The 72,089-nt window shown below is 26.4% G+C and overlaps 1 protein-coding gene across 1 annotated transcript; it reads left to right on the top strand.

Annotated features, from left to right (window-relative positions):
• The first annotated feature begins 15,292 nt into the window (after positions 1 to 15,292).
• LOC129958999 (uncharacterized) lies at positions 15,293 to 46,734 on the top strand. Its single transcript, XM_056071765.1, has 5 exons — positions 15,293 to 15,613; positions 35,747 to 35,806; positions 36,856 to 36,912; positions 44,207 to 44,312; positions 46,494 to 46,734. Exons 1-4 carry the CDS (start codon positions 15,435 to 15,437, stop codon positions 44,289 to 44,291), a joined length of 381 nt encoding a protein of 126 aa, XP_055927740.1. The 5' UTR covers positions 15,293 to 15,434; the 3' UTR covers positions 44,292 to 44,312; positions 46,494 to 46,734.
• Positions 46,735 to 72,089: the final 25,355 nt, after the last annotated feature.

Raw genomic sequence — 72,089 nt, 5'->3', positions numbered from 1 at the left:
TACAAAATAGTAATAAAAAACGTTTTGGAACAGATATCGTAATTTTGAAGCGTGGTCAAATGATGGGGAAGGCATTTAAATAGACACCCCTTCTCCAGGCTACCGCGCAATTTTGGTGGAAAGGTATTCTGGTTTGACGAATTTAAAGGGAAGCGTTTTCACTTGCAAGACAGCTCTTTAACAAAATCCTTTTTCAAACATAAAACTCTTCCTTACCAACAGATCATCAGAGCTCTAAAAAATAACAGATCGAATTATTTAGTATTTTCTTTCAGAAATTGTGAAAAGGAAGAAATTAAAGAGTTTCTTTTTTACACATTTTGATGGTAGTGATAAAATCAATACTAACTATGCTAGAAATTTTTTTACAAGTTTTTAAATCCTCAAAACCCAACACTGCAGCAGATAATACATGTTCACTTTTTGATTGATTGTAGTGATTTCTTGTAAATATAATCTACAGCTATCAGCTGTATCCACGCCTCGACCTGTGACTAATTTTTTTTCTCTCTTTAGGGAAAAGAAAGCAAAACGCATGTACTTGTCAATCTTTCAGTTTATAGTCGTACAAAAAAAAGGAATTGATAAAAGTTATGTTTAAATTAAATTTGAAAAATTGATTAAAAATCAGAAAAAAATTGTATCGTAATGAAACTGATGGCAATATAAAGTTAGTTTTTTATATATTTAGACTATGTAAAAATAATATTGTGTGGAAATTTGTTAAAATTTCATGACTAGAAAGCTTCGAATTTTTAAACCCCATTTCAGCAAACTTAAAGATGTAGAAACTCTTTCAGAACTCAGTTAATCCTTCTAAATAGTAAGAAACACGTGTACTAAATTTAAGTCAAGGAGTGTGGAATTGTAAAGGGTTCAAACAAACAAATAAGCATTAAATTTTATATATACTGGCAATTTGAAACAATGCAACGATAGATTTCAAAGATAGTACCACTGAAGAAAATATAAATTCAGAGAACTTACAACAATGCATATCTCGCATTTCTTCAACTTTGCAATTTTTCATTACATGAAACATTTCATGTTTTTAAACTCAAAAATTATCATCATATACAAATGTCATATGCTAAGATGACTGATTGTACTAATCCTCACAGAGAAAAACGTTAAGAGACAGGATCAATAATTGTTTATTTTAATTATATTACGTTATTTGAAAACAATTTGAGGATCAATGTGGAATTGCCTTCATGATTTTAAACTCTGGTTAGATAACGAGGATGTCATCTGAGTCCCCTCTCCAAAGTCCGCACCAAACCAACGAAATGAAGTTTAGTGTATAACGGCTCCCCAAGCCTACATGCACGATGAATTCTTGTACGGAACCTGGAACCCCCCTAGTTCCGAAGCCGAGACTTTATTGCAAAGCCACCACGACTCTATTAATAACAGAGTTCAAATGCAATTTTCACCTATCTTTCTGATTAAAATGTAAATGACGATAAAATTATTATTTTTTTAAAGAAATATTTGCTAATTTTTTTTCCAACTTCTGCCAATATTACTAACTCATACGACAAAAAATAATCAATGGAAAGCAGTAGTTAAAGAGGTTCATCCGAGTATGTCGCAGTTTCAAAGGAAATGTAATTGCTCATAAGAAATTTCATCTCACTGCACTTTGTCTTACGCTCTGCCATGACATCACTTCATTTTTTCTTCCACAAGATGCATAGTGGATGAACGCACAAAAAGTGACGCAGATGGCATGTATTAGTGAGATATATTAAATTAATTAAAATTTATGATGAAGAAAATAAAATAGGATATGTATGATATGTATTAGGAGGCAGATGATATGTATTACGAGTATATACTGACTTTATTAAAATTTATTACGAAGAAAATGAAATATCAAGAAATCAACGTTATTTTTACGTAAGTATTTTGACCAATTATATTATCATTATCCGTGCTGTGTAATAAATGAAAATTACTGGTTCCAATGTAAATCATAGCGTCGAATAAAATCTGATTCGATAATTAAGACTGATTAATTAAATGTTAATTAACAATTAATTAACATAAGAATTTAATTACGATCCAGCTTTTTAATGCAAAATAATTGCTTAAATCATTGAACTTTATTTACATATTTGCCAAAACTAAAACCATTCACACTGTTAGATGTTTAACCTCAATATTTTAGTTAATTAGCTCATTTCAATTCCCATATTCAGATGCAATTTGACAGATAAGATTTATCAGTCTAAGAAATATGAACAGCTGTTGATTTTGAATGGAAGACTTTAAGTATTTTATCTGAAAGGCAAAACTCATATAAAAGCTTCTGTAAATTTGTTCTAAATAGCACTCTATTTAGTAACTCATCCATTTCAATAAAATCACAATTATTTATGGGCGTAAACATTATCAATATAAAAATGATCGCTTGCTGATTTTAATAAAAACTCTAACTTCTTTTATGCCTTGTTATAGTTCCTAGCTCATTAATCAAAATAAAGTGGCATCCTACCTAATTGATTTGTGGGCGAAATAAAAATAAAATCAAGTAAAAAATACATAAATATTGTCTTCCAAGGAGTATTTTACTCGATCTGACACCAAAAACAGGAATTTAATAAATTGTTATGTTGAGAGTAAAGTAATATTTTATGCAGCTTGCAAACTCCGAAAAAGCATTTGTCATTTTTAATAAATCAATAATAACATTTTTTAAATTGTGAAATTCAGAAGCAGAATTTTTTTCACTTTAGTTTTCAAAAAGTTTCTTGGTTTTTATAACTCCTACTCAACAAACTTTAAATATTATTTTAGACTCTTCTGTTTTAATTAGAAAGTAGACACGTCTATTCTTTAAGAAAATTAAAATACTTCCAAATATCTTTTTTTCTTAGCTAATTTTAAATTCAAATGAAATGAATTGAAAAGAAATGTAACATGCTAAGAATCAGCTGTAGGAATCAACTTTAAGCTTGCATTTTTCAGACTCAAAATTCAAATATTTGCATCATAATACCTTAAATTAGTCACAAATCTGTAGTAAACATTACAGGAATTTCTTTCATTTCAGTGTTGAAAAAGTTCAAAAACTTATTTTATTAAAAAAATTTGAATACATACAGTTTAATAAATTGTTATGTTGAGAGTAAAGTAATATTTTATGCAGCTTGCAAACTCCGAAAAAGCATTTGTCATTTTTAATAAATCAATAATAACATTTTTTTTAATTGTAAAATTCAGAAGCAGTATTTTTTGCACTATTAGTGTCTAATTGGAAGTAACTTCTCAGTTCAACTATGCGGAATGCAAGCCTCCGTCCGCCACTTCCATCAAAGCATTCTTCACTTAAATTGCACTTATTTGGAATTGGCGAATCGTTGCCTTTTCAACAATTATCTCATTCTAGGAAAGTGACAAAGTCGTATAAGCCAAAATTAAAGAATAACTAAAAGCAATAACTCTAACTCCAGATATCACTTACTATTTCCTCAATTAACTTCATTACCATGGTTTGCGTTGAGCTGATGAAATAGAATAAAATGCAAATTATTACCCTCTGAAATGATTAAAAGAACAAAAGAATTATTTAGTCATTTTTGTAAGACAAAATTCTGCTGAGTTCGATTTTTAAAATATCTCATATCATATCCTTATTAATGAAAAATGCATCAAACCAGTCACAGATTTTTCGAAAAAAACTGATCGATCAAGAAAAGAGAGATGGTTTTAATAGTGTAAATATTGCTATCAAAATTCACAATGTCCTATTTTGATCAAAAATTGAATTTAAGATTTGTTCTTTTACCAAATCAGTATAATTTAACACACTTTGATTGGATAAAATATCCAGGGAAACTCAAACTTCAGCTGCTTCCTCATGATGCCACTTCAAAAAGATGGATGTAGATCTGAGAAATTGTATTCTCCTATAAAAATATAATGTAAAAATCACTCCTAATAGGGATTATACAATTGCCTTCTAATATTTTAAATACCATAATGCGTCTATTTGTAAAACTTACCGAGATTTTTCAAAATTTATATCAGGAATTTTAAATATTTCCATATCATCAGCAACTAAAATGAAATACTCGGGCGCTATCATGAGCTAAAGATTGTTACTTTTATATATTGAGTGTACAGGTTAAAATTTTTGCTTTAGTCTTTATTTATCTTTTTATAATAATTAAATTAAAACTTTTCGATTTTAATCCATTCCTTAAACTAAAACTGTCAAGCCCTGTTACAATTCGAAATTCAAAAAATTAATTTTTTCAAGACATTTAATGAATGTAAAAAGCAAGGATAATTCAGTGTTTTCTGTACCATTAATATTAATTTCAGTGATATTATCTTTTTTCTTAAAATTCTACTTCTTATTAAAAAATTAAATTTTATTTTAAATACTTTTATTCGATTTCATTTAAAATTTATATATTCTTAAAAGCAAGTCATGCCACACACTATGAGCATTTGTTTTATAGTTGATTGTCCTTTCATTTATTACCAAACAAATTATATTTAAATATTGAATCATTTCAACTATAGAAAAATCTTTGCAAATATGTTTAATATTGCACAAAGCATAAAACAGCATTTAAGAATTATGAAAAACCAATTAAATTTCATATACATATACTCCGCAACTAACTTTCTAAATAACTTTTATTGGATATATTTTTATATGAATTATTATAAAATATTATAATAATTCATCTTTTCCGGGTACGAAGTATCTCAAAAACATTTACATGTTCCATAAGTTAGAAACGTGATTAACAGTTTATTTCTTAATTCTTTAAAAATTTCTTAAGCAATGCTTAACCGAACATTGAAAAAAATATTATTTCCGGACAAGTGCAATTTAATTTAAGGGACATAAATTTACTGAAACATATCACCCATTTGTTTCTGTTCCCCATTGACTCTCTCTCTCTCTCTCTCTCTCTCTCTCTCTCTCTCTCTCTCTCTCTCTCTCTCTCTCATTCTCTCTCTCTCTCTCTCTCTCTCTCTCTCTCTCTCTCTCTCTCTCATTCTCTCTCTCTCTCTCTCTCTCTCTCTCTCATTCTCTCTCTCCCTCATTCTCCCTTTCTCTCCCTCATTCTCCCTTTCTCTCTCTCTCACATTCTCTCTCTCTCTCACACACACACACACACACAAACTTTTTCTGTGCACGAGTGTGTGCGCGTGCGTACGTGTGAGTAAGAAGAAGCAGGTGTTGAGTTCAATAAAATGATTTATTCTTTATGTTAAATGATAGTTTGTAGCTTTTGCCAATATTTTTTTTTGTCTAAACCATACCGAAAGTAATGTACCGAACCGAATAAGAAGGCAGAAAGAAAGAGAGAGCATGAGAGCGAATTTGGAATTTATATAGTTCTGAAGGGAATTTGTCGACTTTTCGTTTTCGTTATGATGGGAAATTATTAATCAGTCCAAACAGTTAAAGTTACAGTGAACTTGGTGTTCGAGGAATTAGAAAATTATTTTTATAGTGCATATAAAATAGAAATATATATATATATATATATATATATATATATATATATATATATATATATATATATATATATATAATTTAATTAAAAATGAATTTCCAAGAAATTACTGTAATGTCAATTTTTTAATTAAACAAGGTATGGTTTGGGATTAATCCTTTAGCTTAAATAAAAATAGATCTTTCCTTGCATATTAGATCACTCAATAGATGGCGCTGGGAGCCGCCTACAATTTCTTACCTAATTTACCGTTACTGTTTTTTTAAAAAGCGGGTGTCACAATCGATAGCTTAAAATTTCCTTGACTGCTAATGGTAAGTTCTTGCCTTTCTTTTTTCCGTTAGTGCTATTTTATGATATTTTTGTTTATATTGTTAATTTTGTTATTGTATTTTTACTTTGTGGTGGTTATTTTCTTCTAATTTGTTGTTTTGTATTTTCCTTTCTGTTAAAATGGTATATCTCTTGGACCTAATTTCAGGGGATTTTCGGGTCACGAGGAATCATTATTAGACCTTTGTCTGGATTTCCTTTACAGAAAAAATCCCTTTCTTTGAATCCCTGCCTGAGGGTTACCCTTGATAAAGTCTTCAGGACGGATTTTTTTTATTTTGTTTAATTATTATTTGGTTTATTTGATTTTCCTATTAACTTGATTTTAATACTTTTGTATATATATATATTTATTTCTATGATTCTTTACTCAGTTTTATTAGTGACATTTTTATGATGATATCTTCGTAATTAGACTCACTAACATCATATACAACTAGTATAAAAGTTTGTATTTGTAATATTGTTTTGCGGAACTCCGAAACAAGTAACATACTTCACTCTTGTAATGGATGCTGTGTTCCCCCATGGAAATGAAGTCTCTATTATGGTCATACTTTTTCATGAGTCTGAGTGTAATTACATGGAACATTACGTGTGACTATGAGGGAAATATTTTTTTTCTCTTTTAAAAATGGGTGAAGAATTATTCCATATGGAACTCATGTGACTCTTTTTAATTTTCGGATATTTGGTATATTAAAATAATAGATTCGTTAAAAACAAAAACAGAATAAAAGAAATAAAACAAGAAAAATCCTATAAACCGTATTGCAACAACTTTTCATTAAGTAGCTAATCTTTACCTAAATAAGAATAAAAATTTCTTGAATAATTCGCATAAGTATGTTTTATAGCTCAAACTATAAGGGATTGTATGTCATATGGCACTAGACCTTTTGAATTTCGAGTGGGAATATGGTTATGAAAAACAATGATTGAGCTAATCACATTTCAGAACATAATTTCAATTATCGATTCCGTAAATACAGAAAAGTAAAGATAAAATTACTGTGAAGTGATGTATCAGAAATTTTTCTGTCAACTTTTTTTTTAATGTTTAAAAAATTGGCTAAATTTATTAAGCCTACTAATTTAAAATTTACACGGATAAACAATTTACCCAAGAAACGAAATTATAAATTTTTTAAACGTTGAAAAAATGTGTAGCTTTACCATTTTATATTTTTTTAGTTCATATAATTCAAAAATAGGTTCACATTAATCATTGTCTACAGAAAGCACTTCTTAATTTATTTACTAAATAGCAACCTTAACAAATAACTGCGTAATTGTTTAGAAAAAAATGTGCGTAAACTATAAAATTTATGAATTATTCTGTTTTTATTTATACTTTCCATGATTAATTTATTTGGAATACCAGTATGAATTCAATTTAAAAATTTAATGCTTAAAATCCCCACTATATTTTAAACAGTTCAAATAAATCCCTATTTTCTTGAAAATAAAATTACCTCAAGAAGTACTGAATTTTTTAAGGCCCAAATAAAAAAAAAAATACAGTACTAAAATAAGATACAGATTAATTTTTAAAAAGCAATGCCATACAAAATATGTTACTAATGCACGACAGAAGACACTGTTTTTGGTAGCGCATATATTTTCTTAAATAAATGACATAGTTAAAGCTTTTATGCGACATTAATTAATAATAGAAGAAACTTTAATGAATGAATTTGTTATTAAAACATTTTTTCTCTAGATTCAAAATGAAATTAAGGTCTAAAAAATCTGTGATTCAACCAGTATGTTTCATATACTCATATACATTTACAGTAGTTAATCATAAATTATTACTACAGGAATCAGTAATAAATCAAATTTAAATTCAACCCGCAAAATTTTATACAGCGTAAACTATTTTCTTAAATTTCAATTTTTCTTATTCGTAATATAGATTCATCAGAAATAGAAAAAACAGTATCAAAATTTTAATATCTTAATTAGTAAGAAGATCATGGTTTTCGTAAATCATATATATCAGAAGATCATGGTTTTCGTAAATCATATATATCAGAAGATCATGGTTTTCGTAAATCATATAATTGTCTTTAATATGTTGTAATTGAGCGTATAAAGAACCTTCTTGGAGAAAACCAAATCTTGTAATTTATGTAATAAATCTGATTCTTATGACAAATGCATCTCCATTTTTGAAAAATATTGTCATAAGCTTTTAAAATTCTCTACCCCTTATTGAGAATGCAACACTGAAAATTAATTTTAAAAAATACAGAACTAGACTAAAAGTATGTTACACAAAAAAATTCTGAACTTGTTCCTGTATTTTTTAAATTTCATTTAAAACTTAGAATTCCCTAAAAGATACATTTTGACAGTAAATTTTAAAATAGATCATAATAATGAAATTAAAGTTTTAATATTTGTTGCAACGAGAAACGAACAAGCTTAATTATTTTTTCGTAGTTTCCTGTAATTCCTTTTTTATTATTATTATTTGTTTATATATATATATATATATATATATATATATATATATATATATATATATATATATATATATATATATATATATATATATATATATATATATATGATGCATCTGTTCATTTCCGGTCTGGTGGCGCCAGAAGGGATTATTATTTCTATTGGTTTTTTTGTAATTGAACAGTTGTCGGTTAGAACTCCTGAAGGAGTGCTTGTAATTTATTAAACTGCATTCAAAATGTTAAACAAAACGTCCTCACTGCTTTTGTCATGTGGAGAAGTTATTGGATATTTTTAGCTCTATCCCGGACATTTTGGTTCGAACTTTGATCAGCAGAAAGGTATGTGGATTCTTTTTTGTTGATCAGTAGAAATTAAAGAACATCAAATCCGCAATAATATTTTTTTTTTAATTTGCATTGCAGTAGATATAGAAAAATATAAGCTCGCTACACCTTTCTTTTACAACCAAACGTAGATATGGAAGCTTTCATAAAGTAAATTAATATAATTAATTAACATTCCTGCTTTCTTTGCTATTTTTAATAACCAAAAACTTTATCGGATTAATAATGAAAATACATTCAAGATTGAATAAAATTCATAAAATGAAACAGTTCACAGAGTTTTAGAGTGCTTTACACTTGAAAGCATCAGAGGTATCAGTTTCAAAAAGAAATTGAATTTTGGTAACACTAATGATGCATTTATGCCAAACAAAAAAAAACTTTAAAATTTGAAGATTTCCTTGGAATGCTGAATGATATAGGAATAAACTAATTTGAAGATCATAAAGATGAAATATACGTTCAAGATATCTTGAATTGCTTAAATGCTATACTTTTTAAAGAGTTGAATTGAAATGATTAATCAGAGAATTTCATTTCCAACAGGAGAGCCGTCATTAGCATTTCGAAATAAATCAAAAATAGCAGTCCCGTCTATTTTTTCTTCATTTTTTTTCAATCCTAAGTGCTTGATGTTTAATGTCCGATTCACATTTCTTAAACAAAAAGGAGTTTTCTGCTATAAACTAAGCTGCTCTTTAAGAGTGAGTGAAATCTAATTTGCATTCTACAAAAAGACGTTACGAAACAACGTAAGTGGTTCTTAAAATAAAAGTATAGAAATTTCAAATCTCTAAGGATAAAGATTAACGACGTATTTCTTGGAAAGATAACATTTTTTGCAGTAAATCTGTTTAATTCTTTGCGAAGTAGACTTTCTCGTCTTTTTAAACAGAATATCAAATATCAACAAGCTCATAATTCTCTAAACTTACTGAAATTTTATTTAGCGTTTTTCAAACAATTAACTTTTTTATCACTTGCTTAATTATGTAAAAGAAATAAAAACATAAATTTAACTTTTTTCTTCTTTTCAGGCTTATAAAGAAGAAAAGCTTTTCCAACATTTTTTGTATTTATTGCTGAAAAATTCCCCATAATTGTGTTGATGAAACTGTAATAATCTTTTCTAAAAATTATTTCAAAGAGTTTAACAACAAAAGAGATAAGGCTAAGGAATTGTTTTATTTCTTCATTTCGTGTATTTAATTTATAAAAAATAATGCAGTTTACTGCATCATTTTTTTATACAAAAAAAAAAAAAACAGCATTTTACTGATTTTTCTTAAACGATTTCTATTTAATTCTTAAATAGAATAAGCCCTGATTATTCCTCTTATAATTAGGAGAAACAAGAGAATTGTAGAATTTCCAGTTAATACTGTAGTCTGATAATTTCATATATTACTTTTCCAAAAAGAAATGTAAACCGATTATTTTCAAATCATTTTGCAGACAGAACTTTAAAGAGGGAAAAAAGCAGAAAACCCGTAAAGAAATTTCAAAATTTCCATAAAAGATTATTTCATAGATCAACATAATAAAAATATAACTATGGAATTATTTATTACAAATCTTCTCTTTATCTTTTCAAACCTTACATGATTTAATAATTTAAAAGAATAAAAAAACGTGATTTCCATTTCTCAAAGGTTATATAGGCAAAATAAAATGTCATAATTATAAAATGAATGGAAATGAATGTTATTTTTCTTTTCTTTAGACATATTAAATTTCAAATAATTGCAGAGGTTCAATCAAATGGTTTATTTCGAGTTTGATAAATTTTCCGCTTAAAAAAGCAGAATTTGTAGTTATTTTCAAAGAGTAATATCAATTCTGGTGACTTCAATAATTTATAAAGTACGGAAAAATAAGTATATTGAGCTTCATGCCGTTTCGCAATATGATGTGTCTTAATACTTGTTTTATTCCTTCATTAAACCCAATGGTCCTACACTCCGATGCATTGATATGTATAACGAGACTGCATTCGAAAATTTTTGAATATCAAAGAAATAAATATGATATTATTTCTCTGATTATATGCTTGATTATTTTATGTCAGGAAAAGGGTTATATTTATAAATCGAAACTGAAAAGAAGTTTGGCTGTAAAGCAGTTTCATCAACATGTATTAGAAGAGCGTGCAGAGACTCCATTCGTAATTTTCTGAATATCAAGCAAATACAAATAATACCATTTCTGTGATAATATGCTTAATTATGTTATATTAGAAAGAGAGTTATATTTTTTAAGTGGAAACTGAATAGATGTTGAATTGTAAAGCAATTTCTTTGCATGAACTTGTATAAATAATAAAATTCATTTTAATTTAGGTTTCTTCTAGCAAAAGAAACGTTATTAAATGTTTTATTTTACATCTTAACAACGTTTCTTTAATTTTTAGTATAATAACTGCATCAGAATAAGGGAAATTTAAAATTTTTCCTCATAAATACATAAGATTTACAATGAAACTGTTTCACTCGCTTATATTTATACATTTTTAAAATGTACTCCAAAATTACGCTTATTGTACACAATATATTAAAACAGTTCTGAAACGGCTGTGTACGCTATTACATATAAAACTGAAATTAAACTATAAAAATTTATTTGTAATATAACTTTTCATACCAAGATCTTATCTTTGACTTCATTTCCAAGAACTTACCTTTTGAATTTCTAATGATCTTCTATTTAGATAGCATTCCTCAGAAACAGGATTTACAATACTATCCTTTCAATCAGCTATGACTAATTAGGATTCAGTTGAAAATGTATTGCTGGGAAAAACCAGTCAAAACTCCATATTTTATATTAGAGAATGTTTTGAAATTGAATGACAAAACTCTGGAATTAATTGGCTAATTAATCAAAAGCAGATTTTACATTGAACAGCTCATATGAAAAGTTAAACTAAAAATTAAAACAAAAAAAGATTAGATATTTTCGATAGAATAACCATGTATACCAATAAAATTTTAATAAATTTTAAGAGCAATTTTGTAATTTAATATTAAATTGACTTTTTTTCATGCATTTTTTTCTATCATTTACTTCTTTTTCATTTACTTTTTTCTATTCACAAGAATAACATTTACCAAGGTTATGGTTTTTTCCCAAAACCTTCAATGAAAAATGTCAAAACGGGAATTTTCTTTTTTAAGTCTAGCACTTATCATGAAATTCCCCATTACTTGTTTTTTTTATTTTCTAAAGATGATATATCATTCCAAAAATACCATACCAAAATTCGGAAATATTTCCCAGAATGAAACTTCAATGATGTGTCAATATAATATTAGCGCTACGAATCTACTGGTATTCCCATACAAATAGAGCGAATGCAATTCTACTAAAAATATTTGCTTTTCTATCTGCAAACATTGCTATCAGTTTCAAACCTAACCTCGAATGGCTCAACACAATCCAACAAAGAAAAACCCGTTTCCCTCATTATCACGTTCCTTAAATCCCTATTATCAGAAACAGTTTTCTTTGCTTGTTTCACATATGAATGAATTTATCTCAGTCGTAAAAGCTGTTGTAACAAAACGATTTATACAACTATAACAGGGCTTGAAGCAAAAAAGGGATTACTTACAAATTTAGATATGGATTTTTCTTTACGCTTTGCCTAGCGAAAAAAATGGTTCTTTCTTTGCTCATTTTTAAGTGATGTGCTGTCTTTCTTTCCGATAAGTTCAATACATTTATTGTAAATTATTTACTTCAACATACATGATTTACTATTAAAAGATTTAATGATAATATTTTTTTATCTAGGAATTTAAAAATTTTCTAATCAAATAAAATTAGAAGAAAAAATTAGAAACGTTGTTCCATGAAACTTAAAAGTCATATTTATTTGCTTTAAAGTTACGAATTTACATGTGTGTGTGTGTGTGTGTGTGTGTGTGTGTGTATGCGTGTGTGTGTGTGTGTGTGTGTGTGTGTGTATGCGTGTGTGTGTGTGTGTGTGTGTGTGTGTGTGTGTGTGTTGCAAAAAACATTTATATGTAAATATTTAGAAAAAAATATGTACCATAAATTGGTGCATTTAAGCATTAAGCATAAGTGAATTTCCATTTGGAATTATATTTTTATATTTTTGAAGAATTTAATTTAATTAATATTCTAAATATTTTTAGAAAAGCTTCTTGTGTTTTTATCAAATTTAGATATTTTCAAAAAAATCGCATAAAAAAGATTCGGCTGAATAAATTCTTTATGCTTTTGATTTTCTTAACCTTGATTTTTCTTTTATTTTGCTGTGAAAATTAAAGAAATAGATTTCTCAAATTGTCCTCTGTTCCTTTTATTTTTCCAAGTCACAAAACTTCGATTGTCTAATTTTATTTTTTGTTTGGAAGAGCATTCAAAAATTAATTCAATTTCACTCATACTAAATAATTTAAGCCATAACATTTTTTTCTCATAAGCTGATGTTATCTAATCATTCTCCTCAAATAAGCTGGCGTTTATGATAAAACTGAGATGAGAAAATTACGATTGAATATTAGATAATTAGTGGATGTAACTTATGTCATAAATGGAGAGATAAGCATTATATTTTAATACAAAAAATGACTTAAATGTATAAAATTTCTTTTATTTGGATAAAAATCCTGTATTTTCCAAAAATAATTGCTTAATACGTATTGAAAAGAAACACAATTGGAATAGAAAAGCAACATGTTTTCTCGTTAACACCAATTTTTGAAAGATAGATTCCGAAAAATATGAAACTCATCAACAATTAGGATTTATAGATTTTTATTTGAAGTTGAGAACTGTATCTTAACAGTTATTTGTTAATAAAAATAAATAAAAGTTTGTAAATTTTTGAAAAATACCTTTATTTTTTTCTAAAAGTAGAGCTTGAAAAATAACCTAGAATTTGAACTTAAAAATATAAGTAAGAAAATATAGCAGAATTATTTACAAATATGTTTTCTTTGAGAATTTTGATAAGAATCATACACTATAGAAACCATTTCTATTTTGAGCTAAATTAAAAAATTCTTTTACTTTCATATTAATATTTTTTAAAAAATCTCTTTTAAATGAATAATTTGACAAAATGACTAACGGTTTCCATCGTCTCTTCAAATTTTAAAGAATTTTATGTAATATTCCATTGACCGAAAAATATTTAACCATTGTTTAAAGAAACACAGAGATTAAATAAGCATAGAAAAATTACATAGAGATGGAGAAATGTTTGCAATAATATGCAGGCAAGCAGTTATGTAAAATACACATCATTTATGAAAAATATTTTGAACACTAAAATTATATAAATATATAGAAGTCCAAAAGTTTGTAATAATATTCAGGTAAATAGATTTGTATCATATTGAAGTTCAGTTTATTCAAATCATATTAATGTTCCTTTTAGAAAAAAGCTAGTGCTATTTTGGAATAGCCCTCATAATTTTAAACAAAGGACAGAGAACGAGGATGGCACCTGAGCTAATACGACTTCTTTAAATTTCAGTTCTATATCTGTGAAAGGGAGTTTTGTTTACAACGTCAAATTTACGTACACCAGTCCCGCATGCAGATCATAGGCGGGTTCAGGTTTTAAACCCGAAGCTGAGACCTTACCGCAAAGCCATAGAAACCACAAAAGTGTTTATGAAAATTAATTCTATTACTCCTTCAGAATAATTTAAATTCTGCTACCAGGAAAAAAACTTTAGAATTTAATTTTGAATTTATTTATTGATTATCTTTGGGATTTTCTAATTTATTTAAGTTAATTTTTGCAATTATTGAAGAGGATGGGTACTTTTTTTACTTGTTTGTTAATTATTTATCATTTTTACACTAAAAAAATTCAAGATTCAAAATTAAAAAAATAAGCCTAATTTGAATTATCATCTACATCATTGAAACAAGCATCTGCATCATTATGAAATATTATGAAATTTTTTTTTAATTCATTTGCAACTTTTTTTTTTTTTGCACTGAACAAATTTCAAATAATGAAAACAAAACAAATATCAAAATCATTACCTTGTGAAAACCATTTTATCAGAGAAAGACATCTGTATCATTTTGAAACAAATTTATCCTCAAAATAGATACTGATATAGATTTTTTTTTAAATATATGCATCTATATTTATTATTTATCCAAACTTTTCATGAAAGCATCCCTAAATAGTTCCGAAAACGAAGTTTTAATTAATATTTCTTATAACAAACAATATAGTAAAATCCATTTTCGACACTTGAAAAATTCATTAAACAATTCGTATTTCATAAAAGCAATTTCTTCAAACAAGCAAGACTTTAATATTCCCACAAAATAAAATTCCTTTTCTCAGTGCCTAGAAAATACCTAAAGGAGAATTTAATTCGCAGATTCTTCCGGAAACGGCGAGGAATTTTTAAAATATATACGTCCCCTGCATGCATTTTGCGGGGAAAAACGCGGTGGCAGAAAGCACTGAAATAGGTGCTCTTATTGTGCACCGTCGAAGTTGGGATGCTACAAGTCGCCCCTCCCATATTTTTATGGAGGAGTACTCTCAAAGACAACATTTTCTTCCCCAATTTCAAATCTCGCATCTTCCCATTGGTCGAGCGGGGAAATGACGTCACAATTGGGCACGTTTTAATGTAGGCGTTTTAAAACTCTTTTCCGCACAGAAAGACACATCCACGCACAAGTCCCGCCGTGCCACTGTTGTATATAAACACACATTCATTTGGATTCTGTCCTTTGAGCGAGAGAGCGATTGTAAGACTTTCGTCCATTGCACGCCTTAAAAATTTTTTTCAAAATGGGCAGCAATTATTTCTATTTATTTATCTGCATCCTATTCCCTTGCATTTTACTTGCGGTCAACGCCGAAAAAAGGACACTGGAATGCAATAAAGTCTGTAAGGCAATTAGGTTTGCAGGGAAAATCGGAGGCTGCAACTGCAACTATGTGATGTTCACCAAGAGATCTAGTGAATTGTAAGTACAACTCTATTATTTTTTTCCGTTTAGAAAATTTATGTTTATTTTCATTTAGTACTGATTTTCTGATTTATTATTTATTGCAATTTATTCCTGATATTTTTTTTATCTGATACATGTGCACCTTTTGCTGTACTTTTTTTTTAATTTTTAATTTTGAATTTGAATTTTTTTATTTTTTATGAAAACTTTGATTTATATGAAAGAAAATTAAAGGAAATTAATAATTCTATATTTTTCTTTATAATTTATATTGCTAAACCAAATACAATGCTCTCTATATGGCAGAGAAGCCAAATTTACATTTGCTCTGCATATTGAACTTTGTGTTAATATTTAAATATTTATTATATAAGAATAGCATATTTTATTATTTGTAATAAAGAAAATATATATGTAAAATACTTCTTTGTATAGTTTTATTTCGGCCTATGCTTAAATTTAAATATTATTCATGGTTTGAAAATAAAATGTAAAGGTTCTGATTTCGTATTTTTGTTTTAAAAGATGATTTAACTATTAGAATAATTTGATATAGTTTGATATATTTTTGATTTTTTATATTTGTTGTTTATCCATAACCTTAGGCCATGAAAACTTCTTAGATAGACAAATAAAATAAGGCGATTAATCAGTATGGCGCAAAGAAAAAACAGCCTTTCGTATAAAAATTTAATTTACTTTAAAATGTTGTATTTTATGTGTGTTATATAAGCAAAAATTGCAGATATTTTATTAAAATAATTGATATATATCTATCTATAATGTATTTAAAATTATAGATATATTTTAAAGTAAAACATACTTAATGTATGTAGTAGAAAATATACTTATTTTCTACTTAGAACTGACAACAAAAACTTTGACACAACTAGAAATCCCAATTGGTTTAAGATAACGCGCAAGCGAGAAAGTTTATCTCTTTTTGATATGCTTTGAAAAATATTCAAATAAACCTTTTAGCCAATGAAAGTACAATTGAGTGGATCTCAATAAGTGCTTTTTTTTATTTAAGAAAACTGTTATCATTATCACCTATGGCTTTTAAGAACTAAGAGAACAAGATTACGATCATGTCTTGGTTGATATGCTTATTTTCACTTTCGTCAAAACCTGCGAAAATTTCATTGTCAAACATATAAGCATGACTCAATCAACTTTTATCCAAGAAAGACATTGTATTGCTACCACCTGAGAAATTATATCTTTCACAATAAGATAAGATTTTATTTTCTAAAAATATCTACTGAAATTCCATTCTAAAGAAAATTTCCATTGAGCTGTGAGAACAACACTCTCAAATAATCTTTAAAAAACAAGGTTAAATGGAGGAATTAATTTCAAATATAAATTCGGCAAAAATGCTTAAAATTAAAATCGAATAGATCTTGCATTAATTGCATTAGTATTATTAAATAAATGAGTGGAATTTATATCTGAATAAGAAATGACGCTACAATATGTGCAAAGCGTGAAAAATAATAACCTGCATTATCTACCAGGAAAAAATACTTTATATTCTTTAACTTTATTTTATCCTTATTTTATAACATTGAAAAAAACTGAATTTTAATTAATAACTTTAATTATTTTTAAGCAGAATTTTAAATACCGCGTTAAATATCTTGCTCCAATTTGCGAAACACTATTATGAATATTTTTTTACTTTTGTTTTATTTATAAGACAAATAAAACTTGTAAAATAATCATTTCTAACCAAATAATACTTCGACTCTAATAATAAGAGTTAATAACAGATGCTGATTGAAATTCATACATAGACTTGAGTTTGCAGCTTGAAACAATTCATTATTTCATTTTCATCTTCTTATAATTCAGTTTGTCGTAAATGTTTATACTATTTTTCTTTTGCCTCTAAACTAAGAATTCAGATTTTATTTATTATTTAATACTAAACAAAATTACAAATTGATAAAATAGGAAACAATGAAACAATTAATATGTTTATACTTTCTTTTACTTCGTCGGAAATGATAATTGAAAAAAATTACTAAAGAACATTCAATATAATTTAAAATGAAACAGCAATATATCTAATCAAACATGTATATTGAAATTTATTGACACAGAGCACTATTAAAATAATTTTACTTATTTGTCTTTATATTCGCTATAAAATGTTTCAAATTTTACATAAATTTGTTCTTTCTTGTCATTCAAAGCATTTAATAAGAAAAAAAGCTAGTTTTAAACATGTAAAATCGAGAAGAGGGAGAAAAATTCATGTCTCCATTTTGCATATTTTCTTTTCAGAATAATTCTTGGTTTTGTGATAACAGACTTTATTCCTTTGAAATGAATTCCTTTGAATGAAATTCCACTTCTTTCAATTGACTTTTCAGATTTGAATCATATTAGCAGAAAGTAAATGTGACAGGTTTCTTGTGGATAAGATTTCATTTCAAATGATCAGTTAGATCACTGTTTGCTTCCTGATAATTTCTTCCTGAGACATTGAAAGTGTATTTTGAATGATCTCCATTATTATATGAATGGATTTTATTGGATCATGCATTGTTTGATTAATTGATTATTATTGCTTCTTACTAAAATCACTCTTTCTAGGCATATCAAATGCTTTTATCTATGCATATTAAAGAAGATTTCAAATGATTTGTAGATACATATATTAATTTTTAACTGAATGTAACTTTTACTATACGAATTATATTTAAATCTAAATTTTCTTTACAAGTCTATTTGTCGTTTTAAAAAATGAATGATTTGAAATTTATATTGTAATAAAACATTTTTCGTACAGAAATTTGAATGAAACTTCAAGCTGCCAGACATACAGCCATGGCCGCTAAATATCAGCTTTATATTCACGGTTCTAATAATTATTATTAAAGCTTTCTCTAGGATCTTAAAAAAATGGACCACAATAAATTTACACCTACGATAAAATATTTATAGATTAATACTTTCAGAGCCATTTTAATCATTTTTTGAAACTTCTTTTCATTAGTCTACAACATTCAAAGCTTTTTAAATGAAATAACTTTCCTACATGCCCTAGCATAACATTAATGGAATCGATGCATCCATTTTGAAATATTTGCTTTTTGTGCAACTAAACAAAATACTAACGCGTTTTTTTCTATTTATATTGAAGTAATGAAATGTATTAAGGTATAAGTAGTTTGTTCATGGGTTAAAAAAATTCAAAACAAAAAGATATGGTCTGGCATCCATCATCTGTCATCATGTAGGCGTTAAAGAAGAGTCTTAGGTGGACTTTTCTTTAGAACAATATTTATGTTTGAACATTATCGATAAATTAAGTCAATATTCTGTGTTTTATAGAGATTTTAAAATGAATTCTAGATTTTATATCTCAAACATTGAATTACCGAATAAATTTAATTAATATTAATTAGCAAAATTTGATTAATTCTATATTACATACCAGTTTTACAATATATCGTAGGCAGACGTTATAAGAAAATGTCTCATATTTTAAGAAATCACAGGTATTAATTTATATCATTTAAACTCGTAAACAAACTTTTATAAAACAAATAAGAAAATCAATTTAAGATAATTTCCATGTTTTTCAAAACTCAATTTTATTTGCATTAAAATTTTAAATCGCGTTTATCTCGAAATGGGAATAGCTTTAACAAATCAGACGTTTCTATGTCTTCCAATTTTTTACTCCTCTCCCAATGTTTATCTCATTTATCTTATGTAGAAACCATTTCATTTTTTTTATTTCTATATAATAATTAACAAAGCATTTTTGAATACACCAAATGTAACGAAATAGAAACTGTAATCTAACTATTAACTATCCAAAAATCAAATGAATATATATTTAAATGTTATAAGATTTACTCAGTATCTTTTGGTTCATTTATTCAAAAATAAATAGTCTAATTTCAAGAACAATGCATTTCGCACCATCAAATTAACTATTACAATATTCCTTTCTTAATTAATATTAGACTTTCTATATATTAATTTAATATATAGGTAATGCAACTTTTACGTTCTTAAATTTCAAATGTTAACTTTTTAGGAAATATTAATAATAATATGGGTATTTATTATTTTTTACTACAGAAAGAATTATTTTCCCTCTAAAGATATTTTGAAATGTTATTCGGAAATTTTTCATTGCTATTTTAACTGTTATTTGGAAATTTTTAATTGTTATTTTAAGTGTTACTTAGAAATTTTTAATTGTAGAATTACGTAAGAACCATTAATGCAAATGACATAAAAATCGCCTTAAAATCTTTCTTAACACTATTTTTTATCATTTTTAAAAATTACGGATAAACTTTACTGTCTATTAGCTTTCAATTCTCAAAACTAATTTATCTTTCGAATGCTATGAAAATATTTCGCATTTTCAGCAAAGTAATGGGATATGACAGCGAGTTTTTTCTAGTCTGAGCATTAGAATTGTCATGCGCAAAAAATGTTAAAATGAAAAAAGGGGCCACCCATCGCAAAGTAGATATACAACATTTTTTTATCCTCAGCATTTTATGTGGAAGATGAACATGGCATTCAGCAGTTTTAGGAAACTGAATTCTTCCTTTGCTGAAAGGATTTTCTGGGTTGCTGAAACGATTTTGGCGGAAACAATATTTTTACACTAAAATTTTTGACATTCGTCACAAAATGGTTCCACAAAAAGCACAGGAGTCTATAATACACATCTAAGCCTTTTATTACTTTATAAATGTTAATAACGATCAAATAAATTTATATATACAAAAATATTATAAATTGCCATTCTGAAATAAAAAAAAAATTACATATTAATATATGGTTTCCAGAAATTATCAGAGACTCTAACTACTAAATAGTAATAGCGATTCAGTATATTAAAATGATTAAAAATAGTTTATTTTTTATTTTACACAGAATACTTCGAATAATACTGGCATTTAAATATAATTGATTTCACACAAATGTTAAGAAAACTTGGAAATGAAATAAAATTAAATCGTCTTAAATTGATGAAAAATAAATATGTATTATTATTCTGTGAAAAAAATAATTTACCAACTACTCATTGCATTTAACTGTCATTAGGGCCCATAATCAATCAAAAACCCTGACCACTAATGACTATCAATTGATGTGAACAAAATAACTCGAAAATAATATTATTTCTTTGTTCTATGCCACATGGGGTCATCTTATATATAGGAACGAAGGTTATAACCAATGAAATCAGGTAATTTTCTCAAAATATGAATTTTGAAAAATATTCGAGTTTTGCACGATATAATGAATATCGATGAATTTCTACAAAATATTTTTAATTCTCTAAGAAAACTAACCTGCAATTTTCTCTGTATTTTTCCAGCACTTTTGTGTTTTCAAAATTTAAAAATTGCTTGATCAAAATAATTGATAATTTTTAGAAATAATTGACAAATAATTGAGAATTTTAAGACGATCTGAATTTTAATGAGAAACGTATAATTTTTACCTAAATAATGTATAAATAAAACAATAAAATTCTGTAATTATTTCCCTCAATATAAAAGAAAGCTACATTATTATCAGAATTTTTTATTTTTCTGAGATGAAAGCTTTCTAAAAAAAGGTTATGTTTCTTTGTGCAAAGCCTGAATTCCATGTATTTTATTTCCTGGAACTGTAGTTTTATGATAAAGCATTCCGATTCTTCCTAGACTATGAAAGCATATTCTTATTAACATCTATAAACTATTTATTCTATTTACAAACTAATCATACATTATAATATAAATAGCAATGCAAATAGTTTTTAAGATTGTATCTGAAACTCAACATTGTGCAAAATTCATAAAGCAAATAAAATTGTTCATTATGTTTAAATTTAAATGTACGAATCATTCTTACTCTCCAATTATGCAAAAAAAATGTTATTTTTTCTCTTTATTCCTTAAAATTATAGATCATAAAAATACAAAATCCTGCATTAAATTTAAATATGCATTTGGAATCATTCTTATTCTCAAATTATTCAATCAAATTTGCTATTATTTCTATTTATTCTTTAAAATCACAGATCGTAAAAATGCAAAATCCTGCATTCACTTCCTTTTTCAATAAAAAGAAATCTACGATGGATTTTCTTTAATATATAAAGAATCCAAAAAGAGCCCATTTACAGAACCAAACACTAGATAAAGAAGCCATATATTAACGAACCGCAATATTCAAATATTCAAATTGTTTAGTACGAGAAGAGACATGTTGAACAGCATGTATTTGTGGTCTAACCAGCTGATCTTTCACGAAACTTATGTGCAGCTCGCCGAAATACTTTCCTGGCTGTAATGAAAACTTTTATTTTCTAAAATAGGTCCTTTCTCGCCTATCTGATCTCATATTCATATAAGATATTCATCCCTCACACGTATGAAAGAATTTAAATAATGTCTCCATGAAAGACAATGAAAGATCAGTGCTACCTTTTCGTTGTAGGGATCGAAAGTTCTGGCATAATACATTCAATTGTTTCACAGCAATGCTGCAATTGCCCATTTGCATGCAAAGTAGGAGAACTTGGAAGAGGTTGCTTTTTTAAAAAGACCAAAGTTGTCGCTCGAAATGAAGCTACTTGATATAAGAGGGAAATTGGTCTTTAGTTTAACGTGTTCGTGATTTGGTATTTACAGAATTTTATGCTCTCTCTTCGTTTGATGTCCAATGAAAATTATGGATGAGAGTTATATTTACAAAGAATTGCGAGTGGTTAGAATCGAGATAAATGATTCTGAAAATTCAGTTTTGCAGTTATTTGAATAATAAGAAGTTATTTATCAAATTCAAATCGGAAACTAGTTGAAGATATAGCTTTATTTGGTTTTATAGAAATTTATGATTGAAACAGCACACTGCTTGATAAACAGTCTTGAATATTTCTTGGTTTTTTTCCAAATAAATGCAAATTTTATTTTATTTTTCTGAAGTTTTAATGCTATAGGAATGTTTTTTTTTTCGTCGAATAAAAGATAAGGTACTGGAGTAATGAGATTTGAATATGAAATACTTTCTCATTCGCTTCTACTTATTGAAGAAAGTAACTCATAAAATTCTTTTCTCTTAATTGAACCAAATTAATCAAAATCGGTTATTGATATGCACGATTAATAACTATGGGTTTTCCCAGAATAATTTCTGCTTATAAATTTACATCTAAGAATGATAAAATGTTCTGAAGAAATCAATTTAATTTTAATTTTTAGGAATTCTTCGAAACAATAAAGGAAGTAAGACAATGATGAAAACCTAAACCTGCATGAAATAAATAAATTAGGAATCTTTCAGCACAGATGCCTTTTTAATATTCTACAATATGCAAAATTATGCCCTAAAGGTAAAATACTTTATTTAAAACAGGAAATATTTTAAATCTAATTAGCATCTAAATCAAAATTCATTAAAAATCTTTTCAAGCTCAACAGTGGCATAATGCATCGTATTTACAATTTTTATTTTGTAAAATGCAAAATTTTGAGAAATACATTAAAAGCTGCAACAAAACTAAAAACACTTGCATGAAAATAAACTGCTATAAGCTTTTTCAAATTAAATATTATTTTCGAATCAATTATTTCGCCATGCTTGATAAGTGTTGCTTTGTTTATTTGCAGAAAAAAAAATTGTAATTTCTCTAGTCATCTTTTTCTCAATTTCCAACATGATTTTTTTCTATTCAGTGTTTCATATATTTGCTTACTAAGAATCATTTCTTGAAGATAACTAGCGTTGCATAAAATTGATATTGATCAAAATCGTCCATTGACTTAATGAGAAATAATCGCATGGGAGCATAATACAATAAGTTGCATAATTTCAGATTATTAATGCAGTAAAACGGAAGAAACACTGAATATATTGTTGCAGCATAGCCATAATGCATGCAGTTATCAGTAAAAATTTACCATCAACTTCAAAGATTACAGAGATTGAACAGAAGATAATTATGAAGTGAATTCTATTATATAAATTACAGAGAAATCTTTTATCTGATGTTTACGACTATTATTTATTCATATTAAAACTTCAAAGCTCAACTATTCATTGTCATTGAAAAGAAGTTCATGTAGTGTTAATTTCACACTAATTAAGCTTATCTTAAAGAATACGTTATATTAAATTAGAATAAAAGCGTTAATTTTCTTTTGAGATTTTAAAAACCAACAAAATGGTTACAATTCAGAGATTTTTATTTTTATTTTATGAATACACATTTTTCTTCGGTTTATTTGACTTAGGATTATTTATTTTTGGATTGAAATAGTATAAATGTTTATGTATTCTCATCTGTCTTCAAAATTGTTACTTTAATTCTATGCCGTAATTCTTTGTACGACAGGAAGCCAAGCACATGTTTCCAAGTTAGTGAATGCAATGATTAATAGTTCAAAATCTTTATATGTTAAAAAGAATATGAGTGCTAAAATTTTTATCATGTTATTTTTATAGTAATATCCATTTTAATCTACATTAAATGCATGAATTTTAATGTTCCTTAATCAAAATATCATTGACCAAGAGTATGAAGGTACAGGGATAATAGAGAATTAAAATTTTATTATTATAACAGTAAACATGGCGATTCATTGCCCAGACATGTTTAAAAATTTTGATATGATCTTTTATTATATTTTTCTACGTAGTTATTCGTTTTAAATTGCACGTATAAGCATTCAATCCAAGTAAGAGTCATTAGTATGTTCTTTGCTACATTTTCTTCTCAGAATACAATAAAACTATAGGGATTTAATTAGGGTGTTATTTCATTTACGTGACTGCAATAAATTCTCGATTTGTTATTTGAAGTTCTGCAAAAGTCTTGTACGCAATAAATAACCCTTGAAGATTTAGCCCAATTATTTTTTTGGATTTGTCAAGCTTTTTCAATTCTCTGGGAATATTTATTGACTCTAATTTGAAAAAAGACTTTGTATTTCATGATATCAAACTAACTTTAAAAAGTAATATCTTTAGTCATTAATCTCCATCCCGTTTATCTGCTATTTACCTTGCGTCGACTAAAATTATCTTTTCTATCAAAATAATGTAGTTATTATTTGAGGGAACTTTCAAATTTTAAACGGCATTAACTGCAAGCTATGAAAGAATGAATAATGCAGACTAATTTTTTTAGAAAAACATAGTATTTTTGTTAAATATTTTTCTGATTGCGAGCTTCAAAAGTTTATGTAAAAAGATTTTTTTCTCAGCATCAATCCGATTTAACAGCATCATTTTCAATAATTTAAAACCCATAATTTAAGTTTACAAATTACGTTTCAATAATTTAAATTTACATTTCAAAGCCCTAAAAAATTCTGAAATAACAGAGATAATAATTTAAATTCTTATTTCCGTAAAAATGAATTGTATTTTTCAGACAAATATTCAAACACTTATACTCCTCTTTAGATTTCAAAACTTTCTTAGACTCATCATATTAATAAATAATTTAATTTGAAATTTTACATCATTTTATGCTTTGAAAAACAATATGAAATAAAATGTATTTTGATATATTACTATTGAAAGCTGTATTTTATTTCAAAACAAAATCATTAAACAGCAGTTATATAAATATATAAAAAAAGAATCACAGTATGTATAAAAGTGTCAATAATATCAATCGTTTCAATGTATTAAATCCCATAATTACAAAGCACAACATTGAAGTTTTATTAATAAGATTTTAAAAACCTCTTAGTTAAAAAAAATAAAAAGGAAGCGCTGACCAAATTCTTCATCCCCAACTGTTATATTACTTAAACACGTGCTATGCAAACGTATAAAAAAGTGTATAATAAATGCATAAGCAAATATGAGCACACGGCAACAGCACAGGAACTGTATAAAAGGAATCAAAAGAAATCCATTATTGGGTTAGACGTCCCATTTCTAGAGAAGGAAGGGGAAGACTCCCAAAAAAAGGCAATGCGTTTCGAACATCTTAAAATACAAAATCTCTTTTTGCTCTAGAACTCTTCTGAACCAAGCGAGTTTGAAATAGTCCTTGACATATTCAGAGGTATCTACGAACTAAACGGACTATTTTGGCAAATCTGTTGCCTTAAATGCAACAAAAGGTATATATTCAGGATATTGAGACTAGTTTAGGGACTTGCAACAAAAAAAAATTAAAATTTTTTGAAGTACATAAAATTCTGAAATTCAGCGAAGTATTTGGAAAGCATCCAAAAGAAGTGCATTCAGTTTTTGAAATAAAGTATCGATTCGGCATTTTATTAACTAAAATTTGCTCATTTATATGATACGAATACGAATTACAATACCCTCAAAACATATTTGAATCTATTTGTACATAAATATTTTTTTTAAAAAAAGCCATCATCATTTACTTCATTCACTAAAATTAGCATAGCACTGACATAACATAATTTTATCAATTAGCAATAATTATTTTTGGTTTAATGTAGTAAATAAAAATATGTATTTCTAGTAAAATAATCGCATACCTTATAACAGAAGTAATATTTCTTGGACGCTCAGACAAATTTACAGATTTCTAAGTAATAAATCATCATCGTATGAAACATGATGATTCAAGTATTTTATATAAATTATATAAAATACTTGATATTTTTATATAATTTATATAAACGAGAAAATTTCTTTTCAGATAGAAAGTATTATTCTGTATTATTTTATTGACTAAGAATGAAAGAGTATTATAAAACAAGTTTCAGTAAAAAAAGTGTTGTTTTTTTTTTTAATTCAAAAAGTCTTATGACACTTATTAAACTGCAAAAGGTTTATTCAAAATATCAAAAAATATTCTAAAACAGTTGCAATAAAAAATCTAACTATAAGCAGTTTATTGACAGATATCGTAAAAACATTAATTGATTATAATTAACTTTATTTATAATTTATGAATAAAGAAAAACTTCCAGGCTCCACAATAAAGAGTAAATATATTTTTAAGATGGTTTTAGAATTTTTTAAGAAACTATTTTAAATCAGAAAAATTGCTAGTTTAAACTATACATTAAGAAAAATGGGAAAATTTTTATTATTTGTCTAAATTTCACTTAACATTATGATGTTTTTATTTCATATTAGAATTTTTTTATTTTTATCAAGGTGATAATTACAATAAAACTTATTTAAAACAAACAAAACTGATAAAATTCAATAGTGATTTGAATTCTGTTGAAGTATAGCATTATCTGTTCGAAACTTAAGGATAGAAAGAACATTTTCCAAGAACATGGAGGGAAGTAAAACTGGAACTATGACAGGAAGTAAATCCCTAAGTAAATGTTGTGTGTATTGATTTTAAAGGAACGGCCATTATCTCTGTTTCTTATCAATGTAAATAATAGCTGATAAAAAATAAATTGGAGGTGAAAATTGGTGTCACGATTTCTAATTTTTTTTCCTAACCTTCACGGTTTTTCTATTTCAGATTTCTCACTTAAAACATTTAATAATGAAACTCTTCAATGAAGATAATGCTTAATACTGAATCTTTAAAATCAAAAGCTTAAACTGGGTTTTCTATAATTCAGGATTTTGAAATTCTTTTATTTATTTTAACCTTTTTTTGTCCCCACATTTATTAATTTATCGGTAATAAAGAATAATTATAAAAAGTTATAAAATACAAATTATTATTTCTTAATTGTTTTTTTAAACAGCATAACCATTTAAATATAAAATAAATATTAAAAAATTTTAACAGATATTTAAATTTAAAAATATAAATACTAAGAATCGGGAATATTAATTTTAAGGAGATACTTAAAATTAAAAAATAACAATCTTCTGAATTTGAATACTAATATTTAAGACATTTTCGAAAGAACAAGAAAATTTTAATGAATATTTATTAATCTTTAAGGATTAATTAATAGTTCTAGAGCTCTAAATTTTATTTTTATTATTTGTTGTGATTTTTGTAAACACAGCTGAGTAATTATGGCGATTCATTACGATAAAGCAAGTTTAAATGTGGTGATAATTCTGTTTCTATATTTCTGAGAAAGAATATTTGAGTAAAATTGTTATTATTGAGCTTTTTGCTAATAAAATGTGTAACAGTCTAGTATATATCATAGATAATTGAACTTTTGTAATACTACAATATATGTATATCGAGTAAAAGAAAGGAAATTTTCTTCGAATTAATTTTCAAAATTAATTTAAAAATGAGCGACGTGAAAATTCCACATGTAAGATACATCATTAATGTACTTCAATTTAAAATATATTATGCATCTCAGAATCAATTTTATTATTAGTTCTAATGAATATTTTAATAAATTAGTCTCTCGATTAACATTTCTGCATAAAATCTAAAATACACGAATCATGTAACCGTAGGTAAAATAGGATAAATGAGCAATTTTTGAGAAAATTAAGTTTTTTCAAAATTTAGAAGTTACAATAAGATACTAATTTTAATTTGTCTTATAAACAAAAATTTATATATGTAAGTTATTCTCTAAATAAGATTTCTAAAGAACTAGCTATTTTTATGAAAGACTAATTTTTCCTTCTTGGATGATCCATTCTCTAACTGGGAATAACACAGGTTTAAACGTCACAGGATAAAAGATTTTAATAAAATGCATTACACTTCAAAGGTATTTAACATTTATACGATTTCCATTTCACTTTTTTGAAAGCAAAATAACTTTTAAAAAATACGAGGAGAAAGATAATTTTTGAAGATCATTTTAAATTTATCTTTTTTATCAGTAAAATGTAATTATCTTATATAAATTCATTTCCAAAATATTTTCCCAATTTCAGGCAAAAGAAAATATTTACTTAGATCAACTGAGTCAATAATCCATATAATTCTATTTCAATCGTATTTAGTTAAAAGAGCATGCATTCTTTTACAAAATAATGCTTGAAGAAAATATTTGAAAATGTTTTATTTGAAAGTCTTACTTGAAATGTGATAAATAAACTTTGGATGGAGACATTGGACAAAGCCTAAAAATAGTATTGGTAAATTTATTTGTAGATGTTTTTTTTTTCTTTTTTCAAGAGTATCAAAAATTAACAGGAGAAAATCATTGATTAGTGTATACTGAACTAAAATATGCTTACGTAATCATAGATATCTTTTCCACATGTACGTTCAATATTTTAGTTAATATAAGATTTCAATCAAGCATCTTCTTAAGTAAGATTTCTATAAGATAATTAATCAAGCCAAAAGGTGTTAACTCATTTCTCCTACAAATTAATATTATTAGCAAATTAAGCTTGTTTGATATCAATAATTGTTAAAAATTATGCAAAAATAATTTTAAAATTTATCTTTTTCTTTAAAAAATATACATTGTAAAAAATTATTTTGAAGTATAAAAAAATAATAATTTCCTGGAAAGAAACAATCTCCCTATAAATGACATTCATTATTAACATTAAATTTTTTTTTAATTCTGAATAGTTTAACAGCAATTGATAGAAAATATATTGAAAACGACAAATATTGCTATACATGCAAATACGCTTTAACTATAAGAAGAACAATGAGTCAAATGTTAATCATCTAGGAATATAAAGAACAAAATTTCAATAATTATCAGTTTGTTTGAAAAAAAGTATATGCACTCCATTTTTTAGTTATAAACCCGTTACACATGTATTTGAAGAGAGTTTTTTATGTTATTCCCTAATGATCAATTTTTTAGCCGAAAAAGTTCAATCAAGTCAATTCGGATTACCAAATTCGCAGTGTTAATTAAATAGTATATAGATAAAGTGACAAAAAAATTAGTGCACATTTTTTGTAAAAGAACTAATTAAAATTGTACAATTAGGGCTACTCGACGGAAAAGTGTTAAATTCAAGAAATCCATAATATCCCTATTATTTATTTAAATGTATAAACAGATGGGAAAATAATATTTTTTCTCTTAGAGATTAATAATCTTGTATGTTTTTTAAATTAAAACATTAAGAATATACTCTGATTAAAGGTTATATTTCGAGTTTTCGAAAAATACTAGGTTTCTCTAAGATGAAAAAAAATAATTCAGGTATTTTATCATTTCTGATGCATTTATCAATTTTCGTTCTGTCTACAATATTTACTGATACGAGCTGGAAAAACCAGACTTGCTGATAATCTGTCATTTTCCTGGAAACAAAGAGGGTAAAAGTGAAAGTGGCAAGAAATGAAAAGTCGAAATTTTTAGACCAGAAATTTTTTCCATATATTTTGTATCTGAAAGTCCTATAAAACTCATTTTTATAAAGCAGTTTACACAACAAAATAACAATCTAGAACATTCATTTTTAAATATATTTCACTAATAAATATTCATAATTAAAATACAGTGTTACGTTCTCCGTATTCATTTACAAGAGAAAAGAACTGTTTACAGTGAATACGATAAATTTTGACAATAAAAAAAGTGCTGAAAATGCTTATTTAGCATTGAGACAAGCGAAAAAAATTTTAAGTCAGACAAATTGTTTACTTGATGGACAAGGCACGTGCTTTCAAAGATATTTTTAATGGCATTGGTATTTATTTCTTCTGTTTAATGTCATCCGTTTACTTGCGTTTTTTAAAGGGGGTGAAACATAAATTTCTTAAACAATATTCTCCTTTGAACTTGAAAAATGACCAAGAATTAATATGGAATCAATGTAAAATTTTATGGACACAATAACTGTATCTGCAAAAATTTTATGACAAATAGTTTATCGAGACTAAATCTAGTGAAAAAAAATATTTTCAGAAACCCCGATTTTTTCGATTTCAATCAGACGAGTATTCAATACCATTTAATTTATTTTTTGAAAGCCATCAGAGTTTTTTTAATGTTGGTTTTTTTAATTTATACAACTATAAACCCTGTTATTTTGCTAGGTATATAATTTAATTTAGTAGTTTAAGCTTTTGCTAAATAATAAATTCACTTTTTTTGCGTACAAAAATTAATATTAATATTAATAATATAAACTAAAGATAAAAAAGAATATTTCTTATTAATTACTTTCCAAATCAATTAATATTTCTGTTAAATAATTTATTCAAATGATTAAAAGAATTCCTCTGTTTAAGCTTATAATGCATTTTAGTTCTTTTATTTTATTACTATAATATTTCGATAATTTTCAAAACGAAATAGTTTTTTTAACAGTTATTTTTACATGCATAACTTTTATCAAAAATAGAGTTGCTTAATGTCTTTGCATCATCAACTTCTTATAGAAAAAAATTATTACGCCATTAATAAATGTAAAAAAATATTTATATTCTTATAAAATGTGTCATTCAGTACAAAGCTTTATAACATTTATAAAATCATTATAAATCTGTAGATGCATTTCTAAAAATTTTTACTAATGTTATTGATATTTTCAAAAAGTATCCTTCGTGCTCTGAGAAGGAAATTATATTTATAAACAATTTTTCCCAATAAATTATTTATAAACTCTATTTTGAAGCAGTTTAAAAGATTCGCAGATCAAACTGTGTAGTTGTGTCACGAGCTTCGACGCATTATACGCTCTTCTATTTGTAATATTGTTAACAAAGTAATACAATTTCAATTAATTCATCTCAGTCTTCACATTTGTCTCTTACAAAATTATAAGGTTAAAACATTTTTTTAGTCTTGAAAATTTCTTACATAAAATATTAAATATGAATAAAATATTTTTGAACTCTTCCAAATTTTAACCAATAAAAAATAACTTTAAAACAATTATTAAGAAAACACAATTATATTATTTTTATAAGCTAAAATAGATTTATTTTATTTCCAATAAGACTGCTGAAATAAAAAAAGTAGAGATTTTTGAACTTATTGAAAGATGAATTTGAAAGTAAATATGCCGAAACTTTTTTTAACTTTCACACCGTATCTTGATGCTTTTCAAAAAATAATTTAATATAGTTAACCACAATGTTATTGAAATCATTGTGTTCGACTTAAGATACAAAATTTGTCAAAAAAGACTTTAAAATTTAAAGTATTTTTTTAAAGCAAGAAACAAACTTCGTCGATAATTTTTAATGCTCAAAATAAATAGTATTATCAGCTTTCATATATAAATCCGATATAATTTAAATTATCAAACATAATAACCAAAAATATCCCATAATGGCTGGCATTTACAATAACTCAAAAGCATTAAATCCCCAAATTCTTTAAAGTTTCGTTTAGAATTTTACAAATGAAGTAGAAGAACTTCAAAATTCGGTTAAGAAATTTTCCTACCAGGGAGTAAAGTACCTATTATCATAGAATGAAATATTGAGAGAAATGTTACAAGACAGGTATATCATTAAAATGATCGGAAGATAACACAGCTTAGTGCTTACAGAATACCGAGAAAAGTAAATATTGCATTATTAATTCAGCTGTCAGTTTCATCAATATTTGCTTTCATTCATGTCAAGCGTTTGAATACGTGATGAAATCTTTTGGAAATAGGTATTTCTCTCAATCAATAGATGATAATTATGAGCGCAATTAGAATTAATGAATTAACGCATTAACATATTTCAAATGAGCAGATTTTTCCTGTGACTATTACAAAACATGACAGAAATATAGGTTTGGGATTTCAAGGAAGATCAGATAAGTATAATTTTAAAAACAAATTAGTAAAGTTTTTCCCAGATAGATAATTTTCAACCAGACATCTCACCTCGGATTAGTTGAATTTCCCAATTGTATCTAATGATATAATTTTTTTCAATATTATTAAATGTATCTTATTGTATAAAATGTGACAGAAATATTGGTTTTGGATTTCATAGAAAGTTAGATAACTGATTTTAAAACAATTTAGTAAATTAAAGTTTCCCTGATAGATCTTTTTTAATCAGATTTTTAAAAAATACATCTCGCCTCAGATTACTTGAATTTCCCAAAAGTATCTAATGATATTAATTTTTTAAATATTAACAAATGTATCTTACTGTACATAAAGGCATTAGAACCATATTAATATTAAACAAATTCTATTTAAATTTCATATATAGATATAGATATTTTTAAGATAGATATTTAGAGATAAATATTTTTATATATCTCTTATATAGATATTTTTAAGAGCTAATACTTGGATTTATGTGTTATCTAAATCAATTTAATAATTAACATTCATGTCTATTTAATGCCCAATATATTTAGAAAAATCTCAAAAAAATAACTATGTGCATGGTAAATTGCTGTTAAAATATACTTTATATTTTCAGTACATATTATGCCTTACATAATAATCTAATTTATATCGAGATAGTAAGAGAAAAATATCGATGCATAAAGCTAAAGATATTTTAAATTAAATTACTTAAATAGAATTCATAGAACCGTATTAGTATGTAAGTAAATTCTATATAAACTTCAGATAAAAATATAAAGATATTTTTAATTGCTATTGCTTGAATTTGTTATTTGAATCAATTTGATAATCAACATTTCTGCCTATCTAATGACCAATATATATTTAGAACAAATCTCATAAAAATATCTATATGCATGATAAAATTTTGTTAAAATATACTTTTACTTTATATTGATCAGTATATATTATGCCCTAAATAACCATCTAATTTATATCGAGACTGTAAGAGAAAAGGAATGAATTTAATTTAGATTTCGAGGCGTAAAGCTAAAGATATTTTTACATTAAATTCCTAAATTTGAATTCAATCATTATTGAAACTTGAAATAAAATTAACTATGAGTATTCATAGAATTATGCTGTAGAGTTAAATCTATTAAAGTTTCTTTCTAAAAAATTTTATAAAAAGATTGGGAATTTTGAAGCTTTAGCTATTATAAAATAATCGGTGGTGAAACAGAGAATCTCGCGTAAAAAAAAAAAAACAGAAAGGAAATACTAGGTATAGCTTCTCGATTTTTTTGGAAATTCTCTCTTAGTCGATCCGGCTTCGATGTGTAGGTCTTCGTTCGAATTTATGTCTTCACTTCTGACGCAATATTATCAATTGAGCATCCTATCTTCTGAAACAATTTCTTCTGGTGTATTCTTTTACGAATGGCTCGCTTTGCGTTTAAAAAAATGGGCCGTTTCTGATACCTTTTAGAAGATATTCTGGATAATGTGGCATTTATTGTGACTTCGCACGACTCAATGTGTTTTAAACAAAAGAAAGCGACAATTTATCTCAAATATATCCAACTGTAAAAGAACTATTGAGAATACGAAAGAATGAGTGTGAAAGCGGGGAATTCTATGGTGAAACTTGCTGAAAATTCTTTTTTTCACTCTCTATAGAAATTGCAGCAACCAAACTATATTTTGGGTATAGGAAATGTAATACCTCCTTGATTTCTTTTCCTTTAAGTTTAATCTAATAGTCACTTTAAGGGAACAATTTTTTAATTACTTATTTTTTGGGAATAATTAAAAGTACAATCATATGTTCTAAGATTTTCCTATGTACAAAACTAAGCTGAATGCTAATGACTTTCCCTTTGGTTGATATATTTCATAAATGCATTTCAATTTCTCAACATTTTTAACGGAAATGAAAATAATTGTATTTCTGTTAAGATATATTTTACAAAATGAAGAATGACTTGTAATAATCGATTAAGTCTTAATTTAGTTTCTTATGTTTGCCACAATAAGCATTAGAAAAAGTGAAAATTTTCATAAAGTTTATCTAATTAACAATGATAAAAACACACAAAAAAAACTATAAAGTAAATTAATAATATTTTACAGAAGCATAATTTATGATTATTTAATAGTGCATCTGTTAAAATTATTATCTATAATTTCCATAATTATAGATATATTTTGCTTCAGGTAGTGACAAAATTTCAAAATTGTAAAGAATCAAAACATATTTTTAATTATTTCAAGTAAGAAACTGAAATTAGTTATATATTCGTTTACTTGTTAATTTGGACTTTAGAATGTTGCAGATAATTTCAGAAATATTCCATTCATTTTTATTAAACATTATTAAAATTCTCTATTAATTTTTTATGTTTATATTAACATTAAATTAATATTACTAATAAATTCTGTTATATTGCTATTAAATTAATATTATATTATTATTAAATTAATATTATATTATTATTAAATTAATATTATATTATTATTAAATTAATATTATATTAATATATGTTTATATTACTATTAAATTATATTTGTATTACTACTATATTGATTTCCTGATTTATAATTTCTCAAAATTTGTATCGTTACTTTGGTTCATTCAAGATAATAATAATAATATATATATATAGGAAAAGCTAACAGAAAGCTAATGGAACTATAATATTAAAATTCGCAGAATAAACGTTTCTTTCCCATTTGTCGTTTTAAGTAATTGTGTTATTTATCCTTTTCAGAGCTATTAAATTATACAGTTTACTGTTTGTTTAAAAGATCTTAACAAAATAAATAAATAACTTTTAATAAAATACATAATTAAAATTGATTTTTTCTTACTTTAAAAAAAAATTAGAAAATGTTTCATACATTATACCATTTTAATCATATTACATTAAAAGCATCATTTATATATTGTGCAGTTATAGAAAAATCATAATAAATTATATTTTTAAGACTTTTTTGGAACTAATTGCATTATATTATTTATTTTTAAAATTAGAAAATATTTAATAATTTAATAATTAATAATATATTTATTAAATATCGAATTTCTAATAAAATATACAAGTAAAATATTTGTATTTCTCTCCTTGTGAAATTTGATTTTTGTTAAAAGTAATACATTAGAGGATTCAGAAATCACCTATTACCTGTTCACGCTTTAGAAATTATCATTTGATCTGTTATTTAATGTAACAAAAAACATTGATGCAATATTTGCATATAAATTACGTTTCTAATAAACAGAAGGCACAAGGGAAGTTAGTAAGCAAGAGCTACACATTCAGTTAGCATTTTTTTTTTAATCTTTTGGTTTGCTTATTAACAATCAACATATGAAAAACGTGCTTCATGGAAAAAACATGCTTCACTTTCTAGGTATTCTTGAATCACGAGTTAATTAACGACTCGTCTGATTTTAAAAATTTAAAGCAATCATACAAATTATAGAAAATAATATTGCATTCCTTCATAGCTAGATAAACTTTTCAAATTTTTTTTTACTCTTTGCAGCAGCAGATCTTTCGAAACCGAAGTGGAAAATCTGGAACAGTTGAGGCAGAATCTTCTGGGGTAAGTAATATGATATTTTTTTAAATCCTATTTTTTTATAATAAATGACTAATTAAACGAATCAAAAATAACTAAGCCATAGTTATTTTAAATAAATATTATGAGATTTAATCAAATCAAGGAGCACTTAAAAATTATATTTTAATAGAGTGTTTTATAGAAAATAAATGTACTTAAATCATAAATTAATGGAAACAATTCTGCTCATGAATAATTATTTAATCTTTCTAAAGAAAATCAATGATTAAGTTCATTCTATGTGTCAAGAATAATTCTGCATACTTAATTTATTTAATGTTATAAAGACTAGAAATTTGCTTTCGAATTAGAGAATATATTACATTTAAATTTCGAGTTAGTCTTTATGTCCATATGTATAAAATAGCTATTACAATGTTTTGAAACGAAACTCATAAATTGTAGGATTACTGTCTCGATTTTCTTCATTTTCAGTTATTAAATATCCAATATAATAATAGTATAATTTGTTATAATTTATTCATCAAATATATTCACTTATTCGACTTGTGTTTCATAATCATAATAACACTTCACAATTTGATTTTATACAACGGCTTTATTCGCATAAAGTTTGAATTTTGGATTAACAATCTGTTTCTATTCCAATTTTGAAAAATTTGCTGAACTGTAAAAAGGCACAGCATTTCAAATGTAATTCATTTACTGCTTGTAATCTTTCAATAATCACCAACAACGAACTGAAAATATTTTACCTTTTTTTTTTACATTCCAATTATTTAAATAGCTACTAACACTTGAAAACCATTTCACATTTTTTATGACTAAAATCAGATTTCTTCATCTCAGTAGGATATAAATAGGAACCTCTTGATATTATTAATTTGTTTTATGTATTCTAAAAATATTCAATAAAATAAAAAAAAATTCTTAATTTAGAAAATATTATCACCATTACCCCAAATTAATTTACAAGAAATGAGTCCAATTTCAAATTTTCAAAAAATTATATGCAGAAACTTTTTAGCACTGAATGAGCTCTAATGTGAATTCATTTTCATTTTCATCAGAAATGCCGATCCTGATGAAAGTACTGAGTATGAAGTTGTGGATGAGAAGGAGAATGAGTAAGTATATTCAGTTGCGTTTTAATGCGCAGTAATTTTAGAGAAACCCCATTTTATAATTTGCTCAAGGTTTATTTAGTATCATGATTAGAAATTCACTCGAAATGGTTTCAAATGTTTAATGATATCTTTTTTTAAATTTTCAGTACTCTTGAATAAGAAAATGTTAACGTTGCCAATCCTACCTCAAGTTTAATATGCTTTCCAAAAATAACTAGAATCATTTGTATAAAAAAAATAGATGACGCAAATTCAGAGTCATTTTTTTCTTCTCAAAATTATAGAAATTATACTTTAATTCTTTAATTTTTTTTTTGGGGGGGGGGGAATATTTACATTTTAGATGTAGATTTGATAATTGAAATTGTTCTTATAACAGAGATTACGGTTCCTTTATTCAGTAATTTTAAAAGCTTCACCGTAACAAAAAAAATTAAAGATATCCAAATAAATGTATTTTGTTAATGATTGTTTAAAATATTAATTTTTAAAATTTTCTTCCATTTTTTATCAGCTTATTTTAGATTTACGAATGACAAATAATTGGGTAAAACTCATAAAATTTGAAATATTTTGTACAAGAAAGCGAGATACAATTTTTAAAAAAGCATAATATTGAGATTTTTTTAATATTTTAATACTGAGTAATATTTTTAATATATATAATTAAGATTATACCAACAAATAAATGAAAGTAAACTAATAACTCTCTTAGAATGATCTGAAAAAGAATATGTAATATGCTAATACGAAATATTAAAAAATAAAAGCGAACAAGGATCAACATTTTTTCTTCTCTTTAATAAGAAATTTAAAAGAATAATAAGAAATTAAATTAAGAATTAAATTAAATTAAATTAAGAATTAAATTAAATTAAATTAAATTAAATTAAGAATTAATAAATTAATAAGAAATTAATAAGAATTTAATAAGAAATTAATAAGTATTTAATAAGAAGTTTAAATTATTCTTCTCAACAGTATTTCCGATTCAAGAAATAATTGAGAACTTTTTGCCACTTGATAATTTTCGCCTGAGAAAATAACAATCTAATAACAATATTCAAAAGTTCAAAATAAAATATCAAATTGTTCAATACTTTACTGAATTGAAGTAGTTTCAAGGGCTCCAAATGTTAAATAAAAAATTTCCTTTACAAATAAAAAAAATTTCAAAATTATTTCTTGTAAAATAATCATTCGATTTTATTTCAAAAATTGATTATTTTGATAGTTTAAATTTTATTAACTTTAATAGATCGTGTTAGTTAACAATATGAGCTTGTTAAATACTTTTTCTAACACTATAGAAGCGTGTATTATTACAAAAATTAAATTAAAATTCATGCAACAAAACAGTGTGATAAAACTTTCTAAATGGATAAAACTAAAATAACTTTCTAACAAGAAAACAACTTATGATGCTTTTCTAGTGAAATGCATGTATTTTGCACTTTTACAATATATTTAAAAGAGAATTAACACAATTTAAATTCACATTAGTTAAATTCTTTTCCGTTCATTTATGACATTAGTTAAATTCTGTTATTTGCATTTATTGCATTTATAAATGTAAATTTCTTTATCAGTTCAGCATGGGCAAAAGTTTTGTAAAATCAGTTTAAAGTTTTCTTTATTGCATAAGATTACAAGCAACGCTTTTTTTTTTCATCCGTAAATGTTGTTCGATTTATAGTAAGACGCCTACAACCTTTAAAAAGGATATTGAGTTGAAAAAACCTTTTAAATTTATGTTCCTTTCATCAGAATTACGATGCCTTCACTGAAATACTTTTTTCAACCGACTGTGTGTTTTTTTTAAAGAATACTTTTGAATCAATATCATTACGCAACAAAACCGATAAAGCTGGATTAAATGGCTTTCTAACAGGTCTTCTAATTTAATCATCTAATTTTGAATTTTAAACCTAAGCGATCAATAATTACATAACTTATTCCTTGTATTTAACTTATTCCTGTAAAATTACATAACTTATTCCTTGTATTTAACTTATTCCTGTAAAATTACATAACTTATTCCTTGTATAATGTACCTATTTTGTAGCATTTATATCATACTTTAATTAAAATAAAACATTTCACATTTTTTTTCACTGTGAATTAAAAGCAAAACAAAAAAGAAATGTCGGTGTTTTTTTTAACTGTAATCCATTTGCAAATCATAACAAGCCCGAACCCTATTCTATGGTGATCTTTAAAGTGGAACTATTTATTGCTTTTGAGTCATTTTTCTGGCTTGGCAAAACCCCAATAATAAGTTCAAAGTACTGCGATCGAAAATTGAAGAGTTCATGCGGTTCGAATCCTCTTCTAATGTTGACCGTGTGCATGGGACTATTGCCTTTAAATCATTTGTTATCTGCAGCCCATGTGGGTTAGAACCTCTGCTATTGTTGGTCGTGTGCATGGGACTAATACTCACAAGCATCCTCACATTGGAGAAGTGAGAAAACTTAGAATTTAATTATCGTCAAATACATAATCTTCATGGGAACATAATTCATACATAATCTTCATGAGACCATAATTCATACATAATCGCCTGAGAACATCTCAGAATCGCACGACTCCCGGTAGCTCCAAAATCAAATCAACAGTGATCCTAAAGAGATATTTTTTAATTGGTTAAATCCTTTTTTTTAATATAATCACTGCTTTAATCAAAAAAATTTTTTAAAGCATAAGTTTCTGTATTATAATGTTTTTTAGTTTTTTTTTTTATCATGAATTGAAATTTCCTATACAAGATTTCACTGTAAATTAAAACCATACATCCATCACTCTTTCCCTGAGAAATGATTATCTAGGTAATTGCAATCAGTCATGTTTACGTAATCCTGGATAGGATTAATAATCATTTATTATTGACCCAATGAAAAGACTCTCCAAAACTCATCGATCAAATCATAGAGCAGCAGGCCTCAAAATCAATAATCAATTCAGTAGTCTTCCAATTGTATTTTGCTAGTAAATTGTTACTCTAATGAAACGTTTATGTTCATCATTTATTATGAAAGTATTCATTATCCTTTAGCGATTCATTAGATATATTCAAAATATGTTCTGTACAACTAAAAGATAAGGTAACTATCATAAATTCCTTTTAGCCCGAAAGAAAATCATCCAATCATTTGAAAATTATATTTCAACTCATATTACTTTACAATGATGTAAAGTAGTTGTTTCGGAAAAAATTGCTCAAAAAGATCATTTACAGTACAGAAATTACTCCTTTTCTTTGCCATCCTAATAAAATTTGTGAAATTTGATAATTCGTTTACATTTTCTACATGATTAATGTAGATTTAATAAATTCACCTATTTAGCTCATTTGCATTTATATTATATGTGCATGTAAGGTATTAAAAGCATATAAAATTATTATGGACATATTACATTTTCAGTAGAATGGCAAAATTTTGCTGGTCAAAAAAATTTTAATGGAATAAACATTCTGAAGCTTAACATATTAAGAAACAAAGTTTATATTCATTTAACTTAAATGTTTAAATTTAAAAATTTTCTCTCTATGATAAACAGTTCAAATCATTTCTTTGGAATATTATTGAAAATTATTTGCAGTGAGTAACTTTGAGTTCTAGAAATTGTGATTAATTGTTTTTGTTAATCTAAAAATATTCACTTAATTTTGCGATGAGATGTACCATCGTAGTGATTATAAAATCCATCTGCTTTCAAAATAACAACTTCAGCATTAAGTTTATTTTCCAATATTTTAAATAACATTCATCAAAAATTATATTTTATTCTTAAAATAAATATTAAACTAAGAAGGAGAGTGATTATTTCTGTTTTGACTAGATTAGGTTAGTTAAATTAATATCCCATTTTGAAGCGACAAGAGGATTATTTTCGAATTAACTATAAATAAAATTAATTCTAGGCTGTATTTAGCTTTATTTTTCCCTTTATTTAAACCTCTTACCTTTACAATAACCATTTATTGTATAGAAAAGAGGATATATTAATTAGGACAACTTTCATAATATCAAAAATGAATCAAATAATTGGCGAGAAAAGTAAAAGTAAATAAAATAACTATTATTAATAATGTGATTAATTCAAAAATCATATACATTTCATAAAGAACCATATAGAACCATAAAGAACTTCCCAAACTAAACTTTGATTCAAGTGGCCCAAGGAAGGTATATTTCAATAATATTTAGCTTTAAGCAATCTAGAGGAAAAACATGCGTGAAAAATTACATTTTCAAGGTTCCGAATGAAAGCATTGAATTAAAATCCTAATAATTAATTTTTATTAAAAACTTAGATTATCGTTTGCGATTTAATAAAAAGGGAGATCCAAATTTATTTGTATAGCTTATCAACAATTCAAGGAAACAAGATAAATTTGATAAATAAAAAGTCGTTCAAGGGTCATTTTAATATTAGAAACAATCCTTATGAGTTTTGATCGATATTATTTGATAAAAAAATAACTATAATTTAGATATAAAACACACATGACAGATTGTTCATTAAACGATGTTAAATAATTATGTAATAAATTCTTCAGCAATTAAAAATAATTTGAAATAATTTGTGTATAGCAAGCAATTGAAAGAAATCATTCACATTTAAATCAAATTAGAGATACATACTAACATTATTTCTCTCGGCATTTTCATATTTAAGATATTAAGAAGCAAATGAAGTATTAAATGCAGCAGAAATATCAAATTATACAATTTTTTTGTTTAAATGTGAAAAACTAGAGACATATTAACCGCATTTCATCTCAATAAAATGAATTTTTCTCAGCTTTTTTTTTTTTTTTTTGCCATACAATTTCATAAACGTTAGATGTAGCCGATTTATTCAATGAATGATTGATTACTTTCTCTGAGCATTTATCTCTAGAAACTGTGTTGTGAAATAAGAAAGGCGAAATTTGATATAAAAGGAGCCTAATTTTATTATACCGATTCAAGTTGATGCATTGTTTTGCTATATTTATCTAATAACAGAAAATAATGCATTAGGCACTTACTGTCTTAAATATTGATTACTTTTGTATTCCATGCCATCAGTATAAGTATTTTTAGCTTTTAATCTTCTAAAATTTTTCTGCCTTTCGTAATAATGCTTCCATTTATTGAAATAAATATTGCTGCATTCTGAAAAGTGGAAATTCAGCTTTTACTGGCGTTGTACCAGTTGATGATAGTAAACAAAGCAAAGAATGTAATAAATTTTAAATTTACCATGCTTTACGAGTTATGCAAAAAGGAAATGAAATCTTTTTGAGATTAATGTTTTAAAAATTCGTAAAAATATTTTACTGGCTAAGTATTCAAAAGTAATCATCTTATTATTTTCTTCAAAAATAATCGGCTTATTATCGCGTAAATTATATATAAAAAATATACATATCTTTTCCTTTTATCCTTTTTTATATTCATATTAACAATTTATGTATCATAGAAGATTATTTATTTTTTAACTAAAATAAGTTTTAATTAATTTTTAAAGGATAATTAACCCTTTTAAATACTCAGACATGAATGAAAACTTGAGTTATGTTTCAAACATTTTTAGGACTTCGAAAAATACGATAATAAAAAGTGTATTCTTTCTTCAAATACAGTTTTTCAGTCTTTTATCAATTATAGTGGATAGTCAAAAAAGTATTTCAAAAATTTACTTGAATGTTTATAATTTTCTTCATTATTTTGTAGTTCAGAAAATAAAAAAACTGTTCAAAATTCATAATAGTAACGTAAGTGAAATTATTTCACTTATACTCCTATCAAATGCATTTATATAAGAAGAAATAGTCTATAAACACTATAGTCTGCAAAATGTGTTAATAAAATATTCGTATAAAATTAAATTCTTTGGTAATTTAGTTTCAAAATAAATAAACTATGAATATAAATGGAAAATAAATTTTAATTGATAAGTAAAATTTTGAAATGTAAGCCAGACAAAAAATAATCATAAATGTTTACAATTTTATGTAGGCTTTAATGTGAATTTATCATACTTATCATTGATTCAAATTATACAATTAATTATTTTATTTAAAAATCATTGTGGAGAGAAAAGGAAATTATTTTGCTCATAATGAAATAAAATATATCTATATGAAATGAAATAATGTCTGAACACCATTTCCAGTAGTATTTATTAATAATTAACATTTATTAATTAAAATTAATAAATATTAATTATTAACATTATTAACATTTATTAATTAAAATAAATTTGAATTGTTCTCTCATTAATTTTAAAACTCATAACTTTTCACAAAAAACGAAAAAAAAAAAGGTATTTGAACCTTGGAAAGCAGAATTTTCTAGCTTAATCCTGAAAAAAATAATAAAGAATCATAATAAAAAAAATTCGATAATGAATTTGATGTTTCTTCCAAGTTAATTATATCTCCTATTCGGTTGAATATCATATAAAAAATGGCTCTTTTATTTTAATTCCTGTTCAGATGCTTCCATCTAAATTAGTATTACATTTTATAAACTAGTCAAGAAAAAATCTGAAATCGTTTAAAAATATTTCTTTCCAAATTGTTTCAATTTTACACTAAATGCGTACTGAAGGAAAATATTCGAAAACAATATGAATTATTATTCGTGAAAAGATTAAATTTAGAAGTAAAACAGATTCTACCATTTCACTTATACCCTTTTTTTTCTGTGTTTTTATCGTTATTTTAGTTAAAACACACGTTAAGAAAACTGGAGAAGAAGACAATCTTTAATATATTTCAAATTCAATTTTAATTAAAAGGCAGTTTTTTTATTCATATTAAGGGATAAATTTAATAAATTTCGATTAATTACAGACAGGAAGCATTGTTGTATTATATTTATTTCATCATTTTCTCAACACGCGAAACCAATTTCAAAACCTGGATATAAACAAACTGATATCTAATAAAATGTTGAATTAAAACATCAGAGGTAGATTCGCTCCTATTTCAGCTTCTAAACTTCGCATCTTGAAAAATTAATTTATGTACCCAAATTATTTATTATATTTGTAAAAGTAAATTAACAAACAGCAAATGACAAATTATTAGCATTTGAAAAAAGTTTAAAAATAAATATTAGATTTTCAGATATATTTTTATTATGTTCTGTCAGCTTTTACACTTGCATTATTTCCTGTTTTGTGCAGTAATTTTTTTTTTACTAGTGTTAGTAGCTTTATCTATTTTAATAGTTTTAACAACATTGACTAAATTAGGTATTTATTTTTAATTCGTTGTATTTATCTTTCCCTTTAGAAGCCAGCTGAAATCTCGACGAAATTTGATTGATCTTCTTAGAAGACAGTTTATAAGACCTGTTGTGAAGGATAGAGACTATTAGTCTAATCCTCAAAGAAAACAGGTAAGAATTAATTTTTTTAAAGTTTTACATTAAATGCAATTTTTTGAAATAACTTTTAAATGAGTTCGAAATTGGATACAAAATGAAATACCTCAATGTTTTGGGGACATTCAGTAAACCTTGTAATAGAAAATACTGTACTTAATATTTCAAACAAACAAAAAAATGTAAATTGCTCATCCCAAAAAACTTAACTAGCAACAAGCATTATTAAATTCTGTAAAGACAGAAAATTCAAAACGTCATGCTGACACGACCCTTATTTTCAAATTTATTTCTTAATCGTAGAAATCTTCACGCTAACAAAAGACTAAAATTTTTACTAGGTATTTCAAAAAGGGTGATAGGAAAATACTCTAAATCAAATATTTTATGTTCATAGAAAATGAAATTAAAACGAAATATCTCAGGAGATCGATGATTTTTTCTGCTAACATATGAATATGCATTTTCCTAAAGCATTTCCATTAGCAATTGCCGTCATGTGAAAAGATTAAATGGTTTTCAGACTCACAAGAAAAATATAAATTTCATAAGCTAAGCGAAAAGGAAATACCGAAATTGTGTACCAGAAATGTTTCCCAATATGGTAAATTCTAACCGAAAAACATTTAAATAGTTTTTAAACTGTAAGCATTTAACGTCAACAACTGTTTGAAATTTAATTTTTATTACGAAGTGTGCTTATTAATTTCGAAACTTTTGATAAAAATTAAAAGAAAAAACATTATTCTAATAATTTTTTGGAAATTTTTTTTTAAAAAATCATAATCTATATCATTGATGTGCCCGAGGTTTAAGATTTTATAGCTAAAAATGTTTTGTCGATTATATTTATCATAAAACTGAAAAGAAAATATCTGCTTGTATTTTTCCAAAAATGTTCTAAACTGTAATTCAAAAACGTTGTAACAATTATATAAGCATGTCAAATGAAGAAAAGAAGCGATAAATCTTTTTCTAACACAGCATTTGCATCTATAAAACAGTATCATTTTTCTCTTAAAAATATATATATTTAAAATCTTAATGCACTGATAAAATATCTTCGATTTCATAGTTTATTCTTTTTTAAACACTTTAATGGCTACAGCTTAAATACTGTTGTTAATTTTACACAAGCTACTAAACCTGTCGTTATACGTGATAAAAAATATTTCTATGGCAAATATTTTTGATGTAAAAATTACTTTAAGCAATATCATTAATAAATAAAATCCTCTCACTTCTTGCATCTTTTTAATGAATTAAAATCAGTAAACTATAAAATATAGGAAAATAATAAGGGACGATCTTTAAAAAGGATTCGATTATCTCTTGATAATGCTCGCTTCAGAAAAAAAAAATGTTAAAATATATAAAAATTACATATATAAAAATTAATATGTATATTTAAATGTTAAAAACTATTTAAAGAATATCTACAATTAGATTGCCCTAAAAATCAATGAACAAAAAGCTTTATTCTACAAAGAGTAAATATAAAAATAAAACAAATTGAAATTCGCAAGCTGAAACGATAAGCAATTTCATTGTTGAAAAACAGCAACGATTCAAATTGAACCCTGACAGTTTTATTATTTTAAAAATTAATATAACCAAATATCCATGTCCTTAGCAATCTTTTCTTACGATTCAAAAAAAGTGCGAGTAAAATTTGGAGAGAATCTAATCATTAATTTAGATTCCCATAGAGTACTAAAAAAATGGTATTTCAGTTTTATATTCCTCTTCTATTACCAATTGATTTAATTTGTCATTTAGTAATGTAGATCGTGGTATAAGCACTACTTTTATCTGCTCCAAAGCTTTGGAGAAGTTCAGAGTAGCTTCAAAGTAATTTTTCATTAATATTTTATCTAAAATGTGACATTCAAATAAATTTTGTTCTCTACTGTGTGATCCTTTAGGCATAATATAACTTATATTTTAAACCATAAATCAGAAAAAATTGTCAGCAGCGCAACTTTGACTTACAGTCTCACCAACATGATCGGTTTTAGTATTATTTTTACATGGGATATTTACATAAAGGGATGATGTATAAGATGATGTATTCTTGGCACATGCATTGGTTACAAGCAATCATCCATTTTCATTTTCTGTGAAATAAAAAATTCATATATAAATTCTTAAATTCATGGATAAGTATGTATAACATAGTTTTTTTTTATTTTTCAGGCCTCAGTACGAGGGATCTTGAAGAAAATCTGAAAGAAAAGAAGTTTTTTTGTTAAACTTTTTTTCAAAATCATTGGCATCAGAATAACTGTCACCTCATTAGAGGAATCAATATGTGTTTCATTTACCTAACTTATTTTTCTCGACTCTCTAACTTATATTCATTTCGTTTATTGTTTTTAATGTGTTGGCTAGTTTTGAAGTTATCGTCTTGTGTATTTTTTTCTGTAAATAAACATTAGACAGGAATCACTTTCGTATATCATGTAATCTTTCTTTGTTTGTAGTACAATACGTTTTTTAATAATCAGTTTCTACTGAATTACTCCAAAATTAAATTTAAAAAGTAGACAAATTTCGCAAATTTTGAAAGCTCACATATAAATTCAAATGTATTTTTGCATTTTACAGCATTTATAATTATATATCTATCTATCTGGAAATAAATAACATGATGCAGATTAATCTATTTTAGAGAAAATATGAAAAAAAAAATTATAAAACACTTCAAAAAATTTACAGGAAATGCATAATCCACATTTTTTTTTAGAAAAGCAGGTATATGATTGGTTTTGCTTCATGAATTAAATTAGAAAATATTTATAAATAAGACAAAAAAATCGATAACTTTAATGCATAGAAGAACTAAGGTAAAGAATCAATGTTATTTTGAGCTATATAGAAAATGAAAATGCAGAATGATAATAAAAGAGATACACAGTTTTTAAAAATTATGAAAAAAGAATCAACAATTAATGTCAAACATATACTGAATTCTTATGTCAGAAAAATGATTATTTTTAAGACCATGAACATCATTTAATTCACCCACTCACTGATTTCACCTACTTACTTCATTTTTTTCATAAGTGACATGTTTTAAATTACTTTGAAGTTTCTGAGGGTAGACAAATCGTTTTGTAATCATGGGTACAGATCAGAATGGGAAATCTGAAGAAGGTTACCAGCTCACTTTCAAATATTCATTGCCGCACCAATGTAACAGAAAAAGAACAAATAAGGACAAAATAGGAAATTGTAATACGTATGCGATTTAAAGTGTGATGTTATATATGTAGAAAGTATATAAAATGAATATCTAATAGGAAAAAATAAATTAATATGTCATTTATTTCAATATCTATCTAAAGACGGAATTATGTTTCTATAGAGAGAGCTTCTATACATGAAAGAAATGTAAAAGAAACGTCAAAATAGATATGGAAATTTAGATATAACTTCAAATAGAACACTTGCTCTGAGAGTTATGCAATATAATTTCATTATTATATTAGAATTACACTCATGTCCATAAATTAATGATAATGTCTGCTCCGGCAAATAAAGGTTCAGAAACAAAACAAACATGACTTATTCATAAATCTCATTTATGAAAGAAAAGATAAAGAACAAAAAAGATGGTGTAGGTAGGATACTATACTTAAAAACTATGATTTTTGCTCCCTGGAGCAATTACAAAAAATATATCACTTACAAAAACGTTACATGGTTGGTATGACGGCAAATATTTTGTATGTCTCCCAGACAATGAAATACAGTCCTTACAACGTCTAGACAACCTGAGTGCCATATTATTGAGCTGATCTTGGAGGAGATTACGCCACTGAGCAAGCAATTCTCTCTGAAGTTCCGGTACACATATAAGAGGTAATCAACGGGCAACAAATTATCAGCCAAGCGTATCCTACACATGCTCTATCGGATTCATCTCAGGTGAAAATGCTGGCCATTCCATACGGTTGGTATCCTCTGATTGAAGGCATTCGTTTACGATGTTTACAAAGTGAGGACGGACGTTGTTATCCATAAACACAAATTTAGCTCCCATGTCACCCCTCAAACAAACGTACATGTTGTTCCAGAATAATGCCTCGATAAATTTGCCCTCATGGTACTGATATGAGCATGCAGATATGTTCTGGAGCCCTGTATAATTCCACCCCAAAAGAGCAATCCTGCACCACCGTAACGGTGTTTTTCAATAATGTTCTCTTGGTGTTAAAGAGTACCTGGCATTTTCCATATGGAAATCCGACGTGAATCAGACTTTAAGCTAAATCTGGACTCTTTGGAAACATCACATAATCCCACTGTGACGATGTCCACATTGTATATTCTCTACTCCTGGCTAACCGCTGACGATAGTGAGTTGCCGTGAGTGGAACAGGCTTGCGAGCCTATAGACCAATATGTCATAATTGTCTGTGACTGAAGATAGCTAAAGAGACAGGTCTGATGCTGTGCTCTGTCTGATTCTTTTGGCAGTTACTGCCAAATACCTGTCATCATTCGGCATTGCAACTCGGGGTTGACCTGGACGGTAATGTCTTCTTAGAATCATTGCCAAAGTCTAGAGACGCCACATTGGACGATTCCATCACGAAAAGAAAAGAACTATTTCCTTCAGAAATATTTTGTGATTTGTGCATAGTGTCAAAAACTCAACATACTTACTGTATATTTAATCATTCTGTTTGGTATGCAATATAAGATAAATCAATTTAATTTTATGTATGTATGCACATTTCGAAATAATTAAATAATGGGTTCCTTGATTTTTTTAAATGGGACATCTAAATTTGGTGAAAAATGACAAATCTGACAGTTAAAGTAGATGGTAATATTTGTAAAGATTTATTAAAAAAGGAACCGTACCAACCATTAAGCAGACCTTTAACATTTGAATCGTCTAAACTGGTGCAAAGCCTTTCTGTGATATTAATTTTGAGAGTGAGACGCCAACAGTTTTTTCCGAGAACACCGTGTCATTTTGTCACTAATTTATGAGTGAAAAAGTGAACTAGTATTTTGAGTGTAATCAAATACTCACATTCTGACTTTAAAAGTGTGATGAGTTTGGGTGACATTTGAATAACATTGACAAGTACTTTTACTGAAACATTGCAATAAACTTATAAACACAACCACTTTAGCATATATCAATACTGTGAATGGAAGCGCTGTTTCAAACTAGACAGAATATCCACCTAAAGACGAACAAAAAACTAGGAGTCCTTCCAAAACAGACGATCTTTACATCGAAAAAGTGAATTTTTTTTATTCGTGCGAATTATTTTCAAAATGGTCATAAGATTGTAAAGATCTGGACATTAGCAAAAGTTTTTCACACAATTTTAACTGTTAATCTGATATACAACACTACAGAAAAAACTCTGTTTCAACTCCTTATTGTTGAGAAAAACATGATTTACATTGCCGTTAGTCAGAAGCTTTGAATCTTTCAAATGTCGACCAAAATCATGGCATTACTCGCCATATTTGGCCGTGTGGTACTTTGGTTGTTCCCAGAGTTGAAACCCTTTTTGAAAAATCCAAGATTTGAAATGAAAGAAGGGAGAAGAAAATTGGTAGCTAGACTTCTGAATCGTTAAAGGATGCCCTGGGACTTTCTAATTATTGAAGGCAAATTGAAAGTGATGAAAAATGAATTGCCTCTGTAATAATAATTATTCATCTAAACATCGTTTATCACAAAAAGGCCTACGAAGATATGAACATCAAAATATTTGGAAAAAAAATTTTCGAACAAGCATATTAATATAAATATTAGATAAAAATAAAAGGTGAAAAATCAGAAATATCCTCTCAGGATATTTTAAAATATTTATACAGTTTTCATGAAACTCCTTTACTAGTACAAGAATTCATACAATATTTCAAAAATATTGCTGGATATTTTGAATGCCGTACAATATCGTGGAAACAAGGTAGCCATATTCTTCAACAGTTTTTACTAATAGGGTCCATGAATACCTGAATCTAAGATTATTAAAATAAAATTACAGACCATTTCTTTTAATAACCCTTTCTTAAGTATGGTCTAAATTTTTTTAATAAAAAAATATACATTCTTCTTTTATTAGAAATTTTTTTTCATAAACATTATGATATTATTTATTACATATTATGCTCATTATTACGAAATGTAATTTGAACTCAGTATTTTGAATAAGGAAAACGTATTTCATGAAAACAAATTTCAGAATTTCCTATGATCATTGAGTTGAAATACAAATTGCCTATTCGAAATGGTAGAACATTGTATTATGATCTTATCTAATCTAAAGCTGAATTTTTGAAATAAAAACATAAAATTAGCATCAACATGTTTGGATTCTTAATTATTCTTGAGATTCGCTATTAGGAAAAAATTTCATTTCAATATATAAAATGAGATAAACAAAAAAATTTCAGTACAAATTGAAATTGCATCTCCGAGAGTAACATAGTTATTTATAATTATCTTGAGGAGGAAGTAAAATAGCCTTTCAGTTTTCCAAGAAAAGGTGCACGGTATTATTATCTTATCGAATCTAGAAATAAACTTTTGAAATAAATATCGTCAGTAAATGAAAGATATCAAACAACTGAATTGTCTCATATGTAGGTTCTACAAAAAAAAAATCGACATTTTACTACGCACGAATATTAACAATTTATTTTACATATTCTGAAATATATATCTTCCATAGAAAGAAATATTTTAATGTGTTACAAATATTTTTAAACCGATATATATAGTGGCTTAAATTACTTAGGGATAACTTCGTGTATTCTCTAAAGCTTCGTCATTCGGCAATTAATTCCACTAAAGGATAATCTTTTCAAAAGATAAGCCTTTAAGTGTCCCAAGACAATCACTAGTGTCATTTAGTCCAGCGTCCAGAGAATAAGATTCAAGACTACTGCGACATCGAATAATTGATTCAAGATTTTAATCGAATTCCCACCGTAGCGTAATGACACTTGTAGAGAACAGATTAAGGATAGAATAATAAGCATCTGAAAAATTTAGTTCATTTTTTGAGAATATGAATATACCAAACAAAAAAAAATATGGAAGAGGAGAATTGTTGTAATTTCATATCCAAGGGTCTTTTAAAAAAAATTAAAGATATTCCTATTTAGCTATACTTAAGCATAAAACTAAACGCTATAATAACAATAAAACAAAATTATGGAACTTTCAACTAGTATATTCTCGTTTAAAAAAGAGAGGATCTTAATTATTCTTTTGCAAATGCATACTAGTAGGAAATTCGAACTAATATCAATTAATTAGTGCATACTGAGTATTTTAATTAAAACTATAGTGAATAACAATACTTAAGCATAAATCTAAACGCTACAATAACAATAAAAAAATATGGAGTTTTCAACTAGTATTCTCTTATTCAAAAAAAGAGAATTTAGATGATTCTTTTGCAAATGCAAATGGGTAGGAAATTCGAACTAATATCAACTAATTAGGGTATTCTTCATTCAGAATATTTAATTTAAAATTATAGTGCATAGCAAATAATTTCTTTTATTCATTTCCAGGTGACGTAAGTTCATTTGACTTCCATGTATAAAAAAATATCCTTTTATTTTATTTTTATAAATCAAGTTTATAAGTGTTCTTTTAGGATCCCTCCATTTCATAAAAGTGTGATTCTCAGCTGTTCGTATTTTAAGAATTCTTTGTTAAGCTCTGACCTTGACTCAACCGTTCTCATTAGATATGGTTCATTTCATCTCATCCCTATTTTGGTGCAATAAACGCCTCTTGGCGCATGCGCTAAAACGAGGAGTATTTCCGTATCTGGATATCGACAATATTTTCTTCTTAATACGTTTGTGGAAGGGGATTCCGAAGTAAATATTGTCTTTACATGATTTAATTACATGAAATATTGATTCAAAATTTCCTGAGTGTTGTAATTTTCAAATTTGTAAGATTCATTATCAAGAATACAATTCCATAAAAACTTCATTTTTTTTATATTATTGTGCAATTTAAAGTAATGGCTAGCTAATTCAATGAGTATTTCTATGCCTTTTCTTTTTTTTTCCTCCGAAATATATATTGTATTAATCAAAATTCTAACATTCAAATTTTATGTATTTATATCCAGTATGTTTACTAAATCACCTGCCAATTTTTGCAGCTCATCACATATCCTTTTTTTAATAACTTTTTACCCTTTTTTTATTTTTTTATTAATGAGATATTTTTTGCACGACAAAAATATTGATTCCTTTAGCAAAAAAAAAAAAAAAAAAAAAAAATCAATTTAAGGAGTAGTTCTTTTATTTTTTTTATGTTTAAACTCAAATTAAATGCATTTTTATGCTCTGGAAGTATATAAGCGTCATTTCCTTCTTTTTTTACCTTTGCCTCCACAAACGAAATTTAAAATAAAAACTTATTATTAACAGCTTAAATGCAATTTTTAAATTAAAAAAATTAATTATCTGAAATTGCATCGATTATTCTTGAATTTACTAATTTAAAAAATGCATTTTTCTTGCATTCAGTGTTCAAAACTATAGAGCAGACTAATATATAAAAGTTTCTCCAATGATTAGAAACCGTTTCATTAAATCCTTTTGGTTATTTTATGCTATAAATAAACATTAATATTGATATTTATTTTATCTTTAACTGGCAGTTTAAAATCGATCGTTTCATTTATGACTGCGTTATAAAATTTTATTATTCAGAATTAAATTATTGCCAAGCATGAATTCTAAATTATTTTTCGACAAAGTTTCGAATAATTGGAAAAATTGTAGAAATTCATATGCATTTTAAAATTATTTCATTTATGTTAAACTGCATCTTGTCCGACACTCTTGAAATCTAAAATTTTCTAAAAATGTGTGATCAATAGTCAATTTCCAAATGCTCACAACAAAACCGGTTTTTCCTGTAAAGAATGTTTACAGAACAAACATTGGCTTTTTCATGCCTTTTATACAGAGCGTATTTGCAGGGAGCGTATATAAAAGAAGGGACTTGTAGAATAGAAACATTCCTTTAAATCGCTAAGAAATTTAACGTTTTTATAAAATGATTCTAATTCTATATTTTCCTCCATGGAGAAAATATGCTCATTATCTTTTCAACTTAAATATGTTTTCTCTGGAGTTTTCAAGAACAACTAGCACAGAATTGGGCGTCTAGAACACATTGAAATGATGAATTGAATATAACTTCTGTAAAACAGCTTGTAACATACACAATGTCCTTGTCTTTCTAAAGTTTTCAAATAACTTTTTAAAAAGAATACAGTTTAAAGAAAACCAAAAACATCCAAAAACATTTTTCTTTTCAATTTTTTTTTAATATCAAAGTATTTAAAAACAAATCACTTGAATTCAGAGTTATAGTTTTATAAAATTACAGAGCTAAAATTTAAAACTAATAATGCGTGAATAAAATATATTGCAAGAAAAGTTATAGATGTTTCCTATTGTATAATGGTCAAATTAATAAATCATCGTTTAACAACAACATGGCCCCTAAAATGTACACATAGACAAACGATTTGATTTATTCATTTAACTCTTTATTGGTGGAGTTGGCATGAGGAAGGGGTGGCATACGAAGTACGCCAAGTTATTTTTTCCATCCTCTGTTTCAGGTTTTCGTCTATATTTTATAGTTTTTTAAACATTAATTCACTCGGTAATCATATTTTAAAGAAGCTTAACAAAAGGTGAAATTAAAAATAGTAAAAAAAGAAAATATTATTTAAACTAAACTATAAAAATAAGATTTACAAAACTGCAAAGTTTCATCACAAGATATATTATTGTTTGTATAAAAATTTATGGAAGATTTTTGGGTTTACATATGACGAATCTTTTGTGAAAACGATATGTGAATTAATTTATTAATGTGACAAACAAAAACAGAAAACATTTTGAAACCTTCATTTTCTTTAGATTGTTCACTGCAGCATATTCTGAAAAACGTGCTCTATCCTGTCACGTGATTTTTGCAAGTGAAATTAAATCAATTGCACTCAAGGAATATTTTTATTATATCTTCTTAGTAATCAAATTGTGTTGAAACCAAAAACTCATGACGGAAAAAAATGTGCTTATCTCTTTAATACGAGAATTTGAAATCTAACATAATTCTTATATGCCTAGAAATATACTTGGAATAATTTTCAAAGAAATATTAATACATTTGCGTCTTATAAATGAATGATTTATTATCGTCTGAAAGTTGGTTGGTTGTTTTTATTTTGTCTGGTTGTTTTTTCTGTTTTGGATGAAATAATATTTCCTTAAAGAAATGATGATCATGTGGTCCAGACACGTATATTAACAAGATACATACCAAATCACACTGTTTGTAAAGCTATTCTATGGTATCATGAACAGTCACTGTCATCTTAGTTTTGTCGTGTTGGCATTGGTAAAGACCAAAAAAACTTATGAATAAATATGAGCTTCGTAGCATTGGAAAACTCTAACTATTATAAAATGTAATAGGAAATCTCAGAGTTTTTATCTCTTTCCTCTTTTCTAATTGCTTTTGCAGCGATAAAATAAACCGAGACCTATTCCTCGGAAAAAATAATCCGTATTTTCACTTGACCAGATCAGATTTTCCCCATAAATGTAATATTTAACACATTGGCGTATGGACCGTTTCCTATTATACTTACGATAAAAGCCTTTGCAAACCAGGGAATTTTCTGCCATTCAAACTGATGTAGGCCACATTTAAATCCTTTAAGAATGATATACTTGATTAAAGACTGCCGAATCAAAAATGTAGGAAAATAGCTCAATTAAGACTTTAGAAAAAATATAATTTAAAAAAATTGTTACTAAAAAGGTGCTTATTAGCGTTACACTCTGCTTCTCGAAAATGGCATTTATAAAATTGAAAAACATCTTTGTTTAGAAAAAGGGCTAACTGTCAACGACATCCTTGGTTGCATTGTATCTTTAATAACCTGCGTTGTGCCTAAGTGGTAAGATGTTGTCTTTGAATCATGTGGATTGCGAGTTTTGAAATCTAATAATAAAATGAAGATTCATCGTGTGTATGTGGCTGTTGCAAGTTAAATATGAAAGAAAAGGACAAATGACGTATCTATAGGGCTGTGCGAGTGTTTGTAGAGGGATACGCCGACTGCTTGATGCCATCTCCTTTTCCAAATTCAGAAAATACCTACGTATTAACTTAAAAGTTGGTTATATAACAATTTAACTAATTTATATCTTGTTAAAGACATTCCGCTGACATCGAAAAGGCTTGTTATTATAATAAAATTAGAATAAACAGTCTAATTATAAGACTTAGTTTTTACGTTAAATTCTACTATTTCGTTTCTGAATTCGTACTTCAGGGAATTTTCCCCAAAAAATGATCCTTGGGTTAATTTATATAGGAATGTTATAATGAAAATAATTGCATTGAATGCAAGGAATATTATTCCAAGAGATATTTTTGAAAAATTATTGGAAGTAATATCCAAAGTGATAACTACCGAAGTATCTTCCCCTTTCATAATAAGGAATATATAACAGCATTGTGGAAACTGCTAAAATTTTCCTATACCAAACTTTACTTCCTAAAAGCAGCAGGTGTCTAAATTATTCTTATTCTCAGTTTCAGAAAATGCAAGTATATCAAAAATTTTATCATAATATATTATTTAAATATATGACATGTCTTATATCATCTTCTATCGTTTCAATATTTCAGAAATAAAAACTGGGCAAGACTTTTAAAGCAAAGCATTTCAATGTCTCAACTCAACGTGTATTGTAGCTCGTGCTGCCATCTCTCGGCCATATTTAGTTACACAAGACCATTCCAAAATTAAATAAACTGATAATTATGCTAAAATATTTACTATTAGTATTTGTATAGCCATAGTATTTTACTATTTTTTTTTCTATTGATAGATTTGCTCAGATGTTTGAATTAAATTTGGAAAGGATAAAATCATGTTTTTCCCTTGAATTACCAGAAGTATGAAGAATTTCAAAAATATCAATAACAACTTTGTTTAATAAAGTGAAAACAATTAATTCTAGCATTTATAAATTGTTTGCAATGATTTCAATTATATTTCAATTTTTCGTCAGCGCAGTTAGAAACGATACTAAGCGGTTTTTCATTTCTACATAGAATGGGGAATTTCCAATTTATTTTTATTTATAAATGTAAAAAAGAAGAAATTTAGATACATTGACTTTTAAAACATTTCTTTTTTCGTTACAACTAACAGAAACATTACTAAGCTTTTCAGCGATTAAAAAAAAGTAAATGGAATACTGACCACATATTTAGTCAGCATTGCCTATGTTGTCTATGTTTAATATAGAAATTTGTTGTCAATGTATGACTACTGTCTATATTTAATGCAACTTACAAAAAAAAATATGACACTTTACTATAAATCCAAAGTTTTGAATAAGAATTAGTTTTTCTTTTTAAATATTGCATCCTTTTATTTTTATTAATCTTTGCGTGGGTGTTTTTTTAATCGCTACAGAAAATTGAAAATGAAGTAAAATTTGCTTGAAATTTTACATGAAACTAAATTCGACAAATAAATATAAAAAATAAAGTAAGCTGTTGATTTCTGGTATCTTTTATAAAAATCCTGATTTTCAGTTCTATAATAATCATAATAATCTCCTTAATACTCTCTTTTTAAAAGTCAGAAGAATTTTTCTTATGTCTTCTGAGTTTTTTCTCCCCCTCCCCTATATTCTCTGGGAAAAGGAATCAAAGCCATATTGATTTTTCGATATTTTAGATGATTCAAATGGCCAACAGATGGCACTCCAAGCTTTAAATTTTTGCGAATTTTCCAGGAGTTGATTTTAAAGTAAAGATAATGATTTATTTATTTTTTTGAAAAACAATTAAATAGCTGTAATAAATGGAAGCATTTTTTTCTAATGATTATGTTAATAAAGATTCATTTTTATTTTGAAGTAAAAGATAAACATAATATTCTTTAAGATTAAAAAAAAAGTTTTTAAGAAATAAAAAAATTTCTTTATTACTATTACTAATAAAGACCATAAGAATATTTTCATTCGGATACGGAATAATTCATGTTAATATACGTGTGTGTAGTTAATGTAATGCTAAAAAAATCACTATATATTTCGTTTGGAAAAACAAGAGCTTGAAGAAATTACTTGTTTATAAAATAATTAGCTCTTTGTTTTAAAACAAACAAAATTCTCAATATAATAAGATCAGGAAATTGAATTAATATCATCATTAGAAAATGCACACCTGGATTACATCTAGATCGATCTTCACCTGTCAGCAGAATAAATATCTAGTTAAAGAGAAGGAAAATATAAAAGGACCTCCAAGAAAGAGATACAATAATAAATATAAGGAAATTGAAACTAGACTTTGCTATTTACCAAACTATATTTCATATATTCTTCAAATAAATATTACATGCAATGTGTTAATACTATATACTTTGAAAACCGTAATAGTATATTTCATGTATTACTAGAATGAAGTTGCACAATGGAAGATCCTCGATCAACAATGTTTAAAGTTAACAAAATAATTACATTCGTTACTATTCAGCTAGTTAAACATCAGAGAATTCCTAATATATCGTCTAATTTCAATTTTGAGAGAGTAAATAAATAAATATATTTGTATACTTGTTTTCTGAATAGTTGTTATATGAACTATTCGTATCTGATGCTCTTCATCTAATGATTTAATTGCTGAAAAGAGCAACCGAATTTGTGAAGTATGCTTCTGAATTTCAGTGGTAAATTAACATTATGTTGAATTCAGAAACCATTGCATTAATGAAAAGGATTTTATAATGTGTTAATAAAGGCATGATGTTTGATTTATTCAGAACAAATCAACTCTATATCTTTCCCCATTCAAGTTTATAAGTAAAAACTAAAGACCAATTCTTGACATAGTACATACAGCACAATACGCATTTTCTTGTTTGCAATGGTCTCTAAGCTCTCCATTAGAATGCGCGAAGTGAGATAATTGCAAAGAAATATGGATTCAGCAAAAAAAAAAAAAAAAAAACATACAGGATTTGTGGCTGGTTTAAGCGTTTTGCACATTGTGGGGTTCCTGTTAATATAACTGATTAATTTAGTTCCAAATTTCAATTTATTCAACATATTAAGGATTTATTTTATTTTAGTTTTTTATATACATAATTTTGTAAAAAAAATATTTATTTTTATATATGCTTATATATTAAAATGCATATCATAAAAAATGAGCCAAATAATAAAATTCTTGAAAAATGAATCATAATTATCAGTTAATGACTTCCTTAGATATAAAAGCATTTAATTATTACAATAGACTATAAAAATAACAAACTGCAAACAGATGTAACATGTAAAAATTATTATTTTATAAGACTTGGCAAGTGGAATATAACATAACTAATTAAATAAATTATTATTATTCCAATATATTATAGATAAATTATTTAATAATGATTTTAATTTTTCAGTGCAACTCGCTTCGTAGTCTGAATTTTTTATAATTCATACAATTTGTATTTTTTATAAATTTATTTATTTGATACCTATGCTAAAAACACTTTTAATTTAAAACACTTTTTTTAACCTGCCCGCCGCTTTCCCTCAACCTAAAGGACATATACAGCTGCTTAATCGGAAAGGCCCATTGTTCTGGGATGAGTTAATTATATTTGTCAGGCCCACAGACGTATAGACAAAACTCAGCTAGTTATCTGTACAAGATCCGCCTAGAATCTGGAGATGCTGAGAGTGTTAGGAATTACTGAGCACCGTTTTAGGATAATTACTGCCAAAAACCAGACTGTACTGTAACCGGGGGGGGGGGGGGGAATCTGTCAAAATCTGTATATAAGACTCTCTGCAATTCCTAATTTCCAATCGGTCTTATTTATATGACATTTTTTCTACAAATCATTGAATATGGGAAATTCTTTTAAAGTGCCTGTTTGTATTATAACTTCTTCTTTTAATTGTGGAGAAAGTATTATATTCATCAAAAATTTTGACGAATCTCTCAGTTTCATACCTTCCTGAGTTCGACAAACACATTTTCAGCATTATGTCTGCCTGTGAATATGATAACTCAAAAACTTATTGAGCTAGATGGATAAAATTTGGCGTATGACATTTTGACCAAATTTGCAGACTTCTTTCAAACTTTGAATGAAATCCATTCAGCAGAAATATGTCTGTCTGGATGTTAATGTACAAGTAAACTCGATAAATTCAAAGCTAGATAAATAAAATTTGGTACTCAGGTTCAGCATCTAAAATGTAGATATTTATCAAATTCTGAATCAACTTTATCAAAGGGTTGACCGTTTGTCGTTTTATACTTTCAAATGCAAATAAATTTAATGACTTAAATCTATGAAATTTCGGTATGGTGACCTCATGACTGCAACTATACTTCCGTGTCAAATTTCAGTTACCTTCGGTAGTAAAAAAGATGCCCAAAATACAGATTCATAAAAATGCTAAATTCACACCAAATATCTATATTTCATAACAATCGTTCGCCAATCCCAGGCAAGACATTCTCCAAGGTCCACAATCTTTTGCGGGGGGGCAAGGGGGGAGAAGAATAAAACTTCATTAAAAAGTATACGAGTAAAATTCAAGGAGACAACACCCGGTGATTTAAATCTATCCATCTTCTCCTTTATAAAGTTCAAAATCAAGTCACAGAAATATTTGAGAGCGTTCTGAAACTTAAAGGGTTTATTAAAAATCTGAATTTTTTTATTAAGATTATAAAAATCACGAAAATAATAATTATCTTCGACTAAATAAAAAGTTAAGAGTATAAAAAAGGGGATACAAAGAAGTAAATTATAAAGTAATTTCTCAAAAATCATGCTTATTCCTTAAACATTTTTAAGTGGATGAATTTTTGTATCAATTAGACAAAATCCTTTTAGCAAGAAATTCTTTATTTAATGTTGGAAAATTTGTTACTCTTCTTTCGCTTAACAAATAGAAATTAACTATCTTAATTGAATATGTCATGATAAATGGTTTTATTTACTAACAACTAATGCATTTTTAATCCTTAAAATTACTTAACTTTCCTACATCTTTTTAAATTTTAATGTCAGTTTAAATGATTAGTTTCGAAAAAAAATTGATATCATTTTAATTTATTAATTACATGGAATTTTTTTATCAATTAAAAAGATTTATTTAACTCATAATGGGTAATAAACGTTCACGGCTCTTCTTCACATAAATGGAGTACATTAGAATTTAGTAAACATGTAATTTTCTCGACTTGTTACCTGAAATGCAACCCTATATTTTGATTTGAATCATTCTTGAAAAGTTATGTTTCCACGGAAACCTAAGCGCTTCAGTGAAGCTTATCCCCATTATTCTTCTAACACAAGTCACGGTTTGAGAAGCACACCCACCTATGGACCATGTGTTTCTCATTCTCCTTTTTCCCAAATTAGTTCGTGATGTTTTCAATGGGATATCATAAAATTCGCTTAAAAACATCCCTCACGTGACGTTCTTTGCTAGAAGTTTTTGTTTTGAAACTGTCGTTATGAGCTTGAGATTATCGCTTTGTATGCACATCGCCTTTTGGTTTCGATAATCGATACAATTGCTTACATTAAAACTTATTCTTATATTATGTTTTGGTATAAGAGTTATTAGACAAATCTGAAATAAGAAGTTATATTTTATAATAATCACATAAAGATTAACTAAATTTATTATTGTTAGTATTTTATCTAAAGAAGTAGTTTTCAAGAAAATCATATTTTTCTCATACAATAATGCCTTTCCTTAATTCACTATTGATCCTTCATAATTTCACTTTATTTCTGTGAAATTACTTTTATGTGTAATGCTAATATCATGGAAATTAAAATTGTGAATCAAAAGTAAAAACATCATTAAATGGTTTATTTTATAATAATCATATAAAGATTAACTATATTACTTATTTTTAGTATTTAATCTAAAGAAGTAGTTTTCAGGAAAATCGTATTTTTCTCATAAATTAATGCCTTTTTCAAATTCACTATTGATCTTTCATAATTTCATTTCATTTCTACGAATTTATATTTATGTGTAACGTTAATATAATGGAAATTAAAATTGTGAATCAAAAGTGAAAAATATCATTAAATGGTTCACTGAGATCTCTACCAGGAATGCAAATTAATTTCGTTTAATTAAATTTGGTAAGGGTTGTGTAAAATAGTGTATACTTTTCCACATTTGAATCTAATATCTATTTTCTAATCTGCTATCTGTAATCATTTATATTATTAAAAAATAATAATAAATTTTACTACAAGATTTTATTTGTGAAATGATGGGCAATTTTTTTAATAAAAAGTCTGAAAATAAAAACAAAAATTGTAGAAAATTGAGATATTCAAAAGAATACTTTAAATAAATTGAAATTTTTAATTAAATCAATATCATATCTCAATTTTTAATAAATGTTTCCAAGACCGTACCACTTTACAATATTCGTTCAAAATCAATTTTCTTATAAAAAATTGATTATGAAATTTTAATGTCGAACTCATTTTAATTTTTGTTTTCGCCTCCAGAGTTTAGATTAAAAAAATAATTCCAACAATTTAATCCTTTAAACGTATTCAAATAAATAACTAAAAATAGAAACTTATTGATTACGGATTAAGTTACTCGATTGAAATTGGGATTCGTTTGATAAAAAATTATTTTTCCTCGACTCTTTTACTTGGAAAAAAACTAAAATGGCATTCAAAATAATTGATTTGAGAAATGCAGTTAGAAACCCTAGATAAAAAACAATCTGAATGAAGAAAGAAAATTAGATTATAGCTCAAACAAACAACGCACATTTTTACAAAAAACACAAGATATCAGCTACAGAAGTATTTTGAACAATATAATGTACACGCGAGAAAATATGTGAATATTTTGCCCTCTCTTTAGGAAATTTGCTTTATCTACATAGCTGTCAAATGTATCCATTCAAATAAAATTCAAAAACTAGATGATTGAAATAAATAATGAGTGATGAAGGAAAGCAATTCGCCTAATAAAGATTAATAATTCTTTATAACTAACTAGTATACTACAAACTATTATAAATTATATTTAATTATATTTAAAACCTAGTAATAAGTCTTTAGCTACACAAGTATTTAACAAAATTAAGAGAAAAAATATCATCTAGATAAATGGAGAAGTTGTTCATATATTTTGTCAATTTCCTGATAATTATTTCCTACCATTAAATATCTACATATGTGAAATCTTATCATTATATAATAAAAATAATTTGCTATTATTTTTACTATCTAATGATAAGAATCGTCTGAAGAGCATATCTGCCAGACATCTCGTTGCTCCTAACAACTGACCATTGCAATACAAGATGTAATCAATTATATCAGTTTCTTTTTATAGTCTAATAATAAGGCTACAATTATATAAACATTCGAAGATTTTTATTTACAACAACATTTTCCTTGTAAATAGAATTTCAAGTTTTACAAGAATTGAGCAAAACATCGAGGACAAAATTGAACCTTCAGAAGCACGAAACAAGTCAAGTTAAATAAAAAGAAAAATAAGAGAAATGGTAAGAAACCTAGAGGAAATTTTAGAGAAATAGGCAAAATTTACTGTATTATAGGAAAACATTGTGACAATTTTAGGGAATAAAGGGGAAACTTTTGGGGAAAAAAGGGGATATTTTGGGGGAAAATAGCAAAAAGAAATAATACATCTGTGTGTCTAAAATCCTATAAAATAAGATTTCAGTAATGCAGATATTTAAGTTTTGCAGATAAACAAAATTTATTGAGTGCTTGGATATATAGCCAATTATATGTTCTAAGAAATATATATCTAGGTGAGTGAAATCTTACCATCAGACATCAGTAAAAATAATTAATCAATGATCATTAGTAGCATTTCGCCCAATAAAGTCTGACAGATCAGAATAACAATCCATTACGCTATAAGCGATATATCATTTCTTTCTTGTATATCGGAACCTACACCACTTTCCACTTCCGATCTGATATAACGAAACCAATGACTTCGAGCTGAGTGCTCTACCTAATGTTTTCGCATCTCTTATGACGATAACTATGGGGAACGAACAAAAATCTCCCCCATATTTCATCTCCTCTGGGGCTTATTACTCGTTCTTCCAAGTAACAACGAACCAAGACCCTTAGAGGGTAAGAATAGATCTATTATTTATCTATCCGTTCTGGCAAATTGGACTGAACAAGTCAGCCTCGCTTGAAGAAACTCTTTGGCCACAAGGGACTCATCGCAATAAAAAGCTTTCGCTTTCACATCCATCTTAGTTTGTAAGATATGACAGAGCCAAATAAGTAAGATATTGCAATGACGTCATCGCCATTTGCATAAAAAGATATAAAACTGTGTTTATGAACTAATGATTATCTCTGCCGAAGGTTTTGAAATTGAATTTTTACTTTCATTTAAGTTTAGTGGAGTGAAAAATTATAACGATTTCTGGAATATTCAATATAGAATTAAGTATTCTATATTAATGCAGATTATGTTTTATGCCAAGGATCAACCAATGCACAAGGTTGACTTAAAAACGAGAAGTAGCTGTCATGAAATAAGGCATATGATTAATCTTAATGTCATTGCTATGATTATGAAAGAAGTTGTAATGTCATAAACAGTTTAATATATTTTGAACTAATGCCTTTACTTCACATAAAATGACAGGCAGATTAAAATCAGAGCCTCTCCTATTATATAATATACAATAACTGACTGCTTTGTTCTATATTGTATTTCATGTCCTTTCTAATCTTTTGTATACAGAATGAAAATATTGCAATTGCCAAAATAAAGTTAAATAACAGGGTGTAGCTGTTTTTTTCTCTAAAATGTCACTTTATTTAGGTCTGCCCTGTTTGTATATGAACACGATAATTCAAAAACTAAATGAATTGAGGAAATGAAATTTAATACGTAGTTTTTTCACCAGGATTGTAAATATGTGTTGGTTTGTATGCGAAAACCCGGTTCTATTTTCCAAACGCATGAAGAGAAATTAAATACAAAACATATTATACTTTGAAAGAACAAGTCATATGGCAAATTTCTCATCTGGGCATTCTCTTCTTGGTTTTTTTTAATAAATTATAAGATATACTGATTATTATTGTTGTTGTTTTCCCTTCAAGAAAGGCTGTCGATACAAAATCAGACTGATATACTGCTCTTGATATGTGTCTTACATGTATACAATTATTCCATTATAGTGCTGCTAAAAAATACTTATTTTACGATTTTCTACAGATATTTTTGATAAACACTTGAAAAATAAATTTTCCTTTATATTAAAAGGCATCCATAAAAATCTGCATAAAAGATCAGCTAGTCATAGTGTGAAAGAAACGTTTCATAGTTATCTTGAAAATATCTTTACAGTAAAGTAACTAGACCATTCAGTTTAAAGGGTAGAAGGCATCAGTGGTAGAGTTCGATTTTTTTTCATTAAGTTTTTAATTATTTCGAGCTACTAAAAATTTATTTACTTGAGAATGATCACAAAAAAAAATCCAGTTACAGTATCTCAGGGCACAAAATAGAGAAAAATTAATCTCAAAATAGCACACAAAAATATTTCCACATCACAGAATGGCATATTTGTCAAGTAGAAAAACACATCAAAGTACGATTTAAAAGGTTATTGACATTTAATTTTAAAAGCATTAAAAGTTATATTGAAAGGAATCAAGATCACGAGGATATTATCAAAAATTTATAAATGTCGCATAAAAATAGCACATTAAAGTATTTTCGCCTTGTTTGAAAAATATTTTTGTCACGTATAGTTAAAGTTATCTTTTTTCACAAAACTCCTACATATTACAGAAATTTTTGGCATTCATTTTGTATTTAAGCAATTGTTAGGATATTCGAAAACAATAGAAAGTTATATAACATATTTTTAAAATTCGAAAGAAACATTACAAAAAGAAAATTTTCATTAGTCCTTTAGTAATGCACAAATCCTATTGTGGTTCTCTTGACAGTTTGATGGAAATTCGTCAAAGTTACACTCCAGGAACAGATTATACGTTGATTTGTAGTGTCAGGTAAAACAACTCCAAATGCTTCACTATGTTCACCAAAATTCTCACGTTTCAATTTTTCAATCAAGTATTTTTACTTTCTCATTTACGAAGTATTCGTTTCAAAGCTAATAAATCGTTCTAACTTTCAATTCTGTGATTTTGATGAATCACCACGTTTTAAATACCCCTGAATTTGAACAATCGAGTTTTTGAATTATTTCAATCTATTTGTGAAAACGATAACTCAAAATAGGAACGAGCTAAATGAATGAAATTTGGCATGTAACTTTTACATCAAAATTTTAAATTTTTGTAACAGTTTAGATAAAACAAATCAAAAGTAATTCTACTTGTTTACTATGTTCACGTGAACACATAATTTCAAAACACAATGAAATCGATGGCTGAAATTAGGTATATGGTTTTGTTACTATTATTGCCGTTCTGCATAAAACTTGAGATCAAATCCATTAAAGGGTATATTACTTGACGGATAGCTTTTTTCCTGTGTATGGAAATACATAACTCCAAAATCGCAAAGGGCCACAAATATCAATTTTGGCATATGATCTTTATATCAAAATTGCAGGTCCGTATCTGATTTTTAACAAATCAATCAGAGGGCAGAGATTATGTTCCAAAATTTAAGCTCTATTTTCTTCACTCTGAGACAAAATTAAACTCCAAACGAACCATATTGCTGGAGAATATTAGAGTTAATAATTAAAAGTGAAAAATGATTTTTTTTATTATCGCTAATTTAAAATTATTCTAAAAGGGTGTTAATATTCTTGTAATTATCCTGTTATTCTTGTAATTATCCTATAAAAGTAATAGTAAAAATAAGAAGACAGGATAGGGGTCATGGCATAGGGGTAGAGCGTCTTTCCCGTGATCTGAGCGTCCTAGGTTCGAGTCCCGGTTTTGACGTGGTTGTTCTTCATCTGCTCTCTATATGAGATGTGGGAATGTAACCTCCTGTAAAAAGGGGCCGTGCAAGCGAATATGATGCGCGAGTCGCTAAGACGTACTCTTGGTCCTAGTTGGTGTTACTAAAAAACAGGAGACGCATCCTCTGCTTAAAAGCGCATACGTTGTCAGCGAGGCTGTCCATGGCAAGTGCTGTTAGAAGCGACAACAGACTATATATATATCTTATTTTCATACCAAGCCTAAAAATCTTATTTTCATACCTACCATATGGCCTAAAAAAAATTAAATTTTCAGCGATCGTAAAAAAATGTTTTTCTCTATATCATATATTGCAAATAAAATAAACTTTTACTTCAGGATTAAGTGATAGGATTAGTGAGCAAAATTCTGTCTTCATTAATACTGCATGAGAGAAAATTCTGAAAAGTGATTCCAAATTTTTATCTTCCAAAAAATTATATAGAGGAGAAATGGTTGAATTTTTAATCCAAATTTCTAGCAAAACATATGCATGTTTAATTATACTTTATCAATTTTTAAACTAAGCTGTAACAAAAGCCAGTAATTAAAATTAAAGATATTTGTAATTAAATATGACAAATAATGCTTTATAAGAATTTCTTGTTTGTGCTGTATTTAAGTTAGTTAATTTTTGAAGTGATTGATAGAAATCAATAAAAAATTTAAGATAAAATATGTATTATGTATGAGGCTTTGAATATGTATTCTGGAAAAAAATTGAAGAAGCTCACTGTAATTATGTCTTTTATTTTTATCATGCCTTTTATTATTAATTATGTGTTTTATTTTTATTATGTCTTCCATCAATAATTATGATTTTTATTTCTAGTTTTTAATAATTTGAATTATAAATTAAATCTGAATTTTTTTAAATGATAAACATATTCAATTCTCATATTCGGCTCTCAGTCTCATGCTTATAATGTTAAAAAGGATGAAAAAAAGATTTTTTTATGAAATTTAAGGTTTTATTTTAGTGTCATAATTTCATTGATAAAAATTGTTTTTGATCGAAGGTAGAGAAAATGTGAAAAAAACCTTTTGTGAAAAAAAGTCATTTTCCATTTCGAGTTCGAATTTCTTTCTCTTGAAATAATTTTAAGGCACAAAATAAAAGGCAGGAATTAAAAATGTTTTTAAATTTACTTTTAATTGCTTGCTCTTACTTTTCAAAAGGCCAAATAAAGTATTAGTTTTGAAAAGTCACATATGGAAATTTACTGAATTTTTAAGAACTGAAAAATACGTGTTGTGTTAAAATTTCCCTTTATGAATAGGCAATTTTTTTAGTTTCACAAGAATTCTTAAATCTATTTAGAATAAAATGTTTAGTTCTTATCAATTAGACCAGAAAATATGGATATTTGAGGCAGTTCATTTAAATAAGCACCGAAAATATTTTACTTAACGAAGTAGTTAACTCCAAACAAATCTAAATTTTTCCTTTTTTTTTTTCTGGCTAACCCGTAAAATGTCAACAACCTCTGCAATATTAAATTATTTTCAACAACTGCCATAATTGTTTGGAATGTGAAATATTTTAAGCTAAGCTAAGTCCCAGCGTACAGCTCATGTCCACAAAATTAGGCGTCATGCAAAGAGCTTTTATTACATACTAATATCATTGCAAATAATGCTTAACTTTTGCTCATAAACCAACAGCGTTTGTCATAAGAGCACTCATCACTGAACACATGGATAGTTTGTAAATAATAGTGCATCATCAAATCTGAAATCAATATTATCTTTTAACCAAGTAATGACTTAAAACGTCTTCATTGTTACTAAAATTCAGTTGAAAATATTTACGGAAACTGAAATTATGGCTTTTTTTTCGAATTTCATGACCTTGTATTTCCAATTTAATGTCATTAAGTCCATTAGACAGCTACACCATTCCCTCTGAAAAGAAAGCAAGAATTAAATGTAACCTATATTGTATATTTTTACGACTTTTGCACTGGAAGTAATGGTATTTGATCAACAATAATAAAATTATTGTTTATCGCAACAAATGGACATTAAGTAAATTAAAATCAATCGAATGATCGAAACCAATACTGTCACGCAACACATCCATCAGAAGAACATTAGTCATGAAATACTACGTCAAACTCTTAATGGTTTCCTGTTTCAGAGTGCTTGAAAATTTCCAATTCAATGTGCTTGATCACCAAATAGCAGTGAAGTTTCTAAAAAACAACCCGTATTTCTTTTCAATATTTTATGAGTATATATTTGAAATTGAGACAAATTATTGAAATGATCAGCTTGAGTGAAAAGGTAATGAGAGATATATTTTATATACCTTAAAGTATCTTTAGAATATCTCAGTGAACCTCACAAGAAATATATCTGAATCACAGATAGAAAATATATGCATGATATAGTATAAGAGGGCAATCTTAAAAATTTATGCTAAAAATTGTATTTAAGCTGATTCATACAAAAGAAGAATGACACTGAATTGTGCAAATTGAAATGCTACTAGAAAGGTCCAATTAAACACTATTGACTTAGTTAAAAGTCAATCGTCAACTATTTTAACCTTACCTGCACGATTTTGTTTTAATTTTGCTACAAAAAGAATGTAATAAATACAAATGACTGGGAGTCAAGAGAAAAAATATTAGTTTAAAATTTAATTTAGAACTTAATTTTTTATTTAAAATTAATAAATTAAACAATATTAATAATTTAACAGAAATTCCTTTTTTTTAAATCCAAAATATAGTAGCAATCAGCTAATAATATGTTTTTATTTAATTATTAAATTTTTAATCTACTGTAATTACAAATTAATTGAATAAAGCCAAAAAAATGCTACTGGCGCAAATAGGAATCATATAATAAATTTTAATTCTTAAATTTCAGCAATTAATGAAAATAGATAAAAGCAATTAAATAGCATTGTAATAAAATATATAGTAAGTATTAAATTAATTAATTAAATGAAGAATACAACTTATATCTTGATATATTTTCAGTTCTATTAATTAAATAACGTAAAATTACAAAAAAAAAGCTGAAAAAAGTTGAAGGGAAATCAGAGTATTTCTCCATTAATACTTATTAAAAATAATTAAACCTCGAACCAACAATTTAAATTATAAATTATCTGTCAACTTTTCTCTAATTCAACAAAAAAGAAGCGTGAAACTGACTACAATGTTTGGTCATTGCACTATGAAGCTAAGCTCAATGGTCTATCCAGAACCACTTAATAATTAATATGTCGTTTCAGAGCTTCACCCATCCAATCACACTTCCGAATTTCGTTAAGTGAAACTAGGGATCAATGGCCTCTTTTAGGATATTTAGGTCGGATCACCCTTTTCATTATTAATCTATGAATGTATTGTAAATAATTACTCAAATGTTTTAAATAAGCATTCATCCGTGGAAAATTGTAGATTATATTATGCTTTTCCATTTATCAAACAACAAAGCTGTCAAAAGAATTGCAACACTGTAAAGAGTATTTTTTTACTCATTCTGGCTTTCAAGAGTAATTTCAGTGTTGGTCTGTTCATCAAACCTATAGTAAGAGTTTTCACGGCAGGTGTTACAGAAGTTTTTTATCAGATACCAGCAAGAAAATACAATTTAATAAAAAAGGAATTGAAAAATTTTCTCATTTTTATATGATTTAGAAAAAATTGCTATTGAGTAAATGCTCAAGCATATTAAATAAACCTCAACTGTAAAAAATCATAGAATATGTTTATTTTCTCTATTTACCAAGCAAATCTTATCAAAGAAAGTAGTGGCGATTCAGAGTCCGAATAATTTTTCATTAAATTTCCCTTCGATATCCATAAGTAACAGTTATCAGGAAAGTTTATAAGATAAATCAGAATAATTCTTATTTATAAAATGAATGCTAAATTCCTTATAATAAATAAAATTTATTGATAAGAAGAGAAATTAATTTCATTTTTACATTTCCCAACTGCCACTCTGATTGTTTTTGAAAAATTCGGTATAAATACAATAATTCTTTAATAAACAATTAAAGGAACGCTTTGAATTGACGTATTATTGGATATTTTTTCAAAATGCTTTAAACTATTAACTTTAACCATAAACCTTAGTGGCAAGTATATTTTAGAATAAGATTTAATGATTATTTGAGCTAATCCGTATGGTTATAGTATCTCAAATTATTGATAAAGAGTATTTTAAAATTATAAAATTTACAGATTTTAAATAATTGAATAATATTTATTGATAATTGCAGAATTTTTATTTCTCGCACAAATTTTAAGTAATTTGATATACTTATTCCTTCTTTCATGGATTATTATCACAGATCATATTAGAATAAAATATAAATTATTACTCAATATTTTGAAATACTTTTATAAAATTTATTTTTGCATATAAAAATTAAAATGACAATTAATACGTAAGTGTTCTTCTCGGTTTTTTTGGGGGGAGAGGGGGGGGGAGATCGAAAAGAAATTCTAAAATTTTCATTGTATTTCAAAAATAGTCTGTTAATTTTGATTCCCATAGTGTTTGATTTTGACTCTGAACTTTAATTTAACCATTTTGAAATCTTTGAAGGATTTAAACCTTAAAAGTTTTTCTCCCGTGTCATAATGTCATTCAAAAAGCCTTTAAATTTATCTATTATTTTTAATGTATTTTTAAAAGATGGAGGTATGTAATGTATTATTAATTTTATAATGGAGGATTTAATGTATTTTTAAAAGATTTCCTTCATCCTCTTCGTCACATTCTATAGAAAAGCACCTCGACATATAACTATTGCATGCCATGACCTCCACTTAGCCACTCCACTATTAACTACTTCATACAAAACCGAGATCAAGTAGAATCGTATAATATAAGAATGATTAAAGCTATAATGAACGAAAATATAGGAAATCAATCGCTTTTATTTGAATTCAAAAAAAGAAAAATTCTAGGAATAGGAAGTTGAGATTAGGCGACACAATTTCGAATATTTCTGATGTGGTAAACGATAATTTTTCAAGTTGAGCAAAATTTTTAATAACATACAAAAGAGGTTTTTGTTAATAACATACAACAAAAGAGGTTTTGTTGTATGTATCATAAATTTGAAAATTCATTGATTTTTAATCATCAAAGTAAACTAAGATTTTAAATCAATTCAATGAAGTCAATTCTCTTAATATCACAGTCTCTTGCCATCGCAGTTTCTTGCTTAACATCACAATTTTTCCTTTTACTTGTCTTAAGTTTCTAATTCGGCTAAATGTGCTTGGCTTATTTCAAGTTATAACGCGTATTCAACCCATATATATTCATTCTCACGTTTCAAGAGCATAGTTTATAACCCAAATATATGAAGTAATTATTTCGTTTTTAGTAGTCGTGGGATAGCTGAGTAAAAAAAAGTATAGTATAACCAAAACGGATGCTAAATTAATGCAAAAAGTAACTTAGTCAAAAGAATTCCATTGACTCTGCAATATTTTCCGAAATTCGAAAATTCATAAGCATTGATGGGACTGCTGTGATCTAGTGGTGAGGCCGCGGCTTTGAGACCGTTGTCTTCCAGGTTCGAGACACGATTCCCCTGAAAAACCGCCTTGTAAGTGGGTCTGGTGCATGCTAAGTCCATAGGGCCATATGTATTCCCGCAGGTGTAGTGCGGTTATTTGCAGAAGGGATGCCCGTTCAGCTACGGTCCTCGTCATTCCGCCGAAGT

The sequence above is a fragment of the Argiope bruennichi genome, chromosome X1 (genome assembly GCF_947563725.1).
Source record: "Argiope bruennichi chromosome X1, qqArgBrue1.1, whole genome shotgun sequence".
NCBI classification, from domain to species: Eukaryota; Metazoa; Arthropoda; class Arachnida; order Araneae; family Araneidae; genus Argiope; species Argiope bruennichi.
The sequence above is the reverse complement of the archived record's forward strand: the minus strand, read 5'-3'. Positions and strand labels throughout refer to the sequence as shown.

Excerpts from the sequence above, each read along its gene's own strand:
- LOC129958999 (XM_056071765.1), top strand. The coding sequence starts at position 15,435 with ATGGGCAGCAATTATTTCTATTTATTTATCTGCATCCTATTCCCTTGC. Across the intron at positions 35,807-36,855 it reads TTGAGGCAGAATCTTCTGGG|AAATGCCGATCCTGATGAAA; the intron begins GTAAGTAATATG and ends CATTTTCATCAG. Across the intron at positions 36,913-44,206 it reads GTGGATGAGAAGGAGAATGA|AAGCCAGCTGAAATCTCGAC; the intron begins GTAAGTATATTC and ends CTTTCCCTTTAG.